The sequence below is a fragment of the Rhineura floridana genome, chromosome 9 (genome assembly GCF_030035675.1).
Source record: "Rhineura floridana isolate rRhiFlo1 chromosome 9, rRhiFlo1.hap2, whole genome shotgun sequence".
In the NCBI taxonomy this organism is placed as follows: Eukaryota; Metazoa; Chordata; class Lepidosauria; order Squamata; family Rhineuridae; genus Rhineura; species Rhineura floridana.
This window is the reverse complement of record NC_084488.1, coordinates 22,620,963-22,691,295: the sequence shown is the minus strand read 5'-3', so window position 1 is coordinate 22,691,295 and position 70,333 is coordinate 22,620,963.

Genomic DNA, 70,333 nt, shown 5'->3' with positions numbered 1-70,333 from the left:
CAGAAACCTGAGTGCAGCTCAGGAGAGAAAAAGAACACAAAAACTGTGACCCGCGGGTCAGGATTTTTTCAAAAAAATGAAAAGTATCCAAAGCATCTGAAACTTGCATCATATGATGCCCGAGATCCGAAAGGGCAGAAAAAGTTTATGGAACCTGTTTCCCTGCTCTAGATTCTGAACAAGCTGCAGAAACCTTAGTGCAGCTCAGGAGAGAAAAAGAAGGCAAAAAGTGTGACCCGCGGGTCAGGATTTTTTCAAAAGAATGAAAAGTATCCAAAGCATCTCAACCTCGCGTCAGATGATGCCCGAGATCCGAAAGGGCAGAAAAAGTTTGCAGAAGCTGTTTCCCTGCTCTAGATTCTGAACAAGCTGCAGAAACCTGAGTGCAGCTCAGGAGAGAAAAAGAAGGCAAAAAGTTTGACCCGCGGGTCAGGATTTTTTCAAAAAAATGAAAAGTATCCAAAGCGTCTCAAACTCGCGTCATATGATGCCCGAGATCCGAAAGGGCAGAAAAAGTTTACGGAACCTGTTTCCCTGCTCTAGATTCTGAACAAGCTGCAGAAACCTGAGTGCAGCTCAGGAGAAATAAAGAAGACAAAAACTGTGACCCGCGGGTCAGGATTTTTTCAAACAAATGAAAAGTATCCAAAGCATCTGAAACTGCCGTCATATGGTGCCCGAGATCCGAAAGGGCAGAAAAAGTTTGCGGAACCTGTTTCCCTGCTCTAGATTCTGAACAAGCTGCAGAAACCTGAGTGCAGCTCAGGAGAGAAAAAGAAGGCAAAAAGTGTGACCCGCGGGTCAGGATTTTTTCAAAAAAATGAAAAGGATCCAAAGCATCTGAAACTGGCATAATATGATGCCAGAGATCTGAAAGGGCAGAAAAAGTTTATGGAACCTGTTTCCCTGCTCTAGATTCTGAACAAGCTGCAGAAACCTGAGTGCAGCTCAGGAGAAATAAAGAAGACAAAAACTGTGACCCGCGGGTCAGGATTTTTTCAAAAAAATGAAAAGTGTCCAAAGCGTCGCAAACTCGCGTCATGTGATGCCCGGGATCCGAAATGGCAGAAAAAATTTGCGGAACCTGTTTCCCTGCTCTAGATTCTGAACAAGCTGCAGAAACCTGAGTGCAGCTCAGGAGAGAAAAAAAAGGCAAAAAGTGTGACCCGCGGGTCAGGATTTTTTCAAAAAAATGAAAAGTATCCAAAGCGTCTCAAACTCACGTCATATGATGCCCGAGATCCGAAAGGGCAGAAAAAGTTTGCGGAACCTGTTTCCCTGCTCTAGATTTTGAACAAGCTGCAGAAACCTGAGTGCACCTCAGGAGAGAAAAAGCAGGCAAAAAGTGTGACCCGCGGGTCAGGATTTTTTCAAAAAAATGAAAAGTATCCAAGGCGTCTCAAACTCACGTCATATGATGCCCGAGATCCGAAAGGGCAGAAAAAGTTTGCGGAACCTGTTTCCCTGCTCTAGATTCTGAACAAGCTACAGAAACCTGAGTGCAGCTCAGGAGAGAAAAAGCAGGCAAAAAGTGTGACCCGCGGGTCAGGATTTTTTCAAAAAAATGAAAAGTATCCAAAGCGTCTCAAACTCACATCATATGATGCCCGAGATCCGAAAGGGCAGAAAAAGTTTGCGGAAACTGTTTCCCTGCTCTAGATTTTGAACAAGCTGCAGAAAACTGAATGCACCTCAGGAGAGAAAAAAAAGGCAAAAAGTGTGACCCGCGGGTCAGGATTTTTTCAAAAAAATGAAAAGTATTCAAAGCGTCTCAAACTCATATCACATGATGCCCGAGATCCGAAAGGGCAGAAAAAGTTTGAGGAACCTGTTTCCCTGCTCTAGATTCTGAACAAGCTACAGAAACCTGAGTGCAGCTCAGTAGAGAAAAAGCAGGCAAAAACTGTGACCCGCGGGTCAGGATTTTTTCAAAAAAATGAAAAGTATCCAAAGCGTCTCAAACTCACATCATATGATGCCCGAGATCCAAAAGGGCAGAAAAAGTTTGCGGAACCTGTTTCCCTGCTCTAGATTCTGAACAAGCTACAGAAACCTGAGTGCAGCTCAGGAGAGAAAAAGCAGGAAAAAAGTGTGACCCGCGGGTCAGGATTTTTTCAAAAAAATGAAAAGTATCCAAAGCGTCTCAAACTCACATCATATGATGCCCGAGATCCGAAAGGGCAGAAAAAGTTTGCGGAACCTGTTTCCCTGCTCTAGATTTTGAACAAGCTGCAGAAACCTGAGTGCACCTCAGGAGAGAAAAAAAAGGCAAAAACTGTGACCCGCGGGTCAGGATTTTTTCAAAAAAATGAAAAGTATCCAAAGCGTCTCAAACTCATATCATATGATGCCCGAGATCCGAAAGGGCAGAAAAAGTTTGCGGAACCTGTTTCCCTGCTCTAGATTCTGAACAAGCTACAGAAACCTGAGTGCAGCTCAGTAGAGAAAAAGCAGGAAAAAAGTGTGACCGGCGGGTCAGGATTTTTTCAAAAAAATGAAAAGTATCCAAATCGTCTCAAACTCGCGTCATATGATGCCCGAGATCTGAAAGGGCAGAAAAAATTTGCGGAACCTGTTTCCCTGCTTTAGATTCTGAACAAGCTGCAAAAACATGAGTGCAGCTCAGGAAAGAAAAAGCAGGCAAAAAGTGTGACCCGCGGGTCAGGATTTTTTCAAAAAAATGGAAAGTATCCAAAGCGTCTCAAACTCACGTCATATGATGCCCGAGATCCGAAAGGGCAGAAAAAGTTTGCGGAACCTGTTTCCCTGCTCTAGATTTTGAACAAGCTGCAGAAACCTGAGTGCACCTCAGGAGAGAAAAAGCAGGAAAAAAGTGTGACCCGCGGGTCAGGATTTTTTCAAAAAAATGAAAAGTATCCAAAGCGTCTCAAACTCACGTCATATGATGCCCGAGACCCGAAAGGGCAGAAAAAGTTTGCGGAACCTGTTTCCCTGCTCTAGATTTTGAACAAGCTGCAGAAACCTGAGTGCACCTCAGTAGAGAAAAAGCAGGCAAAAAGTGTGACCCGCGGGTCAGGATTTTTTCAAAAAAATGAAAAGTATCCAAAGCGTCTCAAACTCACGTCATATGATGCCCGAGATCCGAAAGGGCAGAAAAAGTTTGCGGAACCTGTTTCCCTGCTCTAGATTTTGAACAAGCTGCAGAAACCTGAGTGCACCTCAGGAGAGAAAAAGCAGGCAAAAAGTGTGACCCGCGGGTCAGGATTTTTTCAAAAAAATGAAAAGTATCCAAAGCGTCTCAAACTCACGTCATATGATGCCCGAGATCCGAAAGGGCAGAAAAAGTTTGCGGAACCTGTTTCCCTGCTCTAGATTTTGAACAAGCTGCAGAAACCTGAGTGCACCTCAGGAGAGAAAAAGCAGGCAAAAAGTGTGACCCGCGGGTCAGGATTTTTTCAAAAAAATGAAAAGTATCCAAAGCGTCTCAAACTCACGTCATATGATGCCCGAGATCCGAAAGGGCAGAAAAAGTTTGCGGAACCTGTTTCCCTGCTCTAGATTTTGAACAAGCTGCAGAAACCTGAGTGCACCTCAGCAGAGACAAAACAGGCAAAAACTGTGACCCGCGGGTCAGGATTTTTTCAAAAAAATGAAAAGTATCCAAAGCGTCTCAAACTCATATCACATGATGCCCGAGATCCGAAAGGGCAGAAAAAGTTTGAGGAACCTGTTTCCCTGCTCTGGATTCTGAACAAGCTACAGAAACCTGAGTGCAGCTCAGTAGAGAAAAAGCAGGCAAAAACTGTGACCCGCGGGTCAGGATTTTTTCAAAAAAATGAAAAGTATCCAAAGCGTCTCAAACTCACGTCATATGATGCCCGAGATCCAAAAGGGCAGAAAAAGTTTGCGGAACCTGTTTCTCTGCTCTAGATTCTGAACAAGCTACAGAAACCTGAGTGCAGCTCAGGAGAGAAAAAGCAGGCAAAAACTGTGACCCGCGGGTCAGGATTTTTTCAAAAAAATGAAAAGTATCCAAAGCGTCTCAAACTCATATCACATGATGCCCGAGATCCGAAAGGGCAGAAAAAGTTTGAGGAACCTGTTTCCCTGCTCTAGATTCTGAACAAGCTACAGAAACCTGAGTGCAGCTCAGGAGAGAAAAAGCAGGCAAAAACTGTGACCCGCGGGTCAGGATTTTTTCAAAAAAATGAAAAGTATCCAAAGCGTCTCAAATTCACGTCATATGATGCCCGAAATCCAAAAGGGCAGAAAAAGTTTGCGGAACCTGTTTCTCTGCTCTAGATTCTGAACAAGCTACAGAAACCTGAGTGCAGCTCAGGAGAGAAAAAGCAGGCAAAAAGTGTGACCCGCGGGTCAGGATTTTTTCAAAAAAATGAAAAGTATCCAAAGCGTCTCAAACTCATATCACATGATGCCCGAGATCCGAAAGGGCAGAAAAAGTTTGAGGAACCTGTTTCCCTGCTCTAGATTCTGAACAAGCTACAGAAACCTGAGTGCAGCTCAGTAGAGAAAAAGCAGGCAAAAACTGTGACCCGCGGGTCAGGATTTTTTCAAAAAAATGAAAAGTATCCAAAGCGTCTCAAACTCACGTCATATGATGCCCGAGATGCAAAAGGGCAGAAAAAGTTTGCGGAACCTGTTTCTCTGCTCTAGATTCTGAACAAGCTACAGAAACCTGAGTGCAGCTCAGGAGAGAAAAAGCAGGCAAAAAGTGTGACCCGCGGGTCAGGATTTTTTCAAAAAAATGAAAAGTATCCAAAGCGTCTCAAACTCATATCACATGATGCCCGAGATCCGAAAGGGCAGAAAAAGTTTGAGGAACCTGTTTCCCTGCTCTAGATTCTGAACAAGCTACAGAAACCTGAGTGCAGCTCAGTAGAGAAAAAGCAGGCAAAAACTGTGACCCGCGGGTCAGGATTTTTTCAAAAAAATGAAAAGTATCCAAAGCGTCTCAAACTCACGTCATATGATGCCCGAGATCCAAAAGGGCAGAAAAAGTTTGCGGAACCTGTTTCTCTGCTCTAGATTCTGAACAAGCTACAGAAACCTGAGTGCAGCTCAGGAGAGAAAGAGCAGGCAAAAAGTGTGACCCGCGGGTCAGGATTTTTTCAAAAAAATGAAAAGTATCCAAAGCGTCTCAAACTCACATCATATGATGCCCGAGATCCGAAAGGGCAGAAAAAGTTTGCGGAACCTGTTTCCCTGCTCTAGATTTTGAACAAGCTGCAGAAACCTGAGTGCACCTCAGGAGAGAAAAAAAAGGCAAAAACTGTGACCCGCGGGTCAGGATTTTTTCAAAAAAATGAGAAGTATCCAAAGCGTCTCAAACTCATATCATATGATGCCCGAGATCCGAAAGGGCAGAAAAAGTTTGAGGAACCTGTTTCCCTGCTCTAGATTCTGAACAAGCTACAGAAACCTGAGTGCAGCTCAGTAGAGAAAAAGCAGGCAAAAACTGTGACCCGCGGGTCAGGATTTTTTCAAAAAAATGAAAAGTATCCAAAGCGTCTCAAACTCACGTCATATGATGCCCGAGATCCAAAAGAGCAGAAAAAGTTTGCGGAACCTGTTTCTCTGCTCTAGATTCTGAACAAGCTACAGAAACCTGAGTGCAGCTCAGGAGAGAAAGAGCAGGCAAAAAGTGTGACCCGCGGGTCAGGATTTTTTCAAAAAAATGAAAAGTATCCAAAGCGTCTCAAACTCACATCATATGATGCCCGAGATCCGAAAGGGCAGAAAAAGTTTGCGGAACCTGTTTCCCTGCTCTAGATTTTGAACAAGCTGCAGAAACCTGAGTGCACCTCAGGAGAGAAAAAAAAGGCAAAAACTGTGACCCGCGGGTCAGGATTTTTTCAAAAAAATGAAAAGTATCCAAAGCGTCTCAAACTCATATCATATGATGCCCGAGATCCGAAAGGGCAGAAAAAGTTTGAGGAACCTGTTTCCCTGCTCTAGATTCTGAACAAGCTACAGAAACCTGAGTGCAGCTCAGTAGAGAAAAAGCAGGAAAAAAGTGTGACCTGCGGGTCAGGATTTTTTCAAAAAAATGAAAAGTATCCAAAGCGTCTCAAACTCACGTCATATGATGCCCGAGACCCGAAACGGCAGAAAAAGTTTGCGGAACCTGTTTCCCTGCTCTAGATTTTGAACAAGCTGCAGAAACCTGAGTGCACCTCAGGAGAGAAAAAGCAGGCAAAAAGTGTGACCCGCGGGTCAGGATTTTTTCAAAAAAATGAAAAGTATCCAAAGCGTCTCAAACTCACTTCATATGATGCCCGAGATCCGAAAGGGCAGAAAAAGTTTGCGGAACCTGTTTCCCTGCTCTAGATTTTGAACAAGCTGCAGAAACCTGAGTGCACCTCAGGAGAGAAAAAAAAGGCAAAAACTGTGACCCGCGGGTCAGGATTTTTTCAAAAAAATGAAAAGTATCCAAAGCGTCTCAAACTCATATCATATGATGCCCGAGATCCGAAAGGGCAGAAAAAGTTTGAGGAACCTGTTTCCCTGCTCTAGATTCTGAACAAGCTACAGAAACCTGAGTGCAGCTCAGGAGAGAAAAAGCAGGAAAAAAGTGTGACCCGCGGGTCAGGATTTTTTCAAAAAAATGAAAAGTATCCAAAGCGTCTCAAACTCACATCATATGATGCCCGAGATCCGAAAGGGCAGAAAAAGTTTGCGGAACCTGTTTCCCTGCTCTAGATTCTGAACAAGCTGCAGAAACCTGAGTGCAGCTCAGGAGAGAAAAAGAAGGCAAAAATTCTGACCCGCGGGGTCAGGATTTTTTCAAAAAAATGAAAAGTATCCAAAGCGTCTCAAACTGCCGTCATATGATGCCCGAGATCCGAAAGGGCAGAAAAAGTTTACGGAACCTTTTCCCCTGCTCTAGATTCTGAACAAGCTGCAGAAACCTGAGTGCAGCTCAGGAGAAATAAAGAAGACAAAAACTGTGACCCGCGGGTCAGGATTTTTTCAAAAAAATGAAAAGTATCCAAAGCGTCTCAAATTCACGTCATATGGTGCCCGAGATCCGAAAGGGCAGAAAAAGTTTGCGGAACCTGTTTCCCTGCTCTAGATTCTGAACAAGCTGCAGAAACCTGAGTGCAGCTCAGGAGAGAAAAAGAAGGCAAAAAGTGTGACCCGCGGGTCAGGATTTTTTCAAAAAAATGAAAAGTATCCAAAGCATCTCAACCTCGTGTCATATGATGCCCGAGATCCGAAAGGGCAGAAAATGTTTACGGAACCTGTTTCCCTGCTCTAGATTCTGAACAAGCTGCAGAAACCTGAGTGCAGCTCCGGAGAGAAAAAGAGGGCAAAAAGTGTGACCCGCGGGTCAGGATTTTTTCAAAAAAATGAAAAGAATCCAAAGCGTCTCAAACTGCCGTCATATGATGCCCGCGATCCGAAAGGGCAGAAAAAGTTTGCAGAACCTGTTTCCCTGCTCTAGATTCTGAACAAGCTGCAGAAACCTGAGTGCAGCTCAGGAGAGAAAAAGAAGGCAAAAAGTGTGACCCGCGGGTCAGGATTTTTTCAAAAAAATGAAAAGTATCCAAAGCGTCTCAAACTCACGTCAGATGATGTCCGAGATCCGAAAGGGCAGAAAAAGTTTGCAGAACCCGTTTCCTTGCTCTAGATTGTGAACAAACTGCAGAAACCTGAGTGCAGCTCAGGAGAGAAAAAGAAGGCAAAAACTGTGACCCGCGGGTCAGGATTTTTTCAAAAAAATGAAAAGTATCCAAAGCGTCTCAAACTCGCGTCATCTGATGCCCGAGATCCGAAAGGGCAGAAAATGTTTACGGAACCTGTTTCCCTGCTCTAGATTCTGAACAAGCTGCAGAAACCTGAGTGCAGCTCAGGAGAGAAAAAGAAGACAAAAAGTGTGACCCGCGGGTCAGGATTTTTTCAAAAAAATGAAAAGTATCCAAAGCATCCGAAACTGCCGTCATATGGTGCCCGAGATCTGAGATTCATTTCAAAAAAATGAAAAGTATCCAAAGCGTCTCAAACTCGCATCATATGATGCCCGAGATCCTAAAGGGCAGAAAACATTTGCAGAACCTGTTTCCCTGCTCTAGATTGTGAACAAACTGCAGAAACCTGAGTGCAGCTCAGGAGAGAAAAAGAAGGCAAAAAGTGTGACCCGCGGGTCAGGATTTTTTCCAAAAAAATGAAAAGTATCCAAAGCGTCTCAAACTCGCGTCAGATGATGCCCGACATCCGAAAGGGCAGAAAAAGTTTGCAGAACCTGTTTCCCTGCTCTAGATTGTGAACAAGCTGCAGAAACCTGAGTGCAGCTCAGGAGAGGAAAAGAAGGCAAAAACTGTGACCCGCGGGTCAGGATTTTTTCAAACAAATGAAAAGTACCCAAAGCATCTCATACTCGCGTCATATGATGCCCGAGATCCGAAAGGGCAGAAAAAGTTTGCAGAACCTGTTTCCCTGCTCTAGATTCTGAACAAGCTGCAGAAACCTGAGTGCAGCTCAGGAGAGAAAAAGAAGGCAAAAAGTGTGACCCGCGGGTCAGGATTTTTTCAAAAAAATGAAAAGTATCCAAAGCGTCTCAAACTCGCGTCATATGATGCCCAAGATCCGAAAGGGCAGAAAAAGTTTGCAGAACCTGTTTCCCTGCTCTAGATTCTGAACAAGCTGCAGAAACCTGAGTGCAGCTCAGGAGAAATAAAGAAGACAAAAACTGTGACCCGCGGGTCAGGATTTTTTCAAAAAAATGAAAAGTGTCCAAAGCGTCGCAAACTCGCGTCATGTGATGCCCGGGATCCGAAATGGCAGAAAAAATTTGCGGAACCTGTTTCCCTGCTCTAGATTCTGAACAAGCTGCAGAAACCTGAGTGCAGCTCAGGAGAGACAAAACAGGCAAAAACTGTGACCCGCGGGTCAGGATTTTTTCAAAAAAATGAAAAGTATCCAAAGCGTCTCAAACTCATATCACATGATGCCCGAGATCCGAAAGGGCAGAAAAAGTTTGAGGAACCTGTTTCCCTGCTCTGGATTCTGAACAAGCTACAGAAACCTGAGTGCAGCTCAGTAGAGAAAAAGCAGGCAAAAACTGTGACCCGCGGGTCAGGATTTTTTCAAAAAAATGAAAAGTATCCAAAGCGTCTCAAACTCACGTCATATGATGCCCGAGATCCAAAAGGGCAGAAAAAGTTTGCGGAACCTGTTTCTCTGCTCTAGATTCTGAACAAGCTACAGAAACCTGAGTGCAGCTCAGGAGAGAAAAAGCAGGCAAAAACTGTGACCCGCGGGTCAGGATTTTTTCAAAAAAATGAAAAGTATCCAAAGCGTCTCAAACTCATATCACATGATGCCCGAGATCCGAAAGGGCAGAAAAAGTTTGAGGAACCTGTTTCCCTGCTCTAGATTCTGAACAAGCTACAGAAACCTGAGTGCAGCTCAGGAGAGAAAAAGCAGGCAAAAACTGTGACCCGCGGGTCAGGATTTTTTCAAAAAAATGAAAAGTATCCAAAGCGTCTCAAATTCACGTCATATGATGCCCGAAATCCAAAAGGGCAGAAAAAGTTTGCGGAACCTGTTTCTCTGCTCTAGATTCTGAACAAGCTACAGAAACCTGAGTGCAGCTCAGGAGAGAAAAAGCAGGCAAAAAGTGTGACCCGCGGGTCAGGATTTTTTCAAAAAAATGAAAAGTATCCAAAGCGTCTCAAACTCATATCACATGATGCCCGAGATCCGAAAGGGCAGAAAAAGTTTGAGGAACCTGTTTCCCTGCTCTAGATTCTGAACAAGCTACAGAAACCTGAGTGCAGCTCAGTAGAGAAAAAGCAGGCAAAAACTGTGACCCGCGGGTCAGGATTTTTTCAAAAAAATGAAAAGTATCCAAAGCGTCTCAAACTCACGTCATATGATGCCCGAGATGCAAAAGGGCAGAAAAAGTTTGCGGAACCTGTTTCTCTGCTCTAGATTCTGAACAAGCTACAGAAACCTGAGTGCAGCTCAGGAGAGAAAAAGCAGGCAAAAAGTGTGACCCGCGGGTCAGGATTTTTTCAAAAAAATGAAAAGTATCCAAAGCGTCTCAAACTCATATCACATGATGCCCGAGATCCGAAAGGGCAGAAAAAGTTTGAGGAACCTGTTTCCCTGCTCTAGATTCTGAACAAGCTACAGAAACCTGAGTGCAGCTCAGTAGAGAAAAAGCAGGCAAAAACTGTGACCGGCGGGTCAGGATTTTTTCAAAAAAATGAAAAGTATCCAAATCGTCTCAAACTCGCGTCATATGATGCCCGAGATCTGAAAGGGCAGAAAAAATTTGCGGAACCTGTTTCCCTGCTTTAGATTCTGAACAAGCTGCAAAAACATGAGTGCAGCTCAGGAAAGAAAAAGCAGGCAAAAAGTGTGACCCGCGGGTCAGGATTTTTTCAAAAAAATGGAAAGTATCCAAAGCGTCTCAAACTCACGTCATATGATGCCCGAGATCCGAAAGGGCAGAAAAAGTTTGCGGAACCTGTTTCCCTGCTCTAGATTTTGAACAAGCTGCAGAAACCTGAGTGCACCTCAGGAGAGAAAAAGCAGGAAAAAAGTGTGACCCGCGGGTCAGGATTTTTTCAAAAAAATGAAAAGTATCCAAAGCGTCTCAAACTCACGTCATATGATGCCCGAGACCCGAAAGGGCAGAAAAAGTTTGCGGAACCTGTTTCCCTGCTCTAGATTTTGAACAAGCTGCAGAAACCTGAGTGCACCTCAGTAGAGAAAAAGCAGGCAAAAAGTGTGACCCGCGGGTCAGGATTTTTTCAAAAAAATGAAAAGTATCCAAAGCGTCTCAAACTCACGTCATATGATGCCCGAGATCCGAAAGGGCAGAAAAAGTTTGCGGAACCTGTTTCCCTGCTCTAGATTTTGAACAAGCTGCAGAAACCTGAGTGCACCTCAGGAGAGAAAAAGCAGGAAAAAAGTGTGACCCGCGGGTCAGGATTTTTTCAAAAAAATGAAAAGTATCCAAAGCGTCTCAAACTCACGTCATATGATGCCCGAGATCCGAAAGGGCAGAAAAAGTTTGCGGAACCTGTTTCCCTGCTCTAGATTTTGAACAAGCTGCAGAAACCTGAGTGCACCTCAGGAGAGAAAAAGCAGGCAAAAAGTGTGACCCGCGGGTCAGGATTTTTTCAAAAAAATGAAAAGTATCCAAAGCGTCTCAAACTCACGTCATATGATGCCCGAGATCCGAAAGGGCAGAAAAAGTTTGCGGAACCTGTTTCCCTGCTCTAGATTTTGAACAAGCTGCAGAAACCTGAGTGCACCTCAGCAGAGACAAAACAGGCAAAAACTGTGACCCGCGGGTCAGGATTTTTTCAAAAAAATGAAAAGTATCCAAAGCGTCTCAAACTCATATCACATGATGCCCGAGATCCGAAAGGGCAGAAAAAGTTTGAGGAACCTGTTTCCCTGCTCTGGATTCTGAACAAGCTACAGAAACCTGAGTGCAGCTCAGTAGAGAAAAAGCAGGCAAAAACTGTGACCCGCGGGTCAGGATTTTTTCAAAAAAATGAAAAGTATCCAAAGCGTCTCAAACTCACGTCATATGATGCCCGAGATCCAAAAGGGCAGAAAAAGTTTGAGGAACCTGTTTCCCTGCTCTAGATTCTGAACAAGCTACAGAAACCTGAGTGCAGCTCAGGAGAGAAAAAGCAGGCAAAAAGTGTGACCCGCGGGTCAGGATTTTTTCAAAAAAATGAAAAGTATCCAAAGCGTCTCAAACTCATATCACATGATGCCCGAGATCCGAAAGGGCAGAAAAAGTTTGAGGAACCTGTTTCCCTGCTCTAGATTCTGAACAAGCTACAGAAACCTGAGTGCAGCTCAGTAGAGAAAAAGCAGGCAAAAACTGTGACCCGCGGGTCAGGATTTTTTCAAAAAAATGAAAAGTATCCAAAGCGTCTCAAACTCACGTCATATGATGCCCGAGATGCAAAAGGGCAGAAAAAGTTTGCGGAACCTGTTTCTCTGCTCTAGATTCTGAACAAGCTACAGAAACCTGAGTGCAGCTCAGGAGAGAAAAAGCAGGCAAAAAGTGTGACCCGCGGGTCAGGATTTTTTCAAAAAAATGAAAAGTATCCAAAGCGTCTCAAACTCATATCACATGATGCCCGAGATCCGAAAGGGCAGAAAAAGTTTGAGGAACCTGTTTCCCTGCTCTAGATTCTGAACAAGCTACAGAAACCTGAGTGCAGCTCAGTAGAGAAAAAGCAGGCAAAAACTGTGACCCGCGGGTCAGGATTTTTTCAAAAAAATGAAAAGTATCCAAAGCGTCTCAAACTCACGTCATATGATGCCCGAGATCCAAAAGGGCAGAAAAAGTTTGCGGAACCTGTTTCTCTGCTCTAGATTCTGAACAAGCTACAGAAACCTGAGTGCAGCTCAGGAGAGAAAGAGCAGGCAAAAAGTGTGACCCGCGGGTCAGGATTTTTTCAAAAAAATGAAAAGTATCCAAAGCGTCTCAAACTCACATCATATGATGCCCGAGATCCGAAAGGGCAGAAAAAGTTTGCGGAACCTGTTTCCCTGCTCTAGATTTTGAACAAGCTGCAGAAACCTGAGTGCACCTCAGGAGAGAAAAAAAAGGCAAAAACTGTGACCCGCGGGTCAGGATTTTTTCAAAAAAATGAAAAGTATCCAAAGCGTCTCAAACTCACGTCATATGATGCCCGAGATCCAAAAGGGCAGAAAAAGTTTGCGGAACCTGTTTCTCTGCTCTAGATTCTGAACAAGCTACAGAAACCTGAGTGCAGCTCAGGAGAGAAAGAGCAGGCAAAAAGTGTGACCCGCGGGTCAGGATTTTTTCAAAAAAATGAAAAGTATCCAAAGCGTCTCAAACTCACATCATATGATGCCCGAGATCCGAAAGGGCAGAAAAAGTTTGCGGAACCTGTTTCCCTGCTCTAGATTTTGAACAAGCTGCAGAAACCTGAGTGCACCTCAGGAGAGAAAAAAAAGGCAAAAACTGTGACCCGCGGGTCAGGATTTTTTCAAAAAAATGAAAAGTATCCAAAGCGTCTCAAACTCATATCATATGATGCCCGAGATCCGAAAGGGCAGAAAAAGTTTGAGGAACCTGTTTCCCTGCTCTAGATTCTGAACAAGCTACAGAAACCTGAGTGCAGCTCAGTAGAGAAAAAGCAGGAAAAAAGTGTGACCTGCGGGTCAGGATTTTTTCAAAAAAATGAAAAGAATCCAAAGCGTCTCAAACTCACGTCATATGATGCCCGAGACCCGAAACGGCAGAAAAAGTTTGCGGAACCTGTTTCCCTGCTCTAGATTTTGAACAAGCTGCAGAAACCTGAGTGCACCTCAGGAGAGAAAAAGCAGGCAAAAAGTGTGACCCGCGGGTCAGGATTTTTTCAAAAAAATGAAAAGTATCCAAAGCGTCTCAAACTCACATCATATGATGCCCGAGATCCGAAAGGGCAGAAAAAGTTTGCGGAACCTGTTTCCCTGCTCTAGATTTTGAACAAGCTGCAGAAACCTGAGTGCACCTCAGGAGAGAAAAAAAAGGCAAAAACTGTGACCCGCGGGTCAGGATTTTTTCAAAAAAATGAAAAGTATCCAAAGCGTCTCAAACTCATATCATATGATGCCCGAGATCCGAAAGGGCAGAAAAAGTTTGAGGAACCTGTTTCCCTGCTCTAGATTCTGAACAAGCTACAGAAACCTGAGTGCAGCTCAGGAGAGAAAAAGCAGGAAAAAAGTGTGACCCGCGGGTCAGGATTTTTTCAAAAAAATGAAAAGTATCCAAAGCGTCTCAAACTCACATCATATGATGCCCGAGATCCGAAAGGGCAGAAAAAGTTTGCGGAACCTGTTTCCCTGCTCTAGATTTTGAACAAGCTGCAGAAACCTGAGTGCACCTCAGGAGAGAAAAAAAAGGCAAAAACTGTGACCCGCGGGTCAGGATTTTTTCAAAAAAATGAAAAGCATCCAAAGCGTCTCAAACTCATATCATATGATGCCCGAGATCCGAAAGGGCAGAAAAAGTTTGCGGAACCTGTTTCCCTGCTCTAGATTCTGAACAAGCTACAGAAACCTGAGTGCAGCTCAGTAGAGAAAAAGCAGGAAAAAAGTGTGACCGGCGGGTCAGGATTTTTTCAAAAAAATGAAAAGTATCCAAATCGTCTCAAACTCGCGTCATATGATGCCCGAGATCTGAAAGGGCAGAAAAAATTTGCGGAACCTGTTTCCCTGCTTTAGATTCTGAACAAGCTGCAAAAACATGAGTGCAGCTCAGGAAAGAAAAAGCAGGCAAAAAGTGTGACCCGCGGGTCAGGATTTTTTCAAAAAAATGGAAAGTATCCAAAGCGTCTCAAACTCACGTCATATGATGCCCGAGATCCGAAAGGGCAGAAAAAGTTTGCGGAACCTGTTTCCCTGCTCTAGATTTTGAACAAGCTGCAGAAACCTGAGTGCACCTCAGGAGAGAAAAAAAAGGCAAAAAGTGTGACCCGCGGGTCAGGATTTTTTCAAAAAAATGAAAAGTATTCAAAGCGTCTCAAACTCATATCACATGATGCCCGAGATCCGAAAGGGCAGAAAAAGTTTGAGGAACCTGTTTCCCTGCTCTAGATTCTGAACAAGCTACAGAAACCTGAGTGCAGCTCAGTAGAGAAAAAGCAGGCAAAAACTGTGACCCGCGGGTCAGGATTTTTTCAAAAAAATGAAAAGTATCCAAAGCGTCTCAAACTCACATCATATGATGCCCGAGATCCAAAAGGGCAGAAAAAGTTTGCGGAACCTGTTTCCCTGCTCTAGATTCTGAACAAGCTACAGAAACCTGAGTGCAGCTCAGGAGAGAAAAAGCAGGAAAAAAGTGTGACCCGCGGGTCAGGATTTTTTCAAAAAAATGAAAAGTATCCAAAGCGTCTCAAACTCACATCATATGATGCCCGAGATCCGAAAGGGCAGAAAAAGTTTGCGGAACCTGTTTCCCTGCTCTAGATTTTGAACAAGCTGCAGAAACCTGAGTGCACCTCAGGAGAGAAAAAAAAGGCAAAAACTGTGACCCGCGGGTCAGGATTTTTTCAAAAAAATGAAAAGTATCCAAAGCGTCTCAAACTCATATCATATGATGCCCGAGATCCGAAAGGGCAGAAAAAGTTTGCGGAACCTGTTTCCCTGCTCTAGATTCTGAACAAGCTACAGAAACCTGAGTGCAGCTCAGTAGAGAAAAAGCAGGAAAAAAGTGTGACCCGCGGGTCAGGATTTTTTCAAAAAAATGAAAAGTATCCAAATCGTCTCAAACTCGCGTCATATGATGCCCGAGATCTGAAAGGGCAGAAAAAATTTGCGGAACCTGTTTCCCTGCTTTAGATTCTGAACAAGCTGCAAAAACATGAGTGCAGCTCAGGAAAGAAAAAGCAGGCAAAAAGTGTGACCCGCGGGTCAGGATTTTTTCAAAAAAATGGAAAGTATCCAAAGCGTCTCAAACTCACGTCATATGATGCCCGAGATCCGAAAGGGCAGAAAAAGTTTGCGGAACCTGTTTCCCTGCTCTAGATTTTGAACAAGCTGCAGAAACCTGAGTGCACCTCAGGAGAGAAAAAGCAGGAAAAAAGTGTGACCCGCGGGTCAGGATTTTTTCAAAAAAATGAAAAGTATCCAAAGCGTCTCAAACTCACGTCATATGATGCCCGAGACCCGAAAGGGCAGAAAAAGTTTGCGGAACCTGTTTCCCTGCTCTAGATTTTGAACAAGCTGCAGAAACCTGAGTGCACCTCAGTAGAGAAAAAGCAGGCAAAAAGTGTGACCCGCGGGTCAGGATTTTTTCAAAAAAATGAAAAGTATCCAAAGCGTCTCAAACTCACGTCATATGATGCCCGAGATCCGAAAGGGCAGAAAAAGTTTGCGGAACCTGTTTCCCTGCTCTAGATTTTGAACAAGCTGCAGAAACCTGAGTGCACCTCAGGAGAGAAAAAAAAGGCAAAAACTGTGACCCGCGGGTCAGGATTTTTTCAAAAAAATGAAAAGTATCCAAAGCGTCTCAAACTCATATCATATGATGCCCGAGATCCGAAAGGGCAGAAAAAGTTTGCGGAACCTGTTTCCCTGCTCTAGATTCTGAACAAGCTACAGAAACCTGAGTGCAGCTCAGTAGAGAAAAAGCAGGAAAAAAGTGTGACCCGCGGGTCAGGATTTTTTCAAAAAAATGAAAAGTATCCAAATCGTCTCAAACTCGCGTCATATGATGCCCGAGATCTGAAAGGGCAGAAAAAATTTGCGGAACCTGTTTCCCTGCTTTAGATTCTGAACAAGCTGCAAAAACATGAGTGCAGCTCAGTAAAGAAAAAGCAGGCAAAAAGTGTGACCCGCGGGTCAGGATTTTTTCAAAAAAATGGAAAGTATCCAAAGCGTCTCAAACTCACGTCATATGATGCCCGAGATCCGAAAGGGCAGAAAAAGTTTGCGGAACCTGTTTCCCTGCTCTAGATTTTGAACAAGCTGCAGAAACCTGAGTGCACCTCAGGAGAGAAAAAGCAGGAAAAAAGTGTGACCCGCGGGTCAGGATTTTTTCAAAAAAATGAAAAGTATCCAAAGCGTCTCAAACTCACGTCATATGATGCCCGAGACCCGAAAGGGCAGAAAAAGTTTGCGGAACCTGTTTCCCTGCTCTAGATTTTGAACAAGCTGCAGAAACCTGAGTGCACCTCAGTAGAGAAAAAGCAGGCAAAAAGTGTGACCCGCGGGTCAGGATTTTTTCAAAAAAATGAAAAGTATCCAAAGCGTCTCAAACTCACGTCATATGATGCCCGAGATCCGAAAGGGCAGAAAAAGTTTGCGGAACCTGTTTCCCTGCTCTAGATTTTGAACAAGCTGCAGAAACCTGAGTGCACCTCAGGAGAGAAAAAGCAGGCAAAAAGTGTGACCCGCGGGTCAGGATTTTTTCAAAAAAATGAAAAGTATCCAAAGCGTCTCAAACTCACGTCATATGATGCCCGAGATCCGAAAGGGCAGAAAAAGTTTGCGGAACCTGTTTCCCTGCTCTAGATTTTGAACAAGCTGCAGAAACCTGAGTGCACCTCAGGAGAGAAAAAGCAGGCAAAAAGTGTGACCCGCGGGTCAGGATTTTTTCAAAAAAATGAAAAGTATCCAAAGCGTCTCAAACTCACGTCATATGATGCCCGAGATCCGAAAGGGCAGAAAAAGTTTGCGGAACCTGTTTCCCTGCTCTAGATTTTGAACAAGCTGCAGAAACCTGAGTGCACCTCAGCAGAGAAAAAACAGGCAAAAACTGTGACCCGCGGGTCAGGATTTTTTCAAAAAAATGAAAAGTATCCAAAGCGTCTCAAACTCATATCACATGATGCCCGAGATCCGAAAGGGCAGAAAAAGTTTGAGGAACCTGTTTCCCTGCTCTGGATTCTGAACAAGCTACAGAAACCTGAGTGCAGCTCAGTAGAGAAAAAGCAGGCAAAAACTGTGACCCGCGGGTCAGGATTTTTTCAAAAAAATGAAAAGTATCCAAAGCGTCTCAAACTCACGTCATATGATGCCCGAGATCCAAAAGGGCAGAAAAAGTTTGCGGAACCTGTTTCTCTGCTCTAGATTCTGAACAAGCTACAGAAACCTGAGTGCAGCTCAGGAGAGAAAAAGCAGGCAAAAACTGTGACCCGCGGGTCAGGATTTTTTCAAAAAAATGAAAAGTATCCAAAGCGTCTCAAACTCATATCACATGATGCCCGAGATCCGAAAGGGCAGAAAAAGTTTGAGGAACCTGTTTCCCTGCTCTAGATTCTGAACAAGCTACAGAAACCTGAGTGCAGCTCAGGAGAGAAAAAGCAGGCAAAAACTGTGACCCGCGGGTCAGGATTTTTTCAAAAAAATGAAAAGTATCCAAAGCGTCTCAAATTCACGTCATATGATGCCCGAGATCCAAAAGGGCAGAAAAAGTTTGCGGAACCTGTTTCTCTGCTCTAGATTCTGAACAAGCTACAGAAACCTGAGTGCAGCTCAGGAGAGAAAAAGCAGGCAAAAAGTGTGACCCGCGGGTCAGGATTTTTTCAAAAAAATGAAAAGTATCCAAAGCATCTCAAACTCATATCACATGATGCCCGAGATCCGAAAGGGCAGAAAAAGTTTGAGGAACCTGTTTCCCTGCTCTAGATTCTGAACAAGCTACAGAAACCTGAGTGCAGCTCAGTAGAGAAAAAGCAGGCAAAAACTGTGACCCGCGGGTCAGGATTTTTTCAAAAAAATGAAAAGTATCCAAAGCGTCTCAAACTCACGTCATATGATGCCCGAGATCCAAAAGGGCAGAAAAAGTTTGCGGAACCTGTTTCTCTGCTCTAGATTCTGAACAAGCTACAGAAACCTGAGTGCAGCTCAGGAGAGAAAAAGCAGGCAAAAAGTGTGACCCGCGGGTCAGGATTTTTTCAAAAAAATGAAAAGTATCCAAAGCGTCTCAAACTCATATCACATGATGCCCGAGATCCGAAAGGGCAGAAAAAGTTTGAGGAACCTGTTTCCCTGCTCTAGATTCTGAACAAGCTACAGAAACCTGAGTGCAGCTCAGTAGAGAAAAAGCAGGCAAAAACTGTGACCCGCGGGTCAGGATTTTTTCAAAAAAATGAAAAGTATCCAAAGCGTCTCAAACTCACGTCATATGATGCCCGAGATCCAAAAGGGCAGAAAAAGTTTGCGGAACCTGTTTCTCTGCTCTAGATTCTGAACAAGCTACAGAAACCTGAGTGCAGCTCAGGAGAGAAAGAGCAGGCAAAAAGTGTGACCCGCGGGTCAGGATTTTTTCAAAAAAATGAAAAGTATCCAAAGCGTCTCAAACTCACATCATATGATGCCCGAGATCCGAAAGGGCAGAAAAAGTTTGCGGAACCTGTTTCCCTGCTCTAGATTTTGAACAAGCTGCAGAAACCTGAGTGCACCTCAGGAGAGAAAAAAAAGGCAAAAACTGTGACCCGCGGGTCAGGATTTTTTCAAAAAAATGAAAAGTATCCAAAGCGTCTCAAACTCATATCATATGATGCCCGAGATCCGAAAGGGCAGAAAAAGTTTGAGGAACCTGTTTCCCTGCTCTAGATTCTGAACAAGCTACAGAAACCTGAGTGCAGCTCAGTAGAGAAAAAGCAGGCAAAAACTGTGACCCGCGGGTCAGGATTTTTTCAAAAAAATGAAAAGTATCCAAAGCGTCTCAAACTCACGTCATATGATGCCCGAGATCCAAAAGGGCAGAAAAAGTTTGCGGAACCTGTTTCTCTGCTCTAGATTCTGAACAAGCTACAGAAACCTGAGTGCAGCTCAGGAGAGAAAGAGCAGGCAAAAAGTGTGACCCGCGGGTCAGGATTTTTTCAAAAAAATGAAAAGTATCCAAAGCGTCTCAAACTCACATCATATGATGCCCGAGATCCGAAAGGGCAGAAAAAGTTTGCGGAACCTGTTTCCCTGCTCTAGATTTTGAACAAGCTGCAGAAACCTGAGTGCACCTCAGGAGAGAAAAAAAAGGCAAAAACTGTGACCCGCGGGTCAGGATTTTTTCAAAAAAATGAAAAGTATCCAAAGCGTCTCAAACTCATATCATATGATGCCCGAGATCCGAAAGGGCAGAAAAAGTTTGAGGAACCTGTTTCCCTGCTCTAGATTCTGAACAAGCTACAGAAACCTGAGTGCAGCTCAGTAGAGAAAAAGCAGGAAAAAAGTGTGACCTGCGGGTCAGGATTTTTTCAAAAAAATGAAAAGTATCCAAAGCGTCTCAAACTCACGTCATATGATGCCCGAGACCCGAAAGGGCAGAAAAAGTTTGAGGAACCTGTTTCCCTGCTCTAGATTCTGAACAAGCTACAGAAACCTGAGTGCAGCTCAGTAGAGAAACAGCAGGCAAAAACTGTGACCCGCGGGTCAGGATTTTTTCAAAAAAATGAAAAGTATCCAAAGCGTCTCAAACTCACATCATATGATGCCCGAGATCCAAAAGGGCAGAAAAAGTTTGCGGAACCTGTTTCCCTGCTCTAGATTCTGAACAAGCTACAGAAACCTGAGTGCAGCTCAGGAGAGAAAAAGCAGGAAAAAAGTGTGACCCACGGGTCAGGATTTTTTCAAAAAAATTAAAAGTATCCAAAGCGTCTCAAACTCACATCATATGATGCCCGAGATCCGAAAGGGCAGAAAAAGTTTGCGGAACCTGTTTCCCTGCTCTAGATTTTGAACAAGCTGCAGAAACCTGAGTGCACCTCAGGAGAGAAAAAAAAGGCAAAAACTGTGACCCGCGGGTCAGGATTTTTTCAAAAAAATGAAAAGTATCCAAAGCGTCTCAAACTCATATCATATGATGCCCGAGATCCGAAAGGGCAGAAAAAGTTTGCGGAACCTGTTTCCCTGCTCTAGATTCTGAACAAGCTACAGAAACCTGAGTGCAGCTCAGTAGAGAAAAAGCAGGAAAAAAGTGTGACCGGCGGGTCAGGATTTTTTCAAAAAAATGAAAAGTATCCAAATCGTCTCAAACTCGCGTCATATGATGCCCGAGATCTGAAAGGGCAGAAAAAATTTGCGGAACCTGTTTCCCTGCTTTAGATTCTGAACAAGCTGCAAAAACATGAGTGCAGCTCAGGAAAGAAAAAGCAGGCAAAAAGTGTGACCCGCGGGTCAGGATTTTTTCAAAAAAATGGAAAGTATCCAAAGCGTCTCAAACTCACGTCATATGATGCCCGAGATCCGAAAGGGCAGAAAAAGTTTGCGGAACCTGTTTCCCTGCTCTAGATTTTGAACAAGCTGCAGAAACCTGAGTGCACCTCAGGAGAGAAAAAGCAGGAAAAAAGTGTGACCCGCGGGTCAGGATTTTTTCAAAAAAATGAAAAGTATCCAAAGCGTCTCAAACTCACGTCATATGATGCCCGAGACCCGAAAGGGCAGAAAAAGTTTGCGGAACCTGTTTCCCTGCTCTAGATTTTGAACAAGCTGCAGAAACCTGAGTGCACCTCAGGAGAGAAAAAGCAGGCAAAAAGTGTGACCCGCGGGTCAGGATTTTTTCAAAAAAATGAAAAGTATCCAAAGCGTCTCAAACTCACGTCATATGATGCCCGAGATCCGAAAGGGCAGAAAAAGTTTGCGGAACCGGTTTCCCTGCTCTAGATTTTGAACAAGCTGCAGAAACCTGAGTGCACCTCAGGAGAGAAAAAGCAGGCAAAAAGTGTGACCCGCGGGTCAGGATTTTTTCAAAAAAATGAAAAGTATCCAAAGCGTCTCAAACTCACGTCATATGATGCCCGAGATCCGAAAGGGCAGAAAAAGTTTGCGGAACCTGTTTCCCTGCTCTAGATTTTGAACAAGCTGCAGAAACCTGAGTGCACCTCAGGAGAGAAAAAGCAGGCAAAAAGTGTGACCCGCGGGTCAGGATTTTTTCAAAAAAATGAAAAGTATCCAAAGCGTCTCAAACTCACGTCATATGATGCCCGAGATCCGAAAGGGCAGAAAAAGTTTGCGGAACCTGTTTCCCTGCTCTAGATTTTGAACAAGCTGCAGAAACCTGAGTGCACCTCAGCAGAGAAAAAACAGGCAAAACTGTGACCCGCGGGTCAGGATTTTTTCAAAAAAATGAAAAGTATCCAAAGCGTCTCAAACTCATATCACATGATGCCCGAGATCCGAAAGGGCAGAAAAAGTTTGAGGAACCTGTTTCCCTGCTCTGGATTCTGAACAAGCTACAGAAACCTGAGTGCAGCTCAGTAGAGAAAAAGCAGGCAAAAACTGTGACCCGCGGGTCAGGATTTTTTCAAAAAAATGAAAAGTATCCAAAGCGTCTCAAACTCACGTCATATGATGCCCGAGATCCAAAAGGGCGGAAAAAGTTTGCGGAACCTGTTTCTCTGCTCTAGATTCTGAACAAGCTACAGAAACCTGAGTGCAGCTCAGGAGAGAAAAAGCAGGCAAAAACTGTGACCCGCGGGTCAGGATTTTTTCAAAAAAATGAAAAGTATCCAAAGCGTCTCAAACTCATATCACATGATGCCCGAGATCCGAAAGGGCAGAAAAAGTTTGAGGAACCTGTTTCCCTGCTCTAGATTCTGAACAAGCTACAGAAACCTGAGTGCAGCTCAGGAGAGAAAAAGCAGGCAAAAACTGTGACCCGCGGGTCAGGATTTTTTCAAAAAAATGAAAAGTATCCAAAGCGTCTCAAATTCACGTCATATGATGCCCGAGATCCAAAAGGGCAGAAAAAGTTTGCGGAACCTGTTTCTCTGCTCTAGATTCTGAACAAGCTACAGAAACCTGAGTGCAGCTCAGGAGAGAAAAAGCAGGCAAAAAGTGTGACCCGCGGGTCAGGATTTTTTCAAAAAAATGAAAAGTATCCAAAGCGTCTCAAACTCATATCACATGATGCCCGAGATCCGAAAGGGCAGAAAAAGTTTGAGGAACCTGTTTCCCTGCTCTAGATTCTGAACAAGCTACAGAAACCTGAGTGCAGCTCAGTAGAGAAAAAGCAGGCAAAAACTGTGACCCGCGGGTCAGGATTTTTTCAAAAAAATGAAAAGTATCCAAAGCGTCTCAAACTCACGTCATATGATGCCCGAGATCCAAAAGGGCAGAAAAAGTTTGCGGAACCTGTTTCTCTGCTCTAGATTCTGAACAAGCTACAGAAACCTGAGTGCAGCTCAGGAGAGAAAAAGCAGGCAAAAAGTGTGACCCGCGGGTCAGGATTTTTTCAAAAAAATGAAAAGTATCCAAAGCGTCTCAAACTCATATCACATGATGCCCGAGATCCGAAAGGGCAGAAAAAGTTTGAGGAACCTGTTTCCCTGCTCTAGATTCTGAACAAGCTACAGAAACCTGAGTGCAGCTCAGTAGAGAAAAAGCAGGCAAAAACTGTGACCCGCGGGTCAGGATTTTTTCAAAAAAATGAAAAGTATCCAAAGCGTCTCAAACTCACGTCATATGATGCCCGAGATCCAAAAGGGCAGAAAAAGTTTGCGGAACCTGTTTCTCTGCTCTAGATTCTGAACAAGCTACAGAAACCTGAGTGCAGCTCAGGAGAGAAAGAGCAGGCAAAAAGTGTGACCCGCGGGTCAGGATTTTTTCAAAAAAATGAAAAGTATCCAAAGCGTCTCAAACTCACATCATATGATGCCCGAGATCCGAAAGGGCAGAAAAAGTTTGCGGAACCTGTTTCCCTGCTCTAGATTTTGAACAAGCTGCAGAAACCTGAGTGCACCTCAGGAGAGAAAAAAAAGGCAAAAACTGTGACCCGCGGGTCAGGATTTTTTCAAAAAAATGAAAAGTATCCAAAGCGTCTCAAACTCATATCATATGATGCCCGAGATCCGAAAGGGCAGAAAAAGTTTGAGGAACCTGTTTCCCTGCTCTAGATTCTGAACAAGCTACAGAAACCTGAGTGCAGCTCAGTAGAGAAAAAGCAGGCAAAAACTGTGACCCGCGGGTCAGGATTTTTTCAAAAAAATGAAAAGTATCCAAAGCGTCTCAAACTCACGTCATATGATGCCCGAGATCCAAAAGGGCAGAAAAAGTTTGCGGAACCTGTTTCTCTGCTCTAGATTCTGAACAAGCTACAGAAACCTGAGTGCAGCTCAGGAGAGAAAGAGCAGGCAAAAAGTGTGACCCGCGGGTCAGGATTTTTTCAAAAAAATGAAAAGTATCCAAAGCGTCTCAAACTCACATCATATGATGCCCGAGATCCGAAAGGGCAGAAAAAGTTTGCGGAACCTGTTTCCCTGCTCTAGATTTTGAACAAGCTGCAGAAACCTGAGTGCACCTCAGGAGAGAAAAAAAAGGCAAAAACTGGGACCCGCGGGTCAGGATTTTTTCAAAAAAATGAAAAGTATCCAAAGCGTCTCAAACTCATATCATATGATGCCCGAGATCCGAAAGGGCAGAAAAAGTTTGAGGAACCTGTTTCCCTGCTCTAGATTCTGAACAAGCTACAGAAACCTGAGTGCAGCTCAGTAGAGAAAAAGCAGGAAAAAAGTGTGACCTGCGGGTCAGGATTTTTTCAAAAAAATGAAAAGTATCCAAAGCGTCTCAAACTCACGTCATATGATGCCCGAGACCCGAAACGGCAGAAAAAGTTTGCGGAACCTGTTTCCCTGCTCTAGATTTTGAACAAGCTGCAGAAACCTGAGTGCACCTCAGGAGAGAAAAAAAAGGCAAAAACTGTGACCCGCGGGTCAGGATTTTTTCAAAAAAATGAAAAGTATCCAAAGCGTCTCAAACTCATATCATATGATGCCCGAGATCTGAAAGGGCAGAAAAAGTTTGAGGAACCTGTTTCCCTGCTCTAGATTCTGAACAAGCTACAGAAACCTGAGTGCAGCTCAGTAGAGAAAAAGCAGGAAAAAAGTGTGACCCGCGGGTCAGGATTTTTTCAAAAAAATGAAAAGTATCCAAAGCGTCTCAAACTCGCGTCATATGATGCCCGAGATCTGAAAGGGCAGAAAAAGTTTGCGGAACCTGTTTCCCTGCTTTAGATTCTGAACAAGCTGCAGAAAGCTGAGTGCACCTCAGGAGAGAAAAAAAAGGCAAAAACTGTGACCCGCGGGTCAGGATTTTTTCAAAAAAATGAAAAGTATCCAAAGCGTCTCAAACTCGCGTCATATGATGCCCGAGATCCGAAAGGGCAGAAAAAATTTGAGGAACCTGTTTCTCTGCTCTAGATTCTGAACAAGCTACAGAAACCTGAGTGCAGCTCAGGAGAGAAAAAGCAGGCAAAAAGTGTGACCCGCGGGTCAGGATTTTTTCAAAAAAATGAAAAGTATCCAAAGCGTCTCAAACTCACATCATATGATGCCCGAGATCCGAAAGGGCAGAAAAAGTTTGCGGAACCTGTTTCTCTGCTCTAGATTCTGAACAAGCTACAGAAACCTGAGTGCAGCTCAGGAGAGAAAAAGCAGGCAAAAAGTGTGACCCGCGGGTCAGGATTTTTTCAAAAAAATGAAAAGTATCCAAAGCGTCTCAAACTCACATCATATGATGCCCGAGATCCGAAAGGGCAGAAAAAGTTTGCGGAACCTGTTTCCCTGCTCTAGATTTTGAACAAGCTGCAGAAACCTGAGTGCACCTCAGGAGAGAGAAAAAAGGCAAAAACTGTGACCCGCGGGTCAGGATTTTTTCAAAAAAATGAAAAGTATCCAAAGCGTCTCAAACTCATATCATATGATGCCCGAGATCCGAAAGGGCAGAAAAAGTTTGAGGAACCTGTTTCCCTGCTCTAGATTCTGAACAAGCTACAGAAACCTGAGTGCAGCTCAGTAGAGAAAAAGCAGGAAAAAAGTGTGACCCGCGGGTCAGGATTTTTTCAAAAAAATGAAAAGTATCCAAAGCGTCTCAAACTCGCGTCATATGATGCCCGAGATCTGAAAGGGCAGAAAAAGTTTGCGGAACCTGTTTCCCTGCTTTAGATTCTGAACAAGCTGCAGAAAGCTGAGTGCACCTCAGGAGAGAAAAAAAAGGCAAAAACTGTGACCCGCGGGTCAGGATTTTTTCAAAAAAATGAAAAGTATCCAAAGCGTCTCAAACTCGCGTCATATGATGCCCGAGATCCGAAAGGGCAGAAAAAGTTTGCGGAACCTGTTTCTCTGCTCTAGATTCTGAACAAGCTACAGAAACCTGAGTGCAGCTCAGGAGAGAAAAAGCAGGCAAAAAGTGTGACCCGCGGGTCAGGATTTTTTCAAAAAAATGAAAAGTATCCAAAGCGTCTCAAACTCACGTCATATGATGCCCGAGATCCGAAAGGGCAGAAAAAGTTTGCGGAACCTGTTTCCCTGCTCAAGATTTTGAACAAGCTGCAGAAACCTGAGTGCACCTCAGGAGAGAGAAAAAAGGCAAAAACTGTGACCCGCGGGTCAGGATTTTTTCAAAAAAATGAAAAGTATCCAAAGCGTCTCAAACTCGCGGCATATGATGCCCGAGATCCGAAAGGGCAGAAAAAGTTTGCGGAACCTGTTTCTCTGCTCTAGATTCTGAACAAGCTACAGAAACCTGAGTGCAGCTCAGGAGAGAAAAAGCAGGAAAAAGTGTGACCCGCGGGTCAGGCTTTTTTCAAAAAAATGAAAAGTATCCAAAGCGTCTCAAACTCACGTCATATGATGCCCGAGATCCGAAAGGGCTGAAAAAGTTTGCGGAACCTGTTTCCCTGCGCTAGATTCTGAACAAGCTACAGAAACCTGAGTGCAGCTCAGGAGAGAAAAAGCAGGAAAAAAGTGTGACCTGCGGGTCAGGATTTTTTCAAAAAAATGAAAAGTATCCAAAGCGTCTCAAACTCACGTCATATGATGCCCGAGATCCGAAAGGGCAGAAAAAGTTTGCGGAACCTGTCTCCCTGCTCTAGATTTGAAGAAGCTGCAGAAACCTGAGTGCACCTCCGGTGAAAAAAAAAAGGCAAAAAGTGTGACCCGCGGGTCAGGATTTTTTCAAAAAAATGAAAAGTATCCAAAGCGTCTCAAACTCACATCATATGATGCCCGAGATCCGAAAGGGCAGAAAAAGTTTGCGGAACCTGTTTCCCTGCTCTAGATTCTGAACAAGCTACAGAAACCTGAGTGCAGCTCAGTAGAGAAAAAGCAGGAAAAAAGTGTGACCCGCGGGTCAGGATTTTTTCAAAAAAATGAAAAGTATCCAAAGCGTCTCAAACTCATATCATATGATGCCCGAGATCCGAAAGGGCAGAAAAAGTTTGAGGAACCTGTTTCCCTGCTCTAGATTCTGAACAAGCTACAGAAACCTGAGTGCAGCTCAGTAGAGAAAAAGCAGGAAAAAAGTGTGACCCGCGGGTCAGGATTTTTTCAAAAAAATGAAAAGTATCCAAAGCGTCTCAAACTCGCGTCATATGATGCCCGAGATCCGAAAGGGCAGAAAAAATTTGAGGAACCTGTTTCTCTGCTCTAGATTCTGAACAAGCTACAGAAACCTGAGTGCAGCTCAGGAGAGAAAAAGCAGGCAAAAAGTGTGACCCGCGGGTCAGGATTTTTTCAAAAAAATGAAAAGTATCCAAAGCGTCTCAAACTCACATCATATGATGCCCGAGATCCGAAAGGGCAGAAAAAGTTTGCGGAACCTGTTTCTCTGCTCTAGATTCTGAACAAGCTACAGAAACCTGAGTGCAGCTCAGGAGAGAAAAAGCAGGCAAAAAGTGTGACCCGCGGGTCAGGATTTTTTCAAAAAAATGAAAAGTATCCAAAGCGTCTCAAACTCACATCATATGATGCCCGAGATCCGAAAGGGCAGAAAAAGTTTGCGGAACCTGTTTCCCTGCTCTAGATTTTGAACAAGCTGCAGAAACCTGAGTGCACCTCAGGAGAGAAAAAAAAGGCAAAAACTGTGACCCGCGGGTCAGGATTTTTTCAAAAAAATGAAAAGTATCCAAAGCGTCTCAAACTCATATCATATGATGCCCGAGATCCGAAAGGGCAGAAAAAGTTTGAGGAACCTGTTTCCCTGCTCTAGATTCTGAACAAGCTACAGAAACCTGAGTGCAGCTCAGTAGAGAAAAAGCAGGAAAAAAGTGTGACCCGCGGGTCAGGATTTTTTCAAAAAAATGAAAAGTATCCAAAGCGTCTCAAACTCGCGTCATATGATGCCCGAGATCTGAAAGGGCAGAAAAAGTTTGCGGAACCTGTTTCCCTGCTTTAGATTCTGAACAAGCTGCAGAAAGCTGAGTGCACCTCAGGAGAGAAAAAAAAGGCAAAAACTGTGACCCGCGGGTCAGGATTTTTTCAAAAAAATGAAAAGTATCCAAAGCGTCTCAAACTCACGTCATATGATGCCCGAGATCCGAAAGGGCAGAAAAAGTTTGCGGAACCTGTTTCCCTGCTCTAGATTTTGAACAAGCTGCAGAAACCTGAGTGCACCTCAGGAGAGAGAAAAAAGGCAAAAACTGTGACCCGCGGGTCAGGATTTTTTCAAAAAAATGAAAAGTATCCAAAGCGTCTCAAACTCATATCATATGATGCCCGAGATCCGAAAGGGCAGAAAAAGTTTGAGGAACCTGTTTCCCTGCTCTAGATTCTGAACAAGCTACAGAAACCTGAGTGCAGCTCAGTAGAGAAAAAGCAGGAAAAAAGTGTGACCCGCGGGTCAGGATTTTTTCAAAAAAATGAAAAGTATCCAAAGCGTCTCAAACTCGCGTCATATGATGCCCGAGATCTGAAAGGGCAGAAAAAGTTTGCGGAACCTGTTTCCCTGCTTTAGATTCTGAACAAGCTGCAGAAAGCTGAGTGCACCTCAGGAGAGAAAAAAAAGGCAAAAACTGTGACCCGCGGGTCAGGATTTTTTCAAAAAAATGAAAAGTATCCAAAGCGTCTCAAACTCGCGTCATATGATGCCCGAGATCCGAAAGGGCAGAAAAAGTTTGCGGAACCTGTTTCTCTGCTCTAGATTCTGAACAAGCTACAGAAACCTGAGTGCAGCTCAGGAGAGAAAAAGCAGGCAAAAAGTGTGACCCGCGGGTCAGGATTTTTTCAAAAAAATGAAAAGTATCCAAAGCGTCTCAAACTCACGTCATATGATGCCCGAGATCCGAAAGGGCAGAAAAAGTTTGCGGAACCTGTTTCCCTGCTCAAGATTTTGAACAAGCTGCAGAAACCTGAGTGCACCTCAGGAGAGAGAAAAAAGGCAAAAACTGTGACCCGCGGGTCAGGATTTTTTCAAAAAAATGAAAAGTATCCAAAGCGTCTCAAACTCGCGGCATATGATGCCCGAGATCCGAAAGGGCAGAAAAAGTTTGCGGAACCTGTTTCTCTGCTCTAGATTCTGAACAAGCTACAGAAACCTGAGTGCAGCTCAGGAGAGAAAAAGCAGGAAAAAGTGTGACCCGCGGGTCAGGCTTTTTTCAAAAAAATGAAAAGTATCCAAAGCGTCTCAAACTCACGTCATATGATGCCCGAGATCCGAAAGGGCTGAAAAAGTTTGCGGAACCTGTTTCCCTGTGCTAGATTCTGAACAAGCTACAGAAACCTGAGTGCAGCTCAGGAGAGAAAAAGCAGGAAAAAAGTGTGACCTGCGGGTCAGGATTTTTTCAAAAAAATGAAAAGTATCCAAAGCGTCTCAAACTCACGTCATATGATGCCCGAGATCCGAAAGGGCAGAAAAAGTTTGCGGAACCTGTCTCCCTGCTCTAGATTTTGAAGAAGCTGCAGAAACCTGAGTGCACCTCCGGTGAAAAAAAAAAGGCAAAAAGTGTGACCCGCGGGTCAGGATTTTTTCAAAAAAATGAAAAGTATCCAAAGCGTCTCAAACTCACATCATATGATGCCCGAGATCCGAAAGGGCAGAAAAAGTTTGCGGAACCTGTTTCCCTGCTCTAGATTCTGAACAAGCTACAGAAACCTGAGTGCAGCTCAGTAGAGAAAAAGCAGGAAAAAAGTGTGACCCGCGGGTCAGGATTTTTTCAAAAAAATGAAAAGTATCCAAAGCGTCTCAAACTCACATCATATGATGCCCGAGATCCGAAAGGGCAGAAAAAGTTTGAGGAACCTGTTTCCCTGCTCTAGATTCTGAACAAGCTACAGAAACCTGAGTGCAGCTCAGTAGAGAAAAAGCAGGCAAAAAGTGTGACCAGCAGGTCAGGATTTTTTCAAAAAAATGAAAAGTATCCAAAGCGTCTCAAACTCGCGTCATATGATGCCCGAGATCCGAAAGGGCAGAAAAAGTTTGCGGAACCTGTTTCCCTGCTTTAGATTCTGAACAAGCTGCAAAAACCTGAGTGCAGCTCAGGAGAGAAAAAGCAGGCAAAAAGTGTGACCCGCGGGTCAGGATTTTTTCAAAAAAATGAAAAGTATCCAAAGCGTCTCAAACTCACGTCATATGATGCCCGAGATCCAAAAGGGCAGAAAAAGTTTGCGGAACCTGTTTCTCTGCTCTAGATTCTGAACAAGCTACAGAAACCTGAGTGCAGCTCAGGAGAGAAAAAGCAGGCAAAAAGTGTGACCCGCGGGTCAGGATTTTTTCAAAAAAATGAAAAGTATCCAAAGCGTCTCAAACTCACGTCATATGATGCCCGAGATCCAAAAGGGCTGAAAAAGTTTGCGGAACCTGTTTCCCTGCTCTAGATTCTGAACAAGCTACAGAAACCTGAGTGCAGCTCAGTAGAGAAAAAGCAGGAAAAAAGTGTGACCCGCGGGTCAGGATTTTTTCAAAAAAATGAAAAGTATCCAACGCGTCTCAAACTCACGTCATATGATGCCCGAGATCCGAAAGGGCAGAAAAAATTTGCGGAACCTGTTTCCCTGCTCTAGATTCTGAACAAGCTACAGAAACCTGAGTGCAGCTCAGTAGAGAAAAAGCAGGAAAAAAGTGTGACCCGCGGGTCAGGATTTTTTCAAAAAAATGAAAAGTATCCAAAGCGTCTCAAACTCACGTCATATGATGCCCGAGATCCGAAAGGGCTGAAAAAGTTTGCGGAACCTGTTTCCCTGCTCTAGATTCTGAACAAGCTACAGAAACCTGAGTGCAGCTCAGTAGAGAAAAAGCAGGAAAAAAGTGTGACCCGCGGGTCAGGATTTTTTCAAAAAAATGAAAAGTATCCAAAGCGTCTCAAACTCACGTCATATGATGCCCGAGATCCGAAAGGGCAGAAAAAATTTGCAGAACCTGTTTCCCTGCTCTAGATTCTGAACAAGCTACAGAAACCTGAGTGCAGCTCAGTAGAGAAAAAGCAGGAAAAAAGTGTGACCCGCGGGTCAGGATTTTTTCAAAAAAATGAAAAGTATCCAAAGCGTCTCAAACTCACGTCATATGATGCTCGAGATCCGAAAGGGCAGAAAAAGTTTGCGGAACCTGTTTCCCTGCTCTAGATTCTGAACAAGCTGCAGAAACCTGAGTGCACCTCCGGTGAAAAAAAAAAGGCAAAAACTGTGACCCGCGGGTCAGGATTTTTTCAAAAAAATGAGAAGTATCCAAAGCGTCTCAAACTCACGTCATATGATGCCCGAGATCCGAAAAGGCAGAAAAAGTTTGCGGAACCTGTTTCCCTGCTCTAGATTCTGAACAAGCTACAGAAACCTGAGTGCAGCTCAGTAGAGAAAAAGCAGGAAAAAAGTGTGACCCGCGGGTCAGGATTTTTTCAAAAAAATGAAAAGTATCCAAAGCGTCTCAAACTCATATCATATGATGCCCGAGATCCGAAAGGGCAGAAAAAGTTTGAGAAACCTGTTTCCCTGCTCTAGATTCTGAACAAGCTACAGAAACCTGAGTGCAGCTCAGTAGAGAAAAAAAAGGCAAAAACTGTGACCCGCGGGTCAGGATTTTTTCAAAAAAATGAAAAGTATCCAAAGCGTCTCAAACTCACGTCATATGATGCCCGAGATCCGAAAGGGCAGAAAAAGTTTGCGGAACCTGTTTCTCTGCTCTAGATTCTGAACAAGCTACAGAAACCTGAGTGCAGCTCAGGAGAGAAAAAGCAGGCAAAAAGTGTGACCGGCGGGTCAGAATTTTTTCAAAAAAATGAAAAGTATCCAAAGCGTCTCAAACTCGCGTCATATGATGCCCGAGATCTGAAAGGGCAGAAAAAGTTTGCGGAACCTGTTTCTCTGCTCTAGATTCTGAACAAGCTACAGAAACCTGAGTGCATCTCAGGAGAGAAAAAGCAGGCAAAAAGTGTGACCCGCGGGTCAGGATTTTTTCAAAAAAATGAAAACTATCCAAAGCGTCTCAAACTCACGTCATATGATGCCCGAGATCTGAAAGGGCAGAAAAAGTTTGCGGAACCTGTTTCTCTGCTCTAGATTCTGAACAAGCTACAGAAACCTGAGTGCATCTCAGGAGAGAAAAAGCAGGAAAAAAGTGTGACCCGCGGGTCAGGATTTTTTCAAAAAAATGAAAAGTATCCAAAGCGTCTCAAACTCACGTCATATGATGCCCGAGATCCGAAAGGGCTGAAAAAGTTTGCGGAACCTGTTTCCCTGCTCTAGATTCTGAACAAGCTACAGAAACCTGAGTGCAGCTCAGTAGAGAAAAAGCAGGAAAAAAGTGTGACCCGCGGGTCAGGATTTTTTCAAAAAAATGAAAAGTATCCAAAGCGTCTCAAACTCACGTCATATGATGCCCGAGATCCGAAAGGGCAGAAAAAATTTGCGGAACCTGTTTCCCTGCTCTAGATTTTGAACAAGCTGCAGAAACCTGAGTGCAGCTCAGGAGAGAAAAAGCAGGGAAAAAGTGTGACCCGCGGGGTCAGGATTTTTTCAAAAAAATGAAAAGTATCCAAAGCGTCTCAAACTCACGTCATATGATGCCCGAGATCCGAAAGGGCTGAAAAAGTTTGCGGAACCTGTTTCCCTGCTCTAGATTCTGAACAAGCTACAGAAACCTGAGTGCAGCTCAGTAGAGAAAAAGCAGGAAAAAAGTGTGACCCGCGGGTCAGGATTTTTTCAAAAAAATGAAAAGTATCCAAAGCGTCTCAAACTCATATCATATGATGCCCGAGATCCGAAAGGGCAGAAAAAGTTTGAGAAACCTGTTTCCCTGCTCTAGATTCTGAACAAGCTACAGAAACCTGAGTGCAGCTCAGTAGAGAAAAAAAAGGCAAAAACTGTGACCCGCGGGTCAGGATTTTTTCAAAAAAATGAAAACTATCCAAAGCGTCTCAAACTCGCGTCATATGATGCCCGAGATCCGAAAGGGCAGAAAAAGTTTGCGGAACCTGTTTCTCTGCTCTAGATTCTGAACAAGCGACAGAAACCTGAGTGCAGCTCAGTAGAGAAAAAGCAGGAAAAAAGTGTGACCCGCGGGTCAGGATTTTTTCAAAAAAATGAAAAGTATCCAAAGCGTCTCAAACTCACGTCATATGATCCCCGAGATCCGAAAGGGCAGAAAAAGTTTGCGGAACCTGTTTCTCTGCTCTAGATTCTGAACAAGCTACAGAAACCTGAGTGCAGCTCAGGAGAGAAAAAGCAGGCAAAAAGTGTGACCGGCGGGTCAGAATTTTTTCAAAAAAATGAAAAGTATCCAAAGCGTCTCAAACTCGCGTCATATGATGCCCGAGATCTGAAAGGGCAGAAAAAGTTTGCGGAACCTGTTTCTCTGCTCTAGATTCTGAACAAGCTACAGAAACCTGAGTGCATCTCAGGAGAGAAAAAGCAGGCAAAAAGTGTGACCCGCGGGTCAGGATTTTTTCAAAAAAATGAAAAGTATCCAAAGCGTCTCAAACTCACGTCATATGATGCCCGAGATCCGAAAGGGCAGAAAAAATTTGCGGAACCTGTTTCCCTGCTCTAGATTTTGAACAAGCTGCAGAAACCTGAGTGCAGCTCAGGAGAGAAAAAGCAGGCAAAAAGTGTGACCCGCGGGTCAGGATTTTTTCAAAAAAATGAAAAGTATCCAAAGCGTCTCAAACTCACGTCATATGATGCCCGAGATCCGAAAGGGCAGAAAAAGTTTGCGGAACCTGTTTCCCTGCTCTAGATTCTGAACAAGCTGCAGAAACCTGAGTGCAGCTCAGGAGAGAAAGAGAAGGCAAAAACTGTGGCACGCAGGTCAAGATTTTTTCAAAAAAAAGAAAACTATCCAAAGCGTCTCAAACTCGCGTCATGTGATGCCTGAGATCCGAAAGGGCAGAAAAAGTTTGCGGAACCTGTTTCCCTGCTCTAGATTTTGAAGAAGCTGCAGAAACCTGAGTGCAGCTCAGGAGAGAAAAAGCAGGGAAAAAGTGTGACCCGCGGGGTCAGGATTTTTTCAAAAAAATGAAAAGTATCCAAAGCGTCTCAAACTCACGTCATATGATGCCCGAGATCCGAAAGGGCTGAAAAAGTTTGCGGAACCTGTTTCCCTGCTCTAGATTCTGAACAAGCTACAGAAACCTGAGTGCAGCTCAGTAGAGAAAAAGCAGGAAAAAAGTGTGACCCGCGGGTCAGGATTTTTTCAAAAAAATGAAAAGTATCCAAAGCGTCTCAAACTCATATCATATGATGCCCGAGATCCGAAAGGGCAGAAAAAGTTTGAGAAACCTGTTTCCCTGCTCTAGATTCTGAACAAGCTACAGAAACCTGAGTGCAGCTCAGTAGAGAAAAAAAAGGCAAAAACTGTGACCCGCGGGTCAGGATTTTTTCAAAAAAATGAAAACTATCCAAAGAGTCTCAAACTCGCGTCATATGATGCCCGAGATCCGAAAGGGCAGAAAAAGTTTGCGGAACCTGTTTCTCTGCTCTAGATTCTGAACAAGCTACAGAAACCTGAGTGCAGCTCAGTAGAGAAAAAGCAGGAAAAAAGTGTGACCCGCGGGTCAGGATTTTTTCAAAAAAATGAAAAGTATCCAAAGCGTCTCAAACTCACGTCATATGATCCCCGAGATCCGAAAGGGCAGAAAAAGTTTGCGGAACCTGTTTCTCTGCTCTAGATTCTGAACAAGCTACAGAAACCTGAGTGCAGCTCAGGAGAGAAAAAGCAGGCAAAAAGTGTGACCGGCGGGTCAGAATTTTTTCAAAAAAATGAAAAGTATCCAAAGCGTCTCAAACTCGCGTCATATGATGCCCGAGATCTGAAAGGGCAGAAAAAGTTTGCGGAACCTGTTTCTCTGCTCTAGATTCTGAACAAGCTACAGAAACCTGAGTGCATCTCAGGAGAGAAAAAGCAGGCAAAAAGTGTGACCCGCGGGTCAGGATTTTTTCAAAAAAATGAAAAGTATCCAAAGCGTCTCAAACTCACGTCATATGATGCCCGAGATCCGAAAGGGCTGAAAAAGTTTGCGGAACCTGTTTCCCTGCTCTAGATTCTGAACAAGCTACAGAAACCTGAGTGCAGCTCAGTAGAGAAAAAGCAGGAAAAAAGTGTGACCCGCGGGTCAGGATTTTTTCAAAAAAATGAAAAGCATCCAAAGCGTCTCAAACTCACGTCATATGATGCCCGAGATCCGAAAGGGCAGAAAAAATTTGCGGAACCTGTTTCCCTGCTCTAGATTCTGAACAAGCTGCAGAAACCTGAGTGCAGCTCAGGAGAGAAAAAGCAGGCAAAAAGTGTGACCCGCGGGTCAGGATTTTTTCAAAAAAATGAAAAGTATCCAAAGCGTCTCAAACTCACGTCATATGATGCCCGAGATCCGAAAGGGCAGAAAAAGTTTGCGGAACCTGTTTCCCTGCTCTAGATTCTGAACAAGCTGCAGAAACCTGAGTGCAGCTCAGGAGAGAAAGAGAAGGCAAAAACTGTGACACGCAGGTCAAGATTTTTTCAAAAAAAAGAAAAGTATCCAAAGCGTCTCAAACTCGCGTCATATGATGCCCGAGATCCGAAAGGGCAGAAAAAGTTTGCGGAACCTGTTTCCCTGCTCTAGATTCTGAACAAGCTACAGAAACCTGAGTGCAGCTCAGTAGAAAAAGCAGGAAAAAAGTGTGACCCGCGGGTCAGGATTTTTTCAAAAAAATGAAAATTAACCAAAGCGTCTCAAACTCACGTCATATGATGCCCGAGATCCGAAAGGGCTGAAAAAGTTTGCGGAACCTGTTTCCCTGCTCTAGATTCTGAACAAGCTACAGAAACCTGAGTGCAGCTCAGTAGAGAAAAAGCAGGAAAAAAGTGTGACCCGCGGGTCAGGATTTTTTCAAAAAAATGAAAAGTATCCAAAGCGTCTCAAACTCACGTCATATGATGCCCGAGATCCGAAAGGGCAGAAAAAGTTTGCGGAACCTGTTTCCCTGCTCTAGATTTTGAACAAGCTGCAGAAACCTGAGTGCACCTCCGGAGAGAAAAAAAAGGCAAAAACTGTGACCCGCGGGTCAGGATTTTTTCAAAAAAATGAAAAGTATCCAAAGCGTCTCAAACTCACATCATATGATGTCCGAGATCCGAAAGGGCAGAAAAAGTTTGAGGAACCTGTTTCCCTGCTCTAGATTCTGAACAAGCTACAGAAACCTGAGTGCACCTCAGGAGAGAAAAAGCAGGAAAAAAGTGTGACCTGCGGGTCAGAATTTTTTCAAAAAAATGAAAAGTATCCAAAGCGTCTCAAACTCGCATCATATGATGCCCGAGATCTGAAAGGGCAGAAAAAGTTTGCGGAACCTGTTTCTCTGCTCTAGATTCTGAACAAGCTACAGAAACCTGAGTGCATCTCAGGAGAGAAAAAGCAGGCAAAAAGTGTGACCCGCGGGTCAGGATTTTTTCAAAAAAATGAAAAGTATCCAAAGCGTCTCAAACTCACGTCATATGATGCCCGAGATCCGAAAGGGCTGAAAAAGTTTGCGGAACCTGTTTCCCTGCTCTAGATTTTGAACAAGCTGCAGAAACCTGAGTGCAGCTCAGGAGAGAAAAAGCAGGGAAAAAGTGTGACCCGCGGGTCAGGATTTTTTCAAAAAAATGAAAAGTATCCAAAGCGTCTCAAACTCACGTCATATGATGCCCGAGATCCAAAAGGGCTGAAAAAGTTTGCGGAACCTGTTTCCCTGCTGTAGATTTTGAACAAGCTGCAGAAACCTGAGTGCAGCTCAGGAGAGAAAAAGCAGGCAAAAAGTGTGACCCGCGGGTCAGGATTTTTTCAAAAAAATGAAAAGTATCCAAAGCGTCTCAAACTCACGTCATATGATGCCCGAGATCCGAAAGGGCAGAAAAAGTTTGCGGAACCTGTTTCCCTGCTCTAGATTCTGAACAAGCTGCAGAAACCTGAGTGCAGCTCAGGAGAGAAAGAGAAGGCAAAAACTGTGGCACGCAGGTCAAGATTTTTTCAAAAAAAAGAAAACTATCCAAAGCGTCTCAAACTCGCGTCATGTGATGCCCGAGATCCGAAAGGGCAGAAAAAGTTTGCGGAACCTGTTTCCCTGCTCTAGATTTTGAACAAGCTGCAGAAACCTGAGTGCACCTCCGGTGGAAAAAAAAAGGCAAAAACTGTGACCCGCGGGTCAGGATTTTTTCAAAAAAATGAAAAGTATCCAAAGCGTCTCAAACTCACGTCATATGATGCCCGAGATCCGAAAGGGCAGAAAAAGTTTGCGGAACCTGTTTCCCTGCTCTAGATTCTGAACAAGCTACAGAAACCTGAGTGCAGCTCAGTAGAGAAAAAGCAGGCAAAAAGTGTGACCAGCGGGTCAGGATTTTTTCAAAAAAATGAAAAGTATCCAAAGCGTCTCAAACTCACGTCATATGATGCCCGAGATCCGAAAGGGCAGAAAAAGTTTGCGGAACCTGTTTCTCTGCTCTAGATTCTGAACAAGCTACAGAAACCTGAGTGCAGCTCAGGAGAGAAAAAGTAGGAAAAAAGTGTGACCCGCGGGTCAGGATTTTTTCAAAAAAATGGAAAGTATCCAAAGCGTCTCAAACTCACGTCATATGATGCCCGAGATCCGAAAGGGCTGAAAAAGTTTGCGGAACCTGTTTCCCTGCTCTAGATTCTGAACAAGCTACAGAAACCTGAGTGCAGCTCAGAAGAGAAAAAGAAGGAAAAAAGTGTGACCCGCGGGTCAGGATTTTTTCAAAAAAATGAAAAGTATCCAAAGCGTCTCAAACTCACGTCATATGATGCCCGAGATCCGAAAGGGCAGAAAAAGTTTGCGGAACCTGTTTCCCTGCTCTAGATTTTGAACAAGCTGCAGAAACCTGAGTGCACCTCCGGAGAGAAAAAAAAGGCAAAAACTGTGACCCGCGGGTCAGGATTTTTTCAAAAAAATGAGAAGTATCCAAAGCGTCTCAAACTCACGTCATATGATGCCCGAGATCCGAAAGGGCAGAAAAAGTTTGCGGAACCTGTTTCCCTGCTCTAGATTCTGAACAAGCTACAGAAACCTGAGTGCAGCTCAGTAGAGAAAAAGCAGGAAAAAAGTGTGACCCGCGGGTCAGGATTTTTTCAAAAAAATGAAAAGTATCCAAAGCGTCTCAAACTCATATCATATGATGCCCGAGATCCGAAAGGGCAGAAAAAGTTTGAGAAACCTGTTTCCCTGCTCTAGATTCTGAACAAGCTACAGAAACCTGAGTGCAGCTAAGTAGAGAAAAAAAAGGCAAAAACTGTGACCCGCGGGTCAGGATTTTTTCAAAAAAATGAAAACTATCCAAAGCGTCTCAAACTCGCGTCATATGATGCCCGAGATCCGAAAGGGCAGAAAAAGTTTGCGGAACCTGTTTCTCTGCTCTAGATTCTGAACAAGCTACAGAAACCTGAGTGCAGCTCAGTAGAGAAAAAGCAGGAAAAAAGTGTGACCCGCGGGTCAGGATTTTTTCAAAAAAATGAAAAGTATCCAAAGCGTCTCAAACTCACGTCATATGATGCCCGAGATCCGAAAGGGCAGAAAAAGTTTGCGGAACCTGTTTCTCTGCTCTAGATTCTGAACAAGCTACAGAAACCTGAGTGCAGCTCAGTAGAGAAAAAGCAGGAAAAAAGTGTGACCCGCGGGTCAGGATTTTTTCAAAAAAATGAAAAGTATCCAAAGCGTCTCAAACTCACGTCATATGATGCCCGAGATCCGAAAGGGCAGAAAAAGTTTGCGGAACCTGTTTCCCTGCTCTAGATTCTGAACAAGCTGCAGAAACCTGAGTGCAGCTCAGGAGAGAAAGAGAAGGCAAAAACTGTGACACGCAGGTCAAGATTTTTTCAAAAAAAAGAAAACTATCCAAAGCGTCTCAAACTCGCGTCATGTGATGCCCGAGATCCGAAAGGGCAGAAAAAGTTTGCGGAACCTGTTTCCCTGCTCTAGATTTTGAACAAGCTGCAGAAACCTGAGTGCACCTCCGGTGGAAAAAAAAAGGCAAAAACTGTGACCCGCGGGTCAGGATTTTTTCAAAAAAATGAAAAGTATCCAAAGCGTCTCAAACTCACGTCATATGATGCCCGAGATCCGAAAGGGCAGAAAAAGTTTGCGGAACCTGTTTCCCTGCTCTAGATTCTGAACAAGCTACAGAAACCTGAGTGCAGCTCAGTAGAGAAAAAGCAGGCAAAAAGTGTGACCAGCGGGTCAGGATTTTTTCAAAAAAATGAAAAGTATCCAAAGCGTCTCAAACTCACGTCATATGATGCCCGAGATCCGAAAGGGCAGAAAAAGTTTGCGGAACCTGTTTCCCTGCTCTAGATTTTGAACAAGCTGCAGAAACCTGAGTGCACCTCCGGAGAGAAAAAAAAGGCAAAAACTGTGACCCGCGGGTCAGGATTTTTTCAAAAAAATGAGAAGTATCCAAAGCGTCTCAAACTCACGTCATATGATGCCCGAGATCCGAAAGGGCAGAAAAAGTTTGCGGAACCTGTTTCCCTGCTCTAGATTCTGAACAAGCTACAGAAACCTGAGTGCAGCTCAGTAGAGAAAAAGCAGGAAAAAAGTGTGACCCGCGGGTCAGGATTTTTTCAAAAAAATGAAAAGTATCCAAAGCGTCTCAAACTCATATCATATGATGCCCGAGATCCGAAAGGGCAGAAAAAGTTTGAGAAACCTGTTTCCCTGCTCTAGATTCTGAACAAGCTACAGAAACCTGAGTGCAGCTCAGTAGAGAAAAAGCAGGAAAAAAGTGTGACCCGCGGGTCAGGATTTTTTCAAAAAAATGAAAAGTATCCAAAGCGTCTCAAACTCACGTCATATGATGCCCGAGATCCGAAAGGGCAGAAAAAGTTTGCGGAACCTGTTTCCCTGCTCTAGATTCTGAACAAGCTACAGAAACCTGAGTGCAGCTCAGTAGAGAAAAAGCAGGAAAAAAGTGTGACCCGCGGGTCAGGATTTTTTCAAAAAAATGAAAAGTATCCAAAGCGTCTCAAACTCACGTCATATGATGCCCGAGATCCGAAAGGGCAGAAAAAGTTTGCGGAACCTGTTTCTCTGCTCTAGATTCTGAACAAGCTACAGAAACCTGAGTGCAGCTCAGTAGAGAAAAAGCAGGAAAAAAGTGTGACCCGCGGGTCAGGATTTTTTCAAAAAAATGAAAAGTATCCAAAGCGTCTCAAACTCACGTCATATGATGCCCGAGATCCGAAAGGGCAGAAAAAGTTTGCGGAACCTGTTTCCCTGCTCTAGATTCTGAACAAGCTGCAGAAACCTGAGTGCAGCTCAGGAGAGAAAGAGAAGGCAAAAACTGTGGCACGCAGGTCAAGATTTTTTCAAAAAAAAGAAAACTATCCAAAGCGTCTCAAACTCGCGTCATGTGATGCCCGAGATCCGAAAGGGCAGAAAAAGTTTGCGGAACCTGTTTCCCTGCTCTAGATTTTGAACAAGCTGCAGAAACCTGAGTGCACCTCCGGTGGAAAAAAAAAGGCAAAAACTGTGACCCGCGGGTCAGGATTTTTTCAAAAAAATGAAAAGTATCCAAAGCGTCTCAAACTCACGTCATATGATGCCCGAGATCCGAAAGGGCAGAAAAAGTTTGCGGAACCTGTTTCCCTGCTCTAGATTCTGAACAAGCTACAGAAACCTGAGTGCAGCTCAGTAGAGAAAAAGCAGGCAAAAAGTGTGACCAGCGGGTCAGGATTTTTTCAAAAAAATGAAAAGTATCCAAAGCGTCTCAAACTCACGTCATATGATGCCCGAGATCCGAAAGGGCAGAAAAAGTTTGCGGAACCTGTTTCTCTGCTCTAGATTCTGAACAAGCTACAGAAACCTGAGTGCAGCTCAGGAGAGAAAAAGTAGGAAAAAAGTGTGACCCGCGGGTCAGGATTTTTTCAAAAAAATGGAAAGTATCCAAAGCGTCTCAAACTCACGTCATATGATGCCCGAGATCCGAAAGGGCAGAAAAAGTTTGCGGAACCTGTTTCCCTGCTCTAGATTTTGAACAAGCTGCAGAAACCTGAGTGCACCTCCGGAGAGAAAAAAAAGGCAAAAACTGTGACCCGCGGGTCAGGATTTTTTCAAAAAAATGAGAAGTATCCAAAGCGTCTCAAACTCACGTCATATGATGCCCGAGATCCGAAAGGGCAGAAAAAGTTTGCGGAACCTGTTTCCCTGCTCTAGATTCTGAACAAGCTACAGAAACCTGAGTGCAGCTCAGTAGAGAAAAAGCAGGAAAAAAGTGTGACCCGCGGGTCAGGATTTTTTCAAAAAAATGAAAAGTATCCAAAGCGTCTCAAACTCATATCATATGATGCCCGAGATCCGAAAGGGCAGAAAAAGTTTGAGAAACCTGTTTCCCTGCTCTAGATTCTGAACAAGCTACAGAAACCTGAGTGCAGCTAAGTAGAGAAAAAAAAGGCAAAAACTGTGACCCGCGGGTCAGGATTTTTTCAAAAAAATGAAAACTATCCAAAGCGTCTCAAACTCGCGTCATATGATGCCCGAGATCCGAAAGGGCAGAAAAAGTTTGCGGAACCTGTTTCTCTGCTCTAGATTCTGAACAAGCTACAGAAACCTGAGTGCAGCTCAGTAGAGAAAAAGCAGGAAAAAAGTGTGACCCGCGGGTCAGGATTTTTTCAAAAAAATGAAAAGTATCCAAAGCGTCTCAAACTCACGTCATATGATGCCCGAGATCCGAAAGGGCAGAAAAAGTTTGCGGAACCTGTTTCTCTGCTCTAGATTCTGAACAAGCTACAGAAACCTGAGTGCAGCTCAGTAGAGAAAAAGCAGGAAAAAAGTGTGACCCGCGGGTCAGGATTTTTTCAAAAAAATGAAAAGTATCCAAAGCGTCTCAAACTTGCGTCATATGATGCCCGAGATCTGAAAGGGCAGATAAAGTTTGCGGAACCTGTTTCTCTGCTCTAGATTCTGAACAAGCTACAGAAACCTGAGTGCATCTCAGGAGAGAAAAAGCAGGCAAAAAGTGTGACCCGCGGGTCAGGATTTTTTCAAAAAAATGAAAAGTATCCAAAGCGTCTCAAACTCACGTCATATGATGCCCGAGATCCGAAAGGGCAGAAAAAGTTTGCGGAACCTGTTTCCCTGCTCTAGATTCTGAACAAGCTGCAGAAACCTGAGTGCAGCTCAGGAGAGAAAGAGAAGGCAAAAACTGTGGCACGCAGGTCAAGATTTTTTCAAAAAAAAGAAAACTATCCAAAGCGTCTCAAACTCGCGTCATGTGATGCCCGAGATCCGAAAGGGCAGAAAAAGTTTGCGGAACCTGTTTCCCTGCTCTAGATTTTGAACAAGCTGCAGAAACCTGAGTGCACCTCCGGTGGAAAAAAAAAGGCAAAAACTGTGACCCGCGGGTCAGGATTTTTTCAAAAAAATGAAAAGTATCCAAAGCGTCTCAAACTCACGTCATATGATGCCCGAGATCCGAAAGGGCAGAAAAAGTTTGCGGAACCTGTTGCTCTGCTCTAGATTCTGAACAAGCTACAGAAACCTGAGTGCAGCTCAGGAGAGAAAAAGTAGGAAAAAAGTGTGACCCGCGGGTCAGGATTTTTTCAAAAAAATGGAAAGTATCCAAAGCGTCTCAAACTCACGTCATATGATGCCCGAGATCCGAAAGGGCAGAAAAAGTTTGCGGAACCTGTTTCCCTGCTCTAGATTTTGAACAAGCTGCAGAAACCTGAGTGCACCTCCGGAGAGAAAAAAAAGGCAAAAACTGTGACCCGCGGGTCAGGATTTTTTCAAAAAAATGAGAAGTATCCAAAGCGTCTCAAACTCACGTCATATGATGCCCGAGATCCGAAAGGGCAGAAAAAGTTTGCGGAACCTGTTTCCCTGCTCTAGATTCTGAACAAGCTACAGAAACCTGAGTGCAGCTCAGTAGAGAAAAAGCAGGAAAAAAGTGTGACCCGCGGGTCAGGATTTTTTCAAAAAAATGAAAAGTATCCAAAGCGTCTCAAACTCATATCATATGATGCCCGAGATCCGAAAGGGCAGAAAAAGTTTGAGAAACCTGTTTCCCTGCTCTAGATTCTGAACAAGCTACAGAAACCTGAGTGCAGCTCAGTAGAGAAAAAGCAGGAAAAAAGTGTGACCCGCGGGTCAGGATTTTTTCAAAAAAATGAAAAGTATCCAAAGCGTCTCAAACTCACGTCATATGATGCCCGAGATCCGAAAGGGCAGAAAAAGTTTGCGGAACCTGTTTCCCTGCTCTAGATTCTGAACAAGCTACAGAAACCTGAGTGCAGCTCAGTAGAGAAAAAGCAGGAAAAAAGTGTGACCCGCGGGTCAGGATTTTTTCAAAAAAATGAAAAGTATCCAAAGCGTCTCAAACTCACGTCATATGATGCCCGAGATCCGAAAGGGCAGAAAAAGTTTGCGGAACCTGTTTCTCTGCTCTAGATTCTGAACAAGCTACAGAAACCTGAGTGCAGCTCAGTAGAGAAAAAGCAGGAAAAAAGTGTGACCCGCGGGTCAGGATTTTTTCAAAAAAATGAAAAGTATCCAAAGCGTCTCAAACTCACGTCATATGATGCCCGAGATCCGAAAGGGCAGAAAAAGTTTGCGGAACCTGTTTCCCTGCTCTAGATTCTGAACAAGCTGCAGAAACCTGAGTGCAGCTCAGGAGAGAAAGAGAAGGCAAAAACTGTGGCACGCAGGTCAAGATTTTTTCAAAAAAAAGAAAACTATCCAAAGCGTCTCAAACTCGCGTCATGTGATGCCCGAGATCCGAAAGGGCAGAAAAAGTTTGCGGAACCTGTTTCCCTGCTCTAGATTTTGAACAAGCTGCAGAAACCTGAGTGCACCTCCGGTGGAAAAAAAAAGGCAAAAACTGTGACCCGCGGGTCAGGATTTTTTCAAAAAAATGAAAAGTATCCAAAGCGTCTCAAACTCACGTCATATGATGCCCGAGATCCGAAAGGGCAGAAAAAGTTTGCGGAACCTGTTTCCCTGCTCTAGATTCTGAACAAGCTACAGAAACCTGAGTGCAGCTCAGTAGAGAAAAAGCAGGCAAAAAGTGTGACCAGCGGGTCAGGATTTTTTCAAAAAAATGAAAAGTATCCAAAGCGTCTCAAACTCACGTCATATGATGCCCGAGATCCGAAAGGGCAGAAAAAGTTTGCGGAACCTGTTTCTCTGCTCTAGATTCTGAACAAGCTACAGAAACCTGAGTGCAGCTCAGGAGAGAAAAAGTAGGAAAAAAGTGTGACCCGCGGGTCAGGATTTTTTCAAAAAAATGGAAAGTATCCAAAGCGTCTCAAACTCACGTCATATGATGCCCGAGATCCGAAAGGGCAGAAAAAGTTTGCGGAACCTGTTTCCCTGCTCTAGATTTTGAACAAGCTGCAGAAACCTGAGTGCACCTCCGGAGAGAAAAAAAAGGCAAAAACTGTGACCCGCGGGTCAGGATTTTTTCAAAAAAATGAGAAGTATCCAAAGCGTCTCAAACTCACGTCATATGATGCCCGAGATCCGAAAGGGCAGAAAAAGTTTGCGGAACCTGTTTCCCTGCTCTAGATTCTGAACAAGCTACAGAAACCTGAGTGCAGCTCAGTAGAGAAAAAGCAGGAAAAAAGTGTGACCCGCGGGTCAGGATTTTTTCAAAAAAATGAAAAGTATCCAAAGCGTCTCAAACTCATATCATATGATGCCCGAGATCCGAAAGGGCAGAAAAAGTTTGAGAAACCTGTTTCCCTGCTCTAGATTCTGAACAAGCTACAGAAACCTGAGTGCAGCTAAGTAGAGAAAAAAAAGGCAAAAACTGTGACCCGCGGGTCAGGATTTTTTCAAAAAAATGAAAACTATCCAAAGCGTCTCAAACTCGCGTCATATGATGCCCGAGATCCGAAAGGGCAGAAAAAGTTTGCGGAACCTGTTTCTCTGCTCTAGATTCTGAACAAGCTACAGAAACCTGAGTGCAGCTCAGTAGAGAAAAAGCAGGAAAAAAGTGTGACCCGCGGGTCAGGATTTTTTCAAAAAAATGAAAAGTATCCAAAGCGTCTCAAACTCACGTCATATGATGCCCGAGATCCGAAAGGGCAGAAAAAGTTTGCGGAACCTGTTTCTCTGCTCTAGATTCTGAACAAGCTACAGAAACCTGAGTGCAGCTCAGTAGAGAAAAAGCAGGAAAAAAGTGTGACCCGCGGGTCAGGATTTTTTCAAAAAAATGAAAAGTATCCAAAGCGTCTCAAACTTGCGTCATATGATGCCCGAGATCTGAAAGGGCAGATAAAGTTTGCGGAACCTGTTTCTCTGCTCTAGATTCTGAACAAGCTACAGAAACCTGAGTGCATCTCAGGAGAGAAAAAGCAGGCAAAAAGTGTGACCCGCGGGTCAGGATTTTTTCAAAAAAATGAAAAGTATCCAAAGCGTCTCAAACTCACGTCATATGATGCCCGAGATCCGAAAGGGCAGAAAAAGTTTGCGGAACCTGTTTCCCTGCTCTAGATTCTGAACAAGCTGCAGAAACCTGAGTGCAGCTCAGGAGAGAAAGAGAAGGCAAAAACTGTGGCACGCAGGTCAAGATTTTTTCAAAAAAAAGAAAACTATCCAAAGCGTCTCAAACTCGCGTCATGTGATGCCCGAGATCCGAAAGGGCAGAAAAAGTTTGCGGAACCTGTTTCCCTGCTCTAGATTTTGAACAAGCTGCAGAAACCTGAGTGCACCTCCGGTGGAAAAAAAAAGGCAAAAACTGTGACCCGCGGGTCAGGATTTTTTCAAAAAAATGAAAAGTATCCAAAGCGTCTCAAACTCACGTCATATGATGCCCGAGATCCGAAAGGGCAGAAAAAGTTTGCGGAACCTGTTGCTCTGCTCTAGATTCTGAACAAGCTACAGAAACCTGAGTGCAGCTCAGTAGAGAAAAAGCAGGAAAAAAGTGTGACCCGCGGGTCAGGATTTTTTCAAAAAAATGAAAAGTATCCAAAGCGTCTCAAACTCACGTCATATGATGCCCGAGATCCGAAAGGGCAGAAAAAGTTTGCGGAACCTGTTTCTCTGCTCTAGATTCTGAACAAGCTACAGAAACCTGAGTGCAGCTCAGGAGAGAAAAAGCAGGCAAAAAGTGTGACCGGCGGGTCAGGATTTTTTCAAAAAAATGAAAAGTATCCAAAGCGTCTCAAACTCACGTCATATGATGCCCGAGATCCGAAAGGGCAGAAAAAGGTTGCGGAACCTGTTTCTCTGCTCTAGATTCTGAACAAGCTACAGAAACCTGAGTGCAGCTCAGGAGAGAAAAAGCAGGCAAAAAGTGTGACCGGCGGGTCAGAATTTTTTCAAAAAAATGAAAAGTATCCAAAGCGTCTCAAACTCGCGTCATATGATGCCCGAGATCTGAAAGGGCAGAAAAAGTTTGCGGAACCTGTTTCTCTGCTCTAGATTCTGAACAAGCTACAGAAACCTGAGTGCATCTCAGGAGAGAAAAAGCAGGCAAAAACTGTGACCCGCGGGTCAGGATTTTTTCAAAAAAATGAAAAGTATCCAAAGCGTCTCAAACTCACGTCATATGATGCCCGAGATCCGAAAGGGCTGAAAAAGTTTGCGGAACCTGTTTCCCTGCTCTAGATTCTGAACAAGCTACAGAAACCTGAGTGCAGCTCAGTAGAGAAAAAGCAGGAAAAAAGTGTGACCCGCGGGTCAGGATTTTTTCAAAAAAATGAAAAGCATCCAAAGCGTCTCAAACTCACGTCATATGATGCCCGAGATCCGAAAGGGCAGAAAAAATTTGCGGAACCTGTTTCCCTGCTCTAGATTCTGAACAAGCTGCAGAAACCTGAGTGCAGCTCAAGAGAGAAAAAGCAGGCAAAAAGTGTGACCCGCGGGTCAGGATTTTTTCAAAAAAATGAAAAGTATCCAAAGCGTCTCAAACTCACGTCATATGATGTCCGAGATCCGAAAGGGCAGAAAAAGTTTGAGGAACCTGTTTCCCTGCTCTAGATTCTGAACAAGCTACAGAAACCTGAGTGCACCTCAGGAGAGAAAAAGCAGGAAAAAAGTGTGACCGGCGGGTCAGAATTTTTTCAAAAAAATGAAAAGTATCCAAAGCGTCTCAAACTCACGTCATATGATGCCCGAGATCCGAAAGGGCTGAAAAAGTTTGCGGAACCTGTTTCCCTGCTCTAGATTCTGAACAAGCTACAGAAACCTGAGTGCAGCTCAGTAGAGAAAAAGCAGGAAAAAAGTGTGACCCGCGGGTCAGGATTTTTTCAAAAAAATGAAAAGCATCCAAAGCGTCTCAAACTCACGTCATATGATGCCCGAGATCCGAAAGGGCAGAAAAAATTTGCGGAACCTGTTTCCCTGCTCTAGATTCTGAACAAGCTGCAGAAACCTGAGTGCAGCTCAGGAGAGAAAAAGCAGGCAAAAAGTGTGACCCGCGGGTCAGGATTTTTTCAAAAAAATGAAAAGTATCCAAAGCGTCTCAAACTCACGTCATATGATGTCCGAGATCCGAAAGGGCAGAAAAAGTTTGAGGAACCTGTTTCCCTGCTCTAGATTCTGAACAAGCTACAGAAACCTGAGTGCAGCTCAGGAGAGAAAAAGCAGGCAAAAAGTGTGACCGGCGGGTCAGAATTTTTTCAAAAAAATGAAAAGTATCCAAAGCGTCTCAAACTTGCGTCATATGATGCCCGAGATCTGAAAGGGCAGAAAAAGTTTGCGGAACCTGTTTCTCTGCTCTAGATTCTGAACAAGCTACAGAAACCTGAGTGCATCTCAGGAGAGAAAAAGCAGGCAAAAAGTGTGACCCGCGGGTCAGGATTTTTTCAAAAAAATGAAAAGTATCCAAAGCGTCTCAAACTCACGTCATATGATGCCCGAGATCCGAAAGGGCTGAAAAAGTTTGCGGAACCTGTTTCCCTGCTCTAGATTCTGAACAAGCTACAGAAACCTGAGTGCAGCTCAGTAGAGAAAAAGCAGGAAAAAAGTGTGACCCGCGGGTCAGGATTTTTTCAAAAAAATGAAAAGCATCCAAAGCGTCTCAAACTCACGTCATATGATGCCCGAGATCCGAAAGGGCAGAAAAAATTTGCGGAACCTGTTTCCCTGCTCTAGATTCTGAACAAGCTGCAGAAACCTGAGTGCAGCTCAGGAGAGAAAAAGCAGGCAAAAAGTGTGACCCGCGGGTCAGGATTTTTTCAAAAAAATGAAAAGTATCCAAAGCGTCTCAAACTCACGTCATATGATGCCCGAGATCCGAAAGGGCAGAAAAAGTTTGCGGAACCTGTTTCCCTGCTCTAGATTCTGAACAAGCTGCAGAAACCTGAGTGCAGCTCAGGAGAGAAAGAGAAGGCAAAAACTGTGGCACGCAGGTCAAGATTTTTTCAAAAAAAAGAAAACTATCCAAAGCGTCTCAAACTCGCGTCATGTGATGCCCGAGATCCGAAAGGGCAGAAAAAGTTTGCGGAACCTGTTTCCCTGCTCTAGATTTTGAACAAGCTGCAGAAACCTGAGTGCACCTCCGGTGGAAAAAAAAAGGCAAAAACTGTGACCCGCGGGTCAGGATTTTTTCAAAAAAATGAAAAGTATCCAAAGCGTCTCAAACTCACGTCATATGATGCCCGAGATCCGAAAGGGCAGAAAAAGTTTGCGGAACCTGTTTCCCTGCTCTAGATTCTGAACAAGCTACAGAAACCTGAGTGCAGCTCAGTAGAGAAAAAGCAGGCAAAAAGTGTGACCAGCGGGTCAGGATTTTTTCAAAAAAATGAAAAGTATCCAAAGCGTCTCAAACTCACGTCATATGATGCCCGAGATCCGAAAGGGCAGAAAAAGTTTGCGGAACCTGTTTCTCTGCTCTAGATTCTGAACAAGCTACAGAAACCTGAGTGCAGCTCAGGAGAGAAAAAGTAGGAAAAAAGTGTGACCCGCGGGTCAGGATTTTTTCAAAAAAATGGAAAGTATCCAAAGCGTCTCAAACTCACGTCATATGATGCCCGAGATCCGAAAGGGCTGAAAAAGTTTGCGGAACCTGTTTCCCTGCTCTAGATTCTGAACAAGCTACAGAAACCTGAGTGCAGCTCAGTAGAGAAAAAGAAGGAAAAAAGTGTGACCCGCGGGTCAGGATTTTTTCAAAAAAATGAAAAGTATCCAAAGCGTCTCAAACTTGCGTCATATGATGCCCGAGATCCGAAAGGGCAGAAAAAGTTTGCGGAACCTGTTTCTCTGCTCTAGATTCTGAACAAGCTACAGAAACCTGAGTGCATCTCAGGAGAGAAAAAGCAGGCAAAAAGTGTGATCCGCGGGTCAGGATTTTTTCAAAAAAATGAAAAGTATCCAAAGCGTCTCAAACTCGCGTCATATGATGCCCGAGATCCGAAAGGGCAGAAAAAGTTTGCGGAACCTGTTTCTCTGCTCTAGATTCTGAACAAGCTACAGAAACCTGAGTGCAGCTCAGTAGAGAAAAAGCAGGAAAAAAGTGTGACCCGTGGGTCAGGATTTTTTCAAAAAAATGAAAAGTATCCAAAGCGTCTCAAACTCACGTCATATGATGCCCGAGATCCGAAAGGGCAGAAAAAGTTTGCGGAACCTGTTTCTCTGCTCTAGATTCTGAACAAGCTACAGAAACCTGAGTGCAGCTCAGGAGAGAAAAAGCAGGCAAAAAGTGTGACCGGCGGGTCAGGATTTTTTCAAAAAAATGAAAAGTATCCAAAGCGTCTCAAACTCACGTCATATGATGCCCGAGATCCGAAAGGGCAGAAAAAGTTTGCGGAACCTGTTTCTCTGCTCTAGATTCTGAACAAGCTACAGAAACCTGAGTGCAGCTCAGGAGAGAAAAAGCAGGCAAAAAGTGTGACCGGCGGGTCAGAATTTTTTCAAAAAAATGAAAAGTATCCAAAGCGTCTCAAACTCGCGTCATATGATGCCCGAGATCTGAAAGGGCAGAAAAAGTTTGCGGAACCTGTTTCTCTGCTCTAGATTCTGAACAAGCTACAGAAACCTGAGTGCATCTCAGGAGAGAAAAAGCAGGCAAAAACTGTGACCCGCGGGTCAGGATTTTTTCAAAAAAATGAAAAGTATCCAAAGCGTCTCAAACTCACGTCATATGATGCCCGAGATCCGAAAGGGCTGAAAAAGTTTGCGGAACCTGTTTCCCTGCTCTAGATTCTGAACAAGCTACAGAAACCTGAGTGCAGCTCAGTAGAGAAAAAGCAGGAAAAAAGTGTGACCCGCGGGTCAGGATTTTTTCAAAAAAATGGAAAGTATCCAAAGCGTCTCAAACTCACGTCATATGATGCCCGAGATCCGAAAGGGCTGAAAAAGTTTGCGGAACCTGTTTCCCTGCTCTAGATTCTGAACAAGCTACAGAAACCTGAGTGCAGCTCAGTAGAGAAAAAGCAGGAAAAAAGTGTGACCCGCGGGTCAGGATTTTTTCAAAAAAATGAAAAGCATCCAAAGCGTCTCAAACTCACGTCATATGATGCCCGAGATCCGAAAGGGCAGAAAAAATTTGCGGAACCTGTTTCCCTGCTCTAGATTCTGAACAAGCTGCAGAAACCTGAGTGCAGCTCAGGAGAGAAAAAGCAGGCAAAAAGTGTGACCCGCGGGTCAGGATTTTTTCAAAAAAATGAAAAGTATCCAAAGCGTCTCAAACTCACGTCATATGATGCCCGAGATCCGAAAGGGCAGAAAAAGTTTGCGGAACCTGTTTCCCTGCTCTAGATTCTGAACAAGCTGCAGAAACCTGAGTGCAGCTCAGGAGAGAAAGAGAAGGCAAAAACTGTGGCACGCAGGTCAAGATTTTTTCAAAAAAAAGAAAACTATCCAAAGCGTCTCAAACTCGCGTCATGTGATGCCCGAGATCCGAAAGGGCAGAAAAAGTTTGCGGAACCTGTTTCCCTGCTCTAGATTTTGAACAAGCTGCAGAAACCTGAGTGCACCTCCGGTGGAAAAAAAAAGGCAAAAACTGTGACCCGCGGGTCAGGATTTTTTCAAAAAAATGAAAAGTATCCAAAGCGTCTCAAACTCACGTCATATGATGCCCGAGATCCGAAAGGGCAGAAAAAGTTTGCGGAACCTGTTTCCCTGCTCTAGATTCTGAACAAGCTACAGAAACCTGAGTGCAGCTCAGTAGAGAAAAAGCAGGCAAAAAGTGTGACCAGCGGGTCAGGATTTTTTCAAAAAAATGAAAAGTATCCAAAGCGTCTCAAACTCACGTCATATGATGCCCGAGATCCGAAAGGGCAGAAAAAGTTTGCGGAACCTGTTTCTCTGCTCTAGATTCTGAACAAGCTACAGAAACCTGAGTGCAGCTCAGGAGAGAAAAAGTAGGAAAAAAGTGTGACCCGCGGGTCAGGATTTTTTCAAAAAAATGGAAAGTATCCAAAGCGTCTCAAACTCACGTCATATGATGCCCGAGATCCGAAAGGGCTGAAAAAGTTTGCGGAACCTGTTTCCCTGCTCTAGATTCTGAACAAGCTACAGAAACCTGAGTGCAGCTCAGTAGAGAAAAAGAAGGAAAAAAGTGTGACCCGCGGGTCAGGATTTTTTCAAAAAAATGAAAAGTATCCAAAGCGTCTCAAACTTGCGTCATATGATGCCCGAGATCCGAAAGGGCAGAAAAAGTTTGCGGAACCTGTTTCTCTGCTCTAGATTCTGAACAAGCTACAGAAACCTGAGTGCATCTCAGGAGAGAAAAAGCAGGCAAAAAGTGTGACCCGCGGGTCAGGATTTTTTCAAAAAAATGAAAAGTATCCAAAGCGTCTCAAACTCGCGTCATATGATGCCCGAGATCCGAAAGGGCAGAAAAAGTTTGCGGAACCTGTTTCTCTGCTCTAGATTCTGAACAAGCTACAGAAACCTGAGTGCAGCTCAGTAGAGAAAAAGCAGGAAAAAAGTGTGACCCGTGGGTCAGGATTTTTTCAAAAAAATGAAAAGTATCCAAAGCGTCTCAAACTCACGTCATATGATGCCCGAGATCCGAAAGGGCAGAAAAAGTTTGCGGAACCTGTTTCTCTGCTCTAGATTCTGAACAAGCTACAGAAACCTGAGTGCAGCTCAGGAGAGAAAAAGCAGGCAAAAAGTGTGACCGGCGGGTCAGGATTTTTTCAAAAAAATGAAAAGTATCCAAAGCGTCTCAAACTCACGTCATATGATGCCCGAGATCCGAAAGGGCAGAAAAAGTTTGCGGAACCTGTTTCTCTGCTCTAGATTCTGAACAAGCTACAGAAACCTGAGTGCAGCTCAGGAGAGAAAAAGCAGGCAAAAAGTGTGACCGGCGGGTCAGAATTTTTTCAAAAAAATGAAAAGTATCCAAAGCGTCTCAAACTCGCGTCATATGATGCCCGAGATCTGAAAGGGCAGAAAAAGTTTGCGGAACCTGTTTCTCTGCTCTAGATTCTGAACAAGCTACAGAAACCTGAGTGCATCTCAGGAGAGAAAAAGCAGGCAAAAACTGTGACCCGCGGGTCAGGATTTTTTCAAAAAAATGAAAAGTATCCAAAGCGTCTCAAACTCACGTCATATGATGCCCGAGATCCGAAAGGGCTGAAAAAGTTTGCGGAACCTGTTTCCCTGCTCTAGATTCTGAACAAGCTACAGAAACCTGAGTGCAGCTCAGTAGAGAAAAAGCAGGAAAAAAGTGTGACCCGCGGGTCAGGATTTTTTCAAAAAAATGAAAAGCATCCAAAGCGTCTCAAACTCACGTCATATGATGCCCGAGATCCGAAAGGGCAGAAAAAATTTGCGGAACCTGTTTCCCTGCTCTAGATTCTGAACAAGCTGCAGAAACCTGAGTGCAGCTCAAGAGAGAAAAAGCAGGCAAAAAGTGTGACCCGCGGGTCAGGATTTTTTCAAAAAAATGAAAAGTATCCAAAGCGTCTCAAACTCACGTCATATGATGTCCGAGATCCGAAAGGGCAGAAAAAGTTTGAGGAACCTGTTTCCCTGCTCTAGATTCTGAACAAGCTACAGAAACCTGAGTGCACCTCAGGAGAGAAAAAGCAGGAAAAAAGTGTGACCGGCGGGTCAGAATTTTTTCAAAAAAATGAAAAGTATCCAAAGCGTCTCAAACTCACGTCATATGATGCCCGAGATCCGAAAGGGCTGAAAAAGTTTGCGGAACCTGTTTCCCTGCTCTAGATTCTGAACAAGCTACAGAAACCTGAGTGCAGCTCAGTAGAGAAAAAGCAGGAAAAAAGTGTGACCCGCGGGTCAGGATTTTTTCAAAAAAATGAAAAGCATCCAAAGCGTCTCAAACTCACGTCATATGATGCCCGAGATCCGAAAGGGCAGAAAAAATTTGCGGAACCTGTTTCCCTGCTCTAGATTCTGAACAAGCTGCAGAAACCTGAGTGCAGCTCAGGAGAGAAAAAGCAGGCAAAAAGTGTGACCCGCGGGTCAGGATTTTTTCAAAAAAATGAAAAGTATCCAAAGCGTCTCAAACTCACGTCATATGATGTCCGAGATCCGAAAGGGCAGAAAAAGTTTGAGGAACCTGTTTCCCTGCTCTAGATTCTGAACAAGCTACAGAAACCTGAGTGCAGCTCAGGAGAGAAAAAGCAGGCAAAAAGTGTGACCGGCGGGTCAGAATTTTTTCAAAAAAATGAAAAGTATCCAAAGCGTCTCAAACTTGCGTCATATGATGCCCGAGATCTGAAAGGGCAGAAAAAGTTTGCGGAACCTGTTTCTCTGCTCTAGATTCTGAACAAGCTACAGAAACCTGAGTGCATCTCAGGAGAGAAAAAGCAGGCAAAAAGTGTGACCCGCGGGTCAGGATTTTTTCAAAAAAATGAAAAGTATCCAAAGCGTCTCAAACTCACGTCATATGATGCCCGAGATCCGAAAGGGCTGAAAAAGTTTGCGGAACCTGTTTCCCTGCTCTAGATTCTGAACAAGCTACAGATACCTGAGTGCAGCTCAGTAGAGAAAAAGCAGGAAAAAAGTGTGACCCGCGGGTCAGGATTTTTTCAAAAAAATGAAAAGCATCCAAAGCGTCTCAAACTCACGTCATATGATGCCCGAGATCCGAAAGGGCAGAAAAAATTTGCGGAACCTGTTTCCCTGCTCTAGATTCTGAACAAGCTGCAGAAACCTGAGTGCAGCTCAGGAGAGAAAAAGCAGGCAAAAAGTGTGACCCGCGGGTCAGGATTTTTTCAAAAAAATGAAAAGTATCCAAAGCGTCTCAAACTCACGTCATATGATGCCCGAGATCCGAAAGGGCAGAAAAAGTTTGCGGAACCTGTTTCCCTGCTCTAGATTCTGAACAAGCTGCAGAAACCTGAGTGCAGCTCAGGAGAGAAAGAGAAGGCAAAAACTGTGGCACGCAGGTCAAGATTTTTTCAAAAAAAAGAAAACTATCCAAAGCGTCTCAAACTCGCGTCATGTGATGCCCGAGATCCGAAAGGGCAGAAAAAGTTTGCGGAACCTGTTTCCCTGCTCTAGATTTTGAACAAGCTGCAGAAACCTGAGTGCACCTCCGGTGGAAAAAAAAAGGCAAAAACTGTGACCCGCGGGTCAGGATTTTTTCAAAAAAATGAAAAGTATCCAAAGCGTCTCAAACTCACGTCATATGATGCCCGAGATCCGAAAGGGCAGAAAAAGTTTGCGGAACCTGTTTCCCTGCTCTAGATTCTGAACAAGCTACAGAAACCTGAGTGCAGCTCAGTAGAGAAAAAGCAGGCAAAAAGTGTGACCAGCGGGTCAGGATTTTTTCAAAAAAATGAAAAGTATCCAAAGCGTCTCAAACTCACGTCATATGATGCCCGAGATCCGAAAGGGCAGAAAAAGTTTGCGGAACCTGTTTCTCTGCTCTAGATTCTGAACAAGCTACAGAAACCTGAGTGCAGCTCAGGAGAGAAAAAGTAGGAAAAAAGTGTGACCCGCGGGTCAGGATTTTTTCAAAAAAATGGAAAGTATCCAAAGCGTCTCAAACTCACGTCATATGATGCCCGAGATCCGAAAGGGCTGAAAAAGTTTGCGGAACCTGTTTCCCTGCTCTAGATTCTGAACAAGCTACAGAAACCTGAGTGCAGCTCAGTAGAGAAAAAGAAGGAAAAAAGTGTGACCCGCGGGTCAGGATTTTTTCAAAAAAATGAAAAGTATCCAAAGCGTCTCAAACTCACGTCATATGATGCCCGAGATCCGAAAGGGCAGAAAAAGTTTGCGGAACCTGTTTCCCTGCTCTAGATTTTGAACAAGCTGCAGAAACCTGAGTGCACCTCCGGAGAGAAAAAAAAGGCAAAAACTGTGACCCGCGGGTCAGGATTTTTTCAAAAAAATGAAAACTATCCAAAGCGTCTCAAACTCGCGTCATATGATGCCCGAGATCCGAAAGGGCAGAAAAAGTTTGCGGAACCTGTTTCTCTGCTCTAGATTCTGAACAAGCTACAGAAACCTGAGTGCAGCTCAGTAGAGAAAAAGCAGGAAAAAAGTGTGACCCGCGGGTCAGGATTTTTTCAAAAAAATGAAAAGTATCCAAAGCGTCTCAAACTCACGTCATATGATGCCCGAGATCCGAAAGGGCAGAAAAAGTTTGCGGAACCTGTTTCTCTGCTCTAGATTCTGAACAAGCTACAGAAACCTGAGTGCAGCTCAGGAGAGAAAAAGCAGGCAAAAAGTGTGACCGGCGGGTCAGAATTTTTTCAAAAAAATGAAAAGTATCCAAAGCGTCTCAAATTTGCGTCATATGATGCACGAGATCTGAAAGGGCAGATAAAGTTTGCGGAACCTGTTTCTCTGCTCTAGATTCTGAACAAGCTACAGAAACCTGAGTGCATCTCAGGAGAGAAAAAGCAGGCAAAAAGTGTGACCCGCGGGTCAGGATTTTTTCAAAAAAATGAAAAGTATCCAAAGCGTCTCAAACTCGCGTCATATGATGCCCGAGATCCGAAAGGGCAGAAAAAGTTTGCGGAACCTGTTTCTCTGCTCTAGATTCTGAACAAGCTACAGAAACCTGAGTGCAGCTCAGTAGAGAAAAAGCAGGAAAAAAGTGTGACCTGCGGGTCAGGATTTTTTCAAAAAAATGAAAAGTATCCAAAGCGTCTCAAACTCACGTCATATGATGCCCGAGATCCGAAAGGGCAGAAAAAGTTTGCGGAACCTGTTTCCCTGCTCTAGATTCTGAACAAGCTACAGAAACCTGAGTGCAGCTCAGTAGAGAAAAAGCAGGAAAAAAGTGTGACCCGCGGGTCAGGATTTTTTCAAAAAAATGAAAAGCATCCAAAGCGTCTCAAACTCACGTCATATGATGCCCGAGATCCGAAAGGGCAGAAAAAATTTGCGGAACCTGTTTCCCTGCTCTAGATTCTGAACAAGCTGCAGAAACCTGAGTGCAGCTCAAGTGAGAAAAAGCAGGCAAAAAGTGTGACCCGCGGGTCAGGATTTTTTCAAAAAAATGAAAAGTATCCAAAGCGTCTCAAACTCACGTCATATGATGTCCGAGATCCGAAAGGGCAGAAAAAGTTTGAGGAACCTGTTTCCCTGCTCTAGATTCTGAACAAGCTACAGAAACCTGAGTGCACCTCAGGAGAGAAAAAGCAGGAAAAAAGTGTGACCGGCGGGTCAGAATTTTTTCAAAAAAATGAAAAGTATCCAAAGCGTCTCAAACTCACGTCATATGATGCCCGAGATCCGAAAGGGCTGAAAAAGTTTGCGGAACCTGTTTCCCTGCTCTAGATTCTGAACAAGCTACAGAAACCTGAGTGCAGCTCAGTAGAGAAAAAGCAGGAAAAAAGTGTGACCCGCGGGTCAGGATTTTTTCAAAAAAATGAAAAGCATCCAAAGCGTCTCAAACTCACGTCATATGATGCCCGAGATCCGAAAGGGCAGAAAAAATTTGCGGAACCTGTTTCCCTGCTCTAGATTCTGAACAAGCTGCAGAAACCTGAGTGCAGCTCAGGAGAGAAAAAGCAGGCAAAAAGTGTGACCCGCGGGTCAGGATTTTTTCAAAAAAATGAAAAGTATACAAAGCGTCTCAAACTCACGTCATATGATGTCCGAGATCCGAAAGGGCAGAAAAAGTTTGAGGAACCTGTTTCCCTGCTCTAGATTCTGAACAAGCTACAGAAACCTGAGTGCAGCTCAGGAGAGAAAAAGCAGGCAAAAAGTGTGACCGGCGGGTCAGAATTTTTTCAAAAAAATGAAAAGTATCCAAAGCGTCTCAAACTTGCGTCATATGATGCCCGAGATCTGAAAGGGCAGAAAAAGTTTGCGGAACCTGTTTCTCTGCTCTAGATTCTGAACAAGCTACAGAAACCTGAGTGCATCTCAGGAGAGAAAAAGCAGGCAAAAAGTGTGACCCGCGGGTCAGGATTTTTTCAAAAAAATGAAAAGTATCCAAAGCGTCTCAAACTCACGTCATATGATGCCCGAGATCCGAAAGGGCTGAAAAAGTTTGCGGAACCTGTTTCCCTGCTCTAGATTCTGAACAAGCTACAGAAACCTGAGTGCAGCTCAGTAGAGAAAAAGCAGGAAAAAAGTGTGACCCGCGGGTCAGGATTTTTTCAAAAAAATGAAAAGCATCCAAAGCGTCTCAAACTCACGTCATATGATGCCCGAGATCCGAAAGGGCAGAAAAAATTTGCGGAACCTGTTTCCCTGCTCTAGATTCTGAACAAGCTGCAGAAACCTGAGTGCAGCTCAGGAGAGAAAAAGCAGGCAGAAAGTGTGACCCGCGGGTCAGGATTTTTTCAAAAAAATGAAAAGTATCCAAAGCGTCTCAAACTCACGTCATATGATGCCCGAGATCCGAAAGGGCAGAAAAAGTTTGCGGAACCTGTTTCCCTGCTCTAGATTCTGAACAAGCTACAGAAACCTGAGTGCAGCTCAGTAGAGAAAAAGCAGGAAAAAAGTGTGACCCGCGGGTCAGGATTTTTTCAAAAAAATGAAAAGTATCCAAAGCGTCTCAAACTCACGTCATATGATGCCCGAGATCCGAAAGGGCTGAAAAAGTTTGCGGAACCTGTTTCCCTGCTCTAGATTCTGAACAAGCTACAGAAACCTGAGTGCAGCTCAGTAGAGAAAAAGCAGGAAAAAAGTGTGACCCGCGGGTCAGGATTTTTTCAAAAAAATGAAAAGTATCCAAAGCGTCTCAAACTCATGTCATATGATGCCCGAGATCCGAAAGGGCAGAAAAAATTTGCAGAACCTGTTTCCCTGCTCTAGATTCTGAACAAGCTACAGAAACCTGAGTGCAGCTCAGTAGAGAAAAAGCAGGAAAAAAGTGTGACCCGCGGGTCAGGATTTTTTCAAAAAAATGAAAAGTATCCAAAGCGTCTCAAACTCACGTCATATGATGCCCGAGATCCGAAACGGCAGAAAAAGTTTGCGGAACCTGTTTCCCTGCTCTAGATTTTGAACAAGCTGCAGAAACCTGAGTGCACCTCCGGTGAAAAAAAAAAGGCAAAAACTGTGACCCGCGGGTCAGGATTTTTTCAAAAAAATGAGAAGTATCCAAAGCGTCTCAAAATCACGTCATATGATGCCCGAGATCCGAAAGGGCAGAAAAAGTTTGCGGAACCTGTTTCCCTGCTCTAGATTCTGAACAAGCTACAGAAACCTGAGTGCAGCTCAGTAGAGAAAAAGCAGGAAAAAAGTGTGACCCGCGGGTCAGGATTTTTTCAAAAAAATGAAAAGTATCCAAAGCGTCTCAAACTCATATCATATGATGCCCGAGATCCGAAAGGGCAGAAAAAGTTTGAGAAACCTGTTTCCCTGCTCTAGATTCTGAACAAGCTACAGAAACCTGAGTGCAGCTCAGTAGAGAAAAAAAAGGCAAAAACTGTGACCCGCGGGTCAGGATTTTTTCAAAAAAATGAAAAGTATCCAAAGCGTCTCAAACTCACGTCATATGATGCCCGAGATCCGAAAGGGCAGAAAAAGTTTGCGGAACCTGTTTCTCTGCTCTAGATTCTGAACAAGCTACAGAAACCTGAGTGCAGCTCAGGAGAGAAAAAGCAGGCAAAAAGTGTGACCGGCGGGTCAGAATTTTTTCAAAAAAATGAAAAGTATCCAAAGCGTCTCAAATTTGCGTCATATGATGCCCGAGATCTGAAAGGGCAGATAAAGTTTGCGGAACCTGTTTCTCTGCTCTAGATTCTGAACAAGCTACAGAAACCTGAGTGCATCTCAGGAGAGAAAAAGCAGGCAAAAAGTGTGACCCGCGGGTCAGGATTTTTTCAAAAAAATGAAAAGTATCCAAAGCGTCTCAAACTCGCGTCATATGATGCCCGAGATCCGAAAGGGCAGAAAAAGTTTGCGGAACCTGTTTCTCTGCTCTAGATTCTGAACAAGCTACAGAAACCTGAGTGCAGCTCAGTAGAGAAAAAGCAGGAAAAAAGTGTGACCTGCGGGTCAGGATTTTTTCAAAAAAATGAAAAGTATCCAAAGCGTCTCAAACTCACGTCATATGATGCCCGAGATCCGAAAGGGCAGAAAAAGTTTGCGGAACCTGTTTCTCTGCTCTAGATTCTGAACAAGCTACAGAAACCTGAGTGCAGCTCAGGAGAGAAAAAGCAGGCAAAAAGTGTGACCGGCGGGTCAGAATTTTTTCAAAAAAATGAAAAGTATCCAAAGCGTCTCAAACTCGCGTCATATGATGCCCGAGATCTGAAAGGGCAGAAAAAGTTTGCGGAACCTGTTTCTCTGCTCTAGATTCTGAACAAGCTACAGAAACCTGAGTGCATCTCAGGAGAGAAAAAGCAGGCAAAAAGTGTGACCCGCGGGTCAGGATTTTTTCAAAAAAATGAAAAGTATCCAAAGCGTCTCAAACTCACGTCATATGATGCCCGAGATCCGAAAGGGCTGAAAAAGTTTGCGGAACCTGTTTCCCTGCTCTAGATTCTGAACAAGCTACAGAAACCTGAGTGCAGCTCAGTAGAGAAAAAGCAGGAAAAAAGTGTGACCCGCGGGTCAGGATTTTTTCAAAAAAATGAAAAGCATCCAAAGCGTCTCAAACTCACGTCATATGATGCCCGAGATCCGAAAGGGCAGAAAAAATTTGCGGAACCTGTTTCCCTGCTCTAGATTCTGAACAAGCTGCAGAAACCTGAGTGCAGCTCAAGTGAGAAAAAGCAGGCAAAAAGTGTGACCCGCGGGTCAGGATTTTTTCAAAAAAATGAAAAGTATCCAAAGCGTCTCAAACTCACGTCATATGATGTCCGAGATCCGAAAGGGCAGAAAAAGTTTGAGGAACCTGTTTCCCTGCTCTAGATTCTGAACAAGCTACAGAAACCTGAGTGCACCTCAGGAGAGAAAAAGCAGGAAAAAAGTGTGACCGGCGGGTCAGAATTTTTTCAAAAAAATGAAAAGTATCCAAAGCGTCTCAAACTCACGTCATATGATGCCCGAGATCCGAAAGGGCTGAAAAAGTTTGCGGAACCTGTTTCCCTGCTCTAGATTCTGAACAAGCTACAGAAACCTGAGTGCAGCTCAGTAGAGAAAAAGCAGGAAAAAAGTGTGACCCGCGGGTCAGGATTTTTTCAAAAAAATGAAAAGCATCCAAAGCGTCTCAAACTCACGTCATATGATGCCCGAGATCCGAAAGGGCAGAAAAAATTTGCGGAACCTGTTTCCCTGCTCTAGATTCTGAACAAGCTGCAGAAACCTGAGTGCAGCTCAGGAGAGAAAAAGCAGGCAAAAAGTGTGACCCGCGGGTCAGGATTTTTTCAAAAAAATGAAAAGTATACAAAGCGTCTCAAACTCACGTCATATGATGTCCGAGATCCGAAAGGGCAGAAAAAGTTTGAGGAACCTGTTTCCCTGCTCTAGATTCTGAACAAGCTACAGAAACCTGAGTGCAGCTCAGGAGAGAAAAAGCAGGCAAAAAGTGTGACCGGCGGGTCAGAATTTTTTCAAAAAAATGAAAAGTATCCAAAGCGTCTCAAACTTGCGTCATATGATGCCCGAGATCTGAAAGGGCAGAAAAAGTTTGCGGAACCTGTTTCTCTGCTCTAGATTCTGAACAAGCTACAGAAACCTGAGTGCATCTCAGGAGAGAAAAAGCAGGCAAAAAGTGTGACCCGCGGGTCAGGATTTTTTCAAAAAAATGAAAAGTATCCAAAGCGTCTCAAACTCACGTCATATGATGCCCGAGATCCGAAAGGGCTGAAAAAGTTTGCGGAACCTGTTTCCCTGCTCTAGATTCTGAACAAGCTACAGAAACCTGAGTGCAGCTCAGTAGAGAAAAAGCAGGAAAAAAGTGTGACCCGCGGGTCAGGATTTTTTCAAAAAAATGAAAAGCATCCAAAGCGTCTCAAACTCACGTCATATGATGCCCGAGATCCGAAAGGGCAGAAAAAATTTGCGGAACCTGTTTCCCTGCTCTAGATTCTGAACAAGCTGCAGAAACCTGAGTGCAGCTCAGGAGAGAAAAAGCAGGCAGAAAGTGTGACCCGCGGGTCAGGATTTTTTCAAAAAAATGAAAAGTATCCAAAGCGTCTCAAACTCACGTCATATGATGCCCGAGATCCGAAAGGGCAGAAAAAGTTTGCGGAACCTGTTTCCCTGCTCTAGATTCTGAACAAGCTACAGAAACCTGAGTGCAGCTCAGTAGAGAAAAAGCAGGAAAAAAGTGTGACCCGCGGGTCAGGATTTTTTCAAAAAAATGAAAAGTATCCAAAGCGTCTCAAACTCATGTCATATGATGCCCGAGATCCAAAAGGGCAGAAAAAATTTGCAGAACCTGTTTCCCTGCTCTAGATTCTGAACAAGCTACAGAAACCTGAGTGCAGCTCAGTAGAGAAAAAGCAGGAAAAAAGTGTGACCCGCGGGTCAGGATTTTTTCAAAAAAATGAAAAGTATCCAAAGCGTCTCAAACTCACGTCATATGATGCCCGAGATCCGAAACGGCAGAAAAAGTTTGCGGAACCTGTTTCCCTGCTCTAGATTTTGAACAAGCTGCAGAAACCTGAGTGCACCTCCGGTGAAAAAAAAAAGGCAAAAACTGTGACCCGCGGGTCAGGATTTTTTCAAAAAAATGAGAAGTATCCAAAGCGTCTCAAAATCACGTCATATGATGCCCGAGATCCGAAAGGGCAGAAAAAGTTTGCGGAACCTGTTTCCCTGCTCTAGATTCTGAACAAGCTACAGAAACCTGAGTGCAGCTCAGTAGAGAAAAAGCAGGAAAAAAGTGTGACCCGCGGGTCAGGATTTTTTCAAAAAAATGAAAAGTATCCAAAGCGTCTCAAACTCGCGTCATATGATGCCCGAGATCTGAAAGGGCAGAAAAAGTTTGCGGAACCTGTTTCTCTGCTCTAGATTCTGAACAAGCTACAGAAACCTGAGTGCATCTCAGGAGAGAAAAAGCAGGCAAAAAGTGTGACCCGCGGGTCAGGATTTTTTCAAAAAAATGAAAAGTATCCAAAGCGTCTCAAACTCACGTCATATGATGTCCGAGATCCGAAAGGGCAGAAAAAGTTTGAGGAACCTGTTTCCCTGCTCTAGATTCTGAACAAGCTACAGAAACCTGAGTGCACCTCAGGAGAGAAAAAGCAGGAAAAAAGTGTGACCGGCGGGTCAGAATTTTTTCAAAAAAATGAAAAGTATCCAAAGCGTCTCAAACTCGCGTCATATGATGCCCGAGATCCGAAAGGGCAGAAAAAGTTTGCGGAACCTGTTTCCCTGCTCTAGATTCTGAACAAGCTACAGAAACCTGAGTGCAGCTCAGTAGAGAAAAAGCAGGAAAAAAGTGTGACCCGCGGGTCAGGATTTTTTCAAAAAAATGAAAAGTATCCAAAGCGTCTCAAACTCATATCACATGATGCCCGAGATCCGAAAGGGCAGAAAAAGTTTGAGGAACCTGTTTCCCTGCTCTAGATTCTGAACAAGCTACAGAAACCTGAGTGCAGCTCAGTAGAGAAAAAGCAGGCAAAAACTGTGACCCGCGGGTCAGGATTTTTTCAAAAAAATGAAAACTATCCAAAGCGTCTCAAACTCGCGTCATATGATGCCCGAGATCCGAAAGGGCAGAAAAAGTTTGCGGAACCTGTTTCTCTGCTCTAGATTCTGAACAAGCTACAGAAACCTGAGTGCAGCTCAGTAGAGAAAAAGCAGGAAAAAAGTGTGACCCGCGGGTCAGGATTTTTTCAAAAAAATGAAAAGTATCCAAAGCGTCTCAAACTCACGTCATATGATGCCCGAGATCCGAAAGGGCAGAAAAAGTTTGCGGAACCTGTTTCTCTGCTCTAGATTCTGAACAAGCTACAGAAACCTGAGTGCAGCTCAGGAGAGAAAAAGCAGGCAAAAAGTGTGACCGGCGGGTCAGAATTTTTTCAAAAAAATGAAAAGTATCCAAAGCGTCTCAAACTTGCGTCATATGATGCCCGAGATCTGAAAGGGCAGAAAAAGTTTGCGGAACCTGTTTCTCTGCTCTAGATTCTGAACAAGCTACAGAAACCTGAGTGCATCTCAGGAGAGAAAAAGCAGGCAAAAAGTGTGACCCGCGGGTCAGGATTTTTTCAAAAAAATGAAAAGTATCCAAAGCGTCTCAAACTCACGTCATATGATGCCCGAGATCCGAAAGGGCTGAAAAAGTTTGCGGAACCTGTTTCCCTGCTCTAGATTCTGAACAAGCTACAGAAACCTGAGTGCAGCTCAGTAGAGAAAAAGCAGGAAAAAAGTGTGACCCGCGGGTCAGGATTTTTTCAAAAAAATGAAAAGTATCCAAAGCGTCTCAAACTCACGTCATATGATGCCCGAGATCCGAAAGGGCAGAAAAAGTTTGCGGAACCTGTTTCTCTGCTCTAGATTCTGAACAAGCTACAGAAACCTGAGTGCAGCTCAGGAGAGAAAAAGCAGGCAAAAAGTGTGACCGGCGGGTCAGAATTTTTTCAAAAAAATGAACAGTATCCAAAGCGTCTCAAACTTGCGTCATATGATGCCCGAGATCTGAAAGGGCAGAAAAAGTTTGCGGAACCTGTTTCTCTGCTCTAGATTCTGAACAAGCTACAGAAACCTGAGTGCATCTCAGGAGAGAAAAAGCAGGCAAAAAGTGTGACCCGCGGGTCAGGATTTTTTCAAAAAAATGAAAAGTATCCAAAGCGTCTCAAACTCACGTCATATGATGCCCGAGATCCGAAAGGGCTGAAAAAGTTTGCGGAACCTGTTTCCCTGCTCTAGATTCTGAACAAGCTACAGAAACCTGAGTGCAGCTCAGTAGAGAAAAAGCAGGAAAAAAGTGTGACCCGCGGGTCAGGATTTTTTCAAAAAAATGAAAAGTATCCAAAGCGTCTCAAACTCACGTCATATGATGCCCGAGATCCGAAAGGGCTGAAAAAGTTTGCGGAACCTGTTTCCCTGCTCTAGATTCTGAACAAGCTACAGAAACCTGAGTGCAGCTCAGTAGAGAAAAAGCAGGAAAAAAGTGTGACCCGCGGGTCAGGATTTTTTCAAAAAAATGAAAAGTATCCAAAGCGTCTCAAACTCATGTCATATGATGCCCGAGATCCGAAAGGGCAGAAAAAATTTGCAGAACCTGTTTCCCTGCTCTAGATTCTGAACAAGCTACAGAAACCTGAGTGCAGCTCAGTAGAGAAAAAGCAGGAAAAAAGTGTGACCCGCGGGTCAGGATTTTTTCAAAAAAATGAAAAGTATCCAAAGCGTCTCAAACTCACGTCATATGATGCCCGAGATCCGAAACGGCAGAAAAAGTTTGCGGAACCTGTTTCCCTGCTCTAGATTTTGAACAAGCTGCAGAAACCTGAGTGCACCTCCGGTGAAAAAAAAAAGGCAAAAACTGTGACCCGCGGGTCAGGATTTTTTCAAAAAAATGAGAAGTATCCAAAGCGTCTCAAAATCACGTCATATGATGCCCGAGATCCGAAAGGGCAGAAAAAGTTTGCGGAACCTGTTTCCCTGCTCTAGATTCTGAACAAGCTACAGAAACCTGAGTGCAGCTCAGTAGAGAAAAAGCAGGAAAAAAGTGTGACCCGCGGGTCAGGATTTTTTCAAAAAAATGAAAAGTATCCAAAGCGTCTCAAACTCATATCATATGATGCCCGAGATCCGAAAGGGCAGAAAAAGTTTGAGAAACCTGTTTCCCTGCTCTAGATTCTGAACAAGCTACAGAAACCTGAGTGCAGCTCAGTAGAGAAAAAAAAGGCAAAAACTGTGACCCGCGGGTCAGGATTTTTTCAAAAAAATGAAAAGTATCCAAAGCGTCTCAAACTCACGTCATATGATGCCCGAGATCCGAAAGGGCAGAAAAAGTTTGCGGAACCTGTTTCTCTGCTCTAGATTCTGAACAAGCTACAGAAACCTGAGTGCAGCTCAGGAGAGAAAAAGCAGGCAAAAAGTGTGACCGGCGGGTCAGAATTTTTTCAAAAAAATGAAAAGTATCCAAAGCGTCTCAAATTTGCGTCATATGATGCCCGAGATCTGAAAGGGCAGATAAAGTTTGCGGAACCTGTTTCTCTGCTCTAGATTCTGAACAAGCTACAGAAACCTGAGTGCATCTCAGGAGAGAAAAAGCAGGCAAAAAGTGTGACCCGCGGGTCAGGATTTTTTCAAAAAAATGAAAAGTATCCAAAGCGTCTCAAACTCGCGTCATATGATGCCCGAGATCCGAAAGGGCAGAAAAAGTTTGCGGAACCTGTTTCTCTGCTCTAGATTCTGAACAAGCTACAGAAACCTGAGTGCAGCTCAGTAGAGAAAAAGCAGGAAAAAAGTGTGACCTGCGGGTCAGGATTTTTTCAAAAAAATGAAAAGTATCCAAAGCGTCTCAAACTCACGTCATATGATGCCCGAGATCCGAAAGGGCAGAAAAAGTTTGCGGAACCTGTTTCTCTGCTCTAGATTCTGAACAAGCTACAGAAACCTGAGTGCAGCTCAGGAGAGAAAAAGCAGGCAAAAAGTGTGACCGGCGGGTCAGAATTTTTTCAAAAAAATGAAAAGTATCCAAAGCGTCTCAAACTCGCGTCATATGATGCCCGAGATCTGAAAGGGCAGAAAAAGTTTGCGGAACCTGTTTCTCTGCTCTAGATTCTGAACAAGCTACAGAAACCTGAGTGCATCTCAGGAGAGAAAAAGCAGGCAAAAAGTGTGACCCGCGGGTCAGGATTTTTTCAAAAAAATGAAAAGTATCCAAAGCGTCTCAAACTCACGTCATATGATGCCCGAGATCCGAAAGGGCTGAAAAAGTTTGCGGAACCTGTTTCCCTGCTCTAGATTCTGAACAAGCTACAGAAACCTGAGTGCAGCTCAGTAGAGAAAAAGCAGGAAAAAAGTGTGACCCGCGGGTCAGGATTTTTTCAAAAAAATGAAAAGCATCCAAAGCGTCTCAAACTCACGTCATATGATGCCCGAGATCCGAAAGGGCAGAAAAAATTTGCGGAACCTGTTTCCCTGCTCTAGATTCTGAACAAGCTGCAGAAACCTGAGTGCAGCTCAAGTGAGAAAAAGCAGGCAAAAAGTGTGACCCGCGGGTCAGGATTTTTTCAAAAAAATGAAAAGTATCCAAAGCGTCTCAAACTCACGTCATATGATGTCCGAGATCCGAAAGGGCAGAAAAAGTTTGAGGAACCTGTTTCCCTGCTCTAGATTCTGAACAAGCTACAGAAACCTGAGTGCACCTCAGGAGAGAAAAAGCAGGAAAAAAGTGTGACCGGCGGGTCAGAATTTTTTCAAAAAAATGAAAAGTATCCAAAGCGTCTCAAACTCACGTCATATGATGCCCGAGATCCGAAAGGGCTGAAAAAGTTTGCGGAACCTGTTTCCCTGCTCTAGATTCTGAACAAGCTACAGAAACCTGAGTGCAGCTCAGTAGAGAAAAAGCAGGAAAAAAGTGTGACCCGCGGGTCAGGATTTTTTCAAAAAAATGAAAAGCATCCAAAGCGTCTCAAACTCACGTCATATGATGCCCGAGATCCGAAAGGGCAGAAAAAATTTGCGGAACCTGTTTCCCTGCTCTAGATTCTGAACAAGCTGCAGAAACCTGAGTGCAGCTCAGGAGAGAAAAAGCAGGCAAAAAGTGTGACCCGCGGGTCAGGATTTTTTCAAAAAAATGAAAAGTATACAAAGCGTCTCAAACTCACGTCATATGATGTCCGAGATCCGAAAGGGCAGAAAAAGTTTGAGGAACCTGTTTCCCTGCTCTAGATTCTGAACAAGCTACAGAAACCTGAGTGCAGCTCAGGAGAGAAAAAGCAGGCAAAAAGTGTGACCGGCGGGTCAGAATTTTTTCAAAAAAATGAAAAGTATCCAAAGCGTCTCAAACTTGCGTCATATGATGCCCGAGATCTGAAAGGGCAGAAAAAGTTTGCGGAACCTGTTTCTCTGCTCTAGATTCTGAACAAGCTACAGAAACCTGAGTGCATCTCAGGAGAGAAAAAGCAGGCAAAAAGTGTGACCCGCGGGTCAGGATTTTTTCAAAAAAATGAAAAGTATCCAAAGCGTCTCAAACTCACGTCATATGATGCCCGAGATCCGAAAGGGCTGAAAAAGTTTGCGGAACCTGTTTCCCTGCTCTAGATTCTGAACAAGCTACAGAAACCTGAGTGCAGCTCAGTAGAGAAAAAGCAGGAAAAAAGTGTGACCCGCGGGTCAGGATTTTTTCAAAAAAATGAAAAGCATCCAAAGCGTCTCAAACTCACGTCATATGATGCCCGAGATCCGAAAGGGCAGAAAAAATTTGCGGAACCTGTTTCCCTGCTCTAGATTCTGAACAAGCTGCAGAAACCTGAGTGCAGCTCAGGAGAGAAAAAGCAGGCAGAAAGTGTGACCCGCGGGTCAGGATTTTTTCAAAAAAATGAAAAGTATCCAAAGCGTCTCAAACTCACGTCATATGATGCCCGAGATCCGAAAGGGCAGAAAAAGTTTGCGGAACCTGTTTCCCTGCTCTAGATTCTGAACAAGCTACAGAAACCTGAGTGCAGCTCAGTAGAGAAAAAGCAGGAAAAAAGTGTGACCCGCGGGTCAGGATTTTTTCAAAAAAATGAAAAGTATCCAAAGCGTCTCAAACTCATGTCATATGATGCCCGAGATCCGAAAGGGCAGAAAAAATTTGCAGAACCTGTTTCCCTGCTCTAGATTCTGAACAAGCTACAGAAACCTGAGTGCAGCTCAGTAGAGAAAAAGCAGGAAAAAAGTGTGACCCGCGGGTCAGGATTTTTTCAAAAAAATGAAAAGTATCCAAAGCGTCTCAAACTCACGTCATATGATGCCCGAGATCCGAAACGGCAGAAAAAGTTTGCGGAACCTGTTTCCCTGCTCTAGATTTTGAACAAGCTGCAGAAACCTGAGTGCACCTCCGGTGAAAAAAAAAAGGCAAAAACTGTGACCCGCGGGTCAGGATTTTTTCAAAAAAATGAGAAGTATCCAAAGCGTCTCAAAATCACGTCATATGATGCCCGAGATCCGAAAGGGCAGAAAAAGTTTGCGGAACCTGTTTCCCTGCTCTAGATTCTGAACAAGCTACAGAAACCTGAGTGCAGCTCAGTAGAGAAAAAGCAGGAAAAAAGTGTGACCCGCGGGTCAGGATTTTTTCAAAAAAATGAAAAGTATCCAAAGCGTCTCAAACTCGCGTCATATGATGCCCGAGATCTGAAAGGGCAGAAAAAGTTTGCGGAACCTGTTTCTCTGCTCTAGATTCTGAACAAGCTACAGAAACCTGAGTGCATCTCAGGAGAGAAAAAGCAGGCAAAAAGTGTGACCCGCGGGTCAGGATTTTTTCAAAAAAATGAAAAGTATCCAAAGCGTCTCAAACTCACGTCATATGATGTCCGAGATCCGAAAGGGCAGAAAAAGTTTGAGGAACCTGTTTCCCTGCTCTAGATTCTGAACAAGCTACAGAAACCTGAGTGCACCTCAGGAGAGAAAAAGCAGGAAAAAAGTGTGACCGGCGGGTCAGAATTTTTTCAAAAAAATGAAAAGTATCCAAAGCGTCTCAAACTCGCGTCATATGATGCCCGAGATCCGAAAGGGCAGAAAAAGTTTGCGGAACCTGTTTCCCTGCTCTAGATTCTGAACAAGCTACAGAAACCTGAGTGCAGCTCAGTAGAGAAAAAGCAGGAAAAAAGTGTGACCCGCGGGTCAGGATTTTTTCAAAAAAATGAAAAGTATCCAAAGCGTCTCAAACTCATATCACATGATGCCCGAGATCCGAAAGGGCAGAAAAAGTTTGAGGAACCTGTTTCCCTGCTCTAGATTCTGAACAAGCTACAGAAACCTGAGTGCAGCTCAGTAGAGAAAAAGCAGGCAAAAACTGTGACCCGCGGGTCAGGATTTTTTCAAAAAAATGAAAACTATCCAAAGCGTCTCAAACTCGCGTCATATGATGCCCGAGATCCGAAAGGGCAGAAAAAGTTTGCGGAACCTGTTTCTCTGCTCTAGATTCTGAACAAGCTACAGAAACCTGAGTGCAGCTCAGTAGAGAAAAAGCAGGAAAAAAGTGTGACCCGCGGGTCAGGATTTTTTCAAAAAAATGAAAAGTATCCAAAGCGTCTCAAACTCACGTCATATGATGCCCGAGATCCGAAAGGGCAGAAAAAGTTTGCGGAACCTGTTTCTCTGCTCTAGATTCTGAACAAGCTACAGAAACCTGAGTGCAGCTCAGGAGAGAAAAAGCAGGCAAAAAGTGTGACCGGCGGGTCAGAATTTTTTCAAAAAAATGAAAAGTATCCAAAGCGTCTCAAACTTGCGTCATATGATGCCCGAGATCTGAAAGGGCAGAAAAAGTTTGCGGAACCTGTTTCTCTGCTCTAGATTCTGAACAAGCTACAGAAACCTGAGTGCATCTCAGGAGAGAAAAAGCAGGCAAAAAGTGTGACCCGCGGGTCAGGATTTTTTCAAAAAAATGAAAAGTATCCAAAGCGTCTCAAACTCACGTCATATGATGCCCGAGATCCGAAAGGGCTGAAAAAGTTTGCGGAACCTGTTTCCCTGCTCTAGATTCTGAACAAGCTACAGAAACCTGAGTGCAGCTCAGTAGAGAAAAAGCAGGAAAAAAGTGTGACCCGCGGGTCAGGATTTTTTCAAAAAAATGAAAAGCATCCAAAGCGTCTCAAACTCACGTCATATGATGCCCGAGATCCGAAAGGGCTGAAAAAGTTTGCGGAACCTGTTTCCCTGCTCTAGATTCTGAACAAGCTACAGAAACCTGAGTGCAGCTCAGTAGAGAAAAAGCAGGAAAAAAGTGTGACCCGCGGGTCAGGATTTTTTCAAAAAAATGAAAAGTATCCAAAGCGTCTCAAACTCACGTCATATGATGCCCGAGATCCGAAAGGGCAGAAAAAGTTTGCGGAACCTGTTTCTCTGCTCTAGATTCTGAACAAGCTACAGAAACCTGAGTGCAGCTCAGGAGAGAAAAAGCAGGCAAAAAGTGTGACCGGCGGGTCAGAATTTTTTCAAAAAAATGAAAAGTATCCAAAGCGTCTCAAACTTGCGTCATATGATGCCCGAGATCTGAAAGGGCAGAAAAAGTTTGCGGAACCTGTTTCTCTGCTCTAGATTCTGAACAAGCTACAGAAACCTGAGTGCATCTCAGGAGAGAAAAAGCAGGCAAAAAGTGTGACCCGCGGGTCAGGATTTTTTCAAAAAAATGAAAAGTATCCAAAGCGTCTCAAACTCACGTCATATGATGCCCGAGATCCGAAAGGGCTGAAAAAGTTTGCGGAACCTGTTTCCCTGCTCTAGATTCTGAACAAGCTACAGAAACCTGAGTGCAGCTCAGTAGAGAAAAAGCAGGAAAAAAGTGTGACCCGCGGGTCAGGATTTTTTCAAAAAAATGAAAAGTATCCAAAGCGTCTCAAACTCACGTCATATGATGCCTGAGATCCGAAAGGGCTGAAAAA